The following is a 69,744-nucleotide window of genomic DNA, read 5'->3' on the forward strand; positions in this document are numbered from 1 at the left end:
ATCAGGCAGAGAGTAACGTCTTCTGGACGAAAGAGGAAAGTCAAAGTGTGTCAGTGAACGGCCGCAGCAAAACTAAACATTGTGACAGCTCTGTCTGTCTGTCTGATGCAGCTTTCTGTACTTTCCGCTTGCTAGGCACCGTTCGCTTTAAATTCTGTCGTAGAAGATGACAAAAAGTTTAAATATTTTTCTTTTTGGACATCAATGCAATCTACCGTTGGCCAGTGTCCTCTGCCGGCCTCGCCTCCCTTCGCCGTGCTGCTCGCGTCCCCGTCTGTAAAATCCATTTCTCCGTCTACCTGATTCCATGGCGCAGCTTGACTCGTCTCGTCCCCTCCAGCTCGTCTCCGGTGCTGGATGTCCAGATGCCGCTGGACGCCCAGATCAACCTGAAGCTGCGCAACATCCTCATGCTGCTGAAGAAGGCGTGTAACCACCCGTACCTGTTGGAGTACCCCCTCGACCCCGCCACACAGGAGTTCAAGGTAGCACACAGACACGTTGGCGGTTCGAGGTGCCATTTTGGAGTTTTAGTTTTGATTCTCCCCCCCGCGAGTTCCCGCCTTCACACACCTGTGCGTCCTGCAGATTGACGAGCAGCTGGTGCAGGCCTCTGGCAAGTTTCTCATACTGGACAGACTGCTGCCCGCGCTGAAGGAACGGGGACACAAGGTGAACTATGACGTGTCAGCCAAAGTAAAGAATGAAGTCTCTCGAGCTGACTGTAGTCGTGCTCAGTTGTGGCCCACATGCTTATATTTAACCCCTGCTAGGTCTGGTGGGATGTGTTTACTGTCAGGGGAAACCAGTCATACCCTCTTTTTGTTCCGCCAAAGTTAGTTTGGATATATTAACTTATTTGTAAACGCAAGAAAAATGCAAAAATGAGTGATAGGCTTCTTTTGTATGACGTGCCATTGAACTGGCCTTTCTGTTTTTTTCTGGCATTTAAGACGTCGGGTTACTACACAGCGACAATGTTACTGGTTACTTATTAAATCTCTCTCTCAAACGCTCAAACCAGAGTTGGCGATTGTTGCAACAGCGGAAAGATTACCAAAGAAACTTTTAAAGAGTGTCCGTCGAGTTTGAATGAAGTGTATTTTCTGTCAATCCGCGAGGTGAACCGGAAGATGTCTGAATGACGCTCTGGTGCTTTTCATAACGGCTACAGTTCCCCGTTATAAATATTCTAAATTTAGAGATACTGATTTCCTGTAGCGGCAAGCTGGCGGGGAACTTATGCCGTTATGTCGCTCTCTTCAAAGGTAAAACAGTCCATGAAGAAAAAACTGTAATTTTATGACTCGCAACACCGGAGTACACAAACAACCCGACTTCTAAAAAATCCTCACGAATGCTTTCAGTTATTTCCAAGCTAACGTTGACTCGGCCAGTGCTAGCTTTCACATCACTACCAACATCCAGAATAGGAGAATGAGAGGTTTTAATATACTTTAATGTTATTGTCACTCCTCACACTCAACATAAATACGATCAAACCAGCGATTTCTATCCAGATGTCAGGTAGACCACAAATACACAAAGCATGCAAATCTGCTTAGAATCAAATCATTTTGGCGTGAAAATAAGCCACGGCAGAGCATTTTTTGACAAGAAAAAAAAGAATATATATTATAGTTATTGTAAATTCAAGCCAATCAAGGACTTGTGTGTTAACATTATAATTATGCAGTAAAGCACCGCGGTGGCGCTGTAAGCTCTGCTGTGTGTCAACCATCACGTTTCCAAGCTGTTTGTCGTCTAGAGTAGATTTCATTTCCTGACTTGTTTGTGCGATTGACTCGCCGTTGCGGTCCAGGTTCTGATCTTCAGTCAGATGACGTCCATCCTGGACATCCTGGTGGATTACTGCTATCTGCGGGGCATCCAGTACAGCCGACTAGATGGCAGCATGTCCTACTCCGACCGAGAAGAGAACGTGAGTTTTGGAGCGACGAGCTCAGCGGACATCAACAGTGCCTCTGGGATTACTGTATTCCTCAAGTTTCTTGTCGTCGTTCTCCAGATGGCTAAGTTCGCCAAAGATCCCGAGGTGTTCCTCTTCCTGCTGAGCACCAGAGCCGGAGGACTCGGGATCAACCTGACGTCCGCCGACACCGTTATCATCTTCGACAGTGACTGGGTGGGTGCAGATCTACAAATCAAGTGTGGTGAAACGTCTCGGCCGCTGTGAGCTGATGCTGATGCTGATGCCTCGCTCCGCCTTTCCCAGAACCCCCAGGCAGACCTGCAGGCTCAGGACCGCTGCCACAGAATCGGGCAGACCAAACCGGTTGTAGTGTACCGGCTGGTCACGGCCAACACCATCGACCAGAAGATCCTGGAGAGGGCCGCGGCCAAGAGGAAGCTGGAGCAGATGGTCATCCACAAGAGTGAGTGCCGGCACTTCAAAGAGGAACAAAAACAAACCGTTTTGGCTCAAGCAACCTCAAATGTGAACAGTGTCCCATCGAGGACGATATTTGCATTAAACAATGTAAAAATCTCAATTATGTATATCTTTTACAATACATTTTCTATCCAATACGTCCCTGGTAGTGGCAGCAACCTGTCAATCACAGTAAGCCCGCCTTAAAGCTGTACTTTTACTCTAAATGGACAATCATGCTATTTCTTTAATGAACATCATGCTGTATTGAAGACTTGACATTAGAGTGAGACCATGAACTCATGTTTACAATGTTTACTGAGGTGAAGGCCCGGTTTCAACCAGTAGAGGGCAGTCACTATGCATATTTGCAATGTGTAGAATCCATATATCCACATACTTTGCACTAAATTTTCAAGATTGAATCCGTGAACAGACACTAGTGTACAGTGGTTTCAGCTGAAAACCACAGGAGAGTATTTTTATGTTTTCTATAGCACAAACCAGTTTGATCTTATCGTGGACCACAGTTTGAACTGCGAGCACTGGGTGGCCTGAAGTGTTGTCCAAATGTGGACTTGCGATGATTGTTTGTCTCTTGTTGCTGTGCTCCACAGATAAGTTCAAAGGCGGGAAGGCGGCTCTGAGCCTCAGCAAGAGCTGCATCGATCTGGATGAGCTGATGTCGCTGCTCAAAGCCAGAGGCACGGAGAAGTAAGGAGTCCTCCGCTCTGAGCGAGTTGAAATGTTTCCAGAGCGTAAAGAAGAACCCAAAACGGTGCCTGTTCAAACGGGAGCGAACTGCCCAACAGAGGTGAAGGCTGATGTTTGCCTCTTTGTCCCACTCAGGGAGGTGAAAGCATCGAGGGGGAAGGTGATCAGCGACAAGGACCTGGAGCTGTTGCTGGATCGCAGCGACTTGCTGGGTGAGGAAATGCGGACACTCGGTCTCCATAGTTTTTATCAATGAGGGGTCATCAATGGAGACAGGGAGTGGGAATCCTGGAGAAAACCCATTGTACGCCTTACTGCTGCCACTCTGTAGTTTTTTGGGAACACTGTCCCAGTAAAAGACTTCACACACTCAGCTTTATTGTTGTCGTACTTTCACACAGACTTGCATTTGGAAAAATGTTTTTGGGCGCCATAAATGAAGTCATTAATCAATCCAGATCCAGTTGTGATACTTTTATGAGGATTGTGGAACAACAACACAGAGGCTCTGTGGTCGTAACTAAGACATAGGCGTATCGACGAAGGTGGTGCAAGACCAGGGCCACTCCTTCTATTCTTACCTTTCACAATAAAAGCCCAGAGACATATCGACTGTGCAAATTCACTCAGTTCGTGTAAAGGTCCGAACTTTTAAAACTTCCAAGGCTTAAGTTTTGGCCGTTAGGGTCGCCTGAGCCTTCAAACGTCACAGTACACTTTCTCTTTACATTGGTAACGACTTGCAGGTACACATTGATTCATGTCTTACTGTGCTGATTTTGGGGCGATGAGCTTTTCACTGTTTTTAAGCCAGTGAGCTGATGTAGAGTTCTACTTGTGTTTTCAGACAAAGCAAAGGACAACGTGAAGAAAGAGAAGATGGGAGTCTTCAGAGTGATCGATGCCAAAGAGTCGTCAGAGATCATGTTGACCTGAGACCACACGCCGGGTTCAGACATAAACTTGTGACCACAGTTCCCTTCTGATGAAAAGAACAAACCTAAACTGTAGAAGAGAAAATATCCTGAAACTGCTGTTTGTAGACTTTTTCTTTCCTGTGTCTTACTTTAACTGTCTTGATAGTGCTAAAGTCTTTTTTTGTTTAACCACTGTACTCTGTTTTTATTAAGTTGTGACTATTATTTAGGTTTTTCATGGCCGCCACTGATATTTCAACCATTTTTATGCTAAAAGATGACAAAAGAGATTACGTTTGCTTTAATCCAAATGTGTTGAAATGACTGGCTGGGTGCTTGCTCCACTTTCAGGTAGTTCACTTGGAACATGATGGTTTTTGTTGAGACTTTCCCTGCTGTTCTCTGCGATCTATGTACCTGTTTTACTAGAAGTAGTGACACATTCTAGTCAGGTTAGTCGGCCATTTTAAACCGATGATTCATGTTGTAATCAAAGCACTTTCCTGCAGGTTAAGCATACATGTCTGTTTTTATATATAAATAAACTGTGATTTCATAACTTGTCTGTTGTGGTTTTTCACGGCTTAAAGCACGTTGGTGTATCAGGTTCGGATTGTTAGTATCGGGTAGAAAGACTATTTTTCTCGACCCCCAAAGGTACGACCCCAGGTGGTAAAATAATAACAGTTTCCTATCCAAACCGAGCTTCCCTTTGTCGTACTCTTAGATCTACTCCAATACAGGTTGTTGCCGGCTATTCACAGGCAAAATAGGGCTTAAGGGAGAAATATGAATACTGATTCATGTTGAATAAATCGTGAGCTATGGGCAGACTTTAAAAGTAACTTACAAAATATGTAAAAACACAAGCCTACTTGCACATTAGCCTTTTCCCATTTTTATTCTCATTTTTCCATTTTCCAAGTAACTTATATTTCTGCTGTTACGTTGGGAGTGAGATGAGTGCTCATCTTGTGTTTTAACTCGAAGCCATTCAGCGGTTGGACCTCTTTGTTAAGAGTTTCTTAAGCAAAGGAAGATGACAAAGTCCTCCTCCCTCCAAGCGTTTCACCCTCGCAGCTCTCTCAAGGGCTAAGATGCTTTGTAAATATGTTTTTTATTAAGTACAGTGCATCCAGAAAGCATTATGTCATGTGTACAGAAGCCTGAACTGAATTGAATAGATCGAAGATGTGGCGCGAGAATCATTTCACTTTTTCTTTGTCCTCAATTAAAGTGGCGGCATGTTCACAACATCTGGACCCAATAGATCATAACCCAAATAAATGATAGCCTAAACTATTAATATAAGGGGGCTATGCTTTAGTAATATTTAAAAAAAAGCTACAGCCGCTGTGATTCAGGCTGTTCCTACAGTGTGTGAATGAATAGTGAGACAGTCCTGATGGGCAGGTGGCACCTCGCATGGTGGCCCCTCCCATCAGTGTGTGAATGAGTGAATGATGACATGTCGTGTTCAAGCGCTTTGAGTGGTCAGAAGACTAGAAAAGAGATACAAAAGTAGTCTATTCATCACTCACCACTGATCTTGAACAGTCCCACATGCTTTTGAAGTTGAGTTTCAGGCCCCGTCATGAGGACAATAGCTCTGCCAGGAACTACCGCTGTGAGCGTGTGATGCGAGGCGGGGCGTGGCCGCTCAGCGGGTCACCTGCTCACGTCCATTCATGCCTTCTCAGACTCTCCCTGGATCACTGCAGGACTCCTGTCGTTACTGGCCCCACAAAAGCTCGTGTTGTTTTCTGAGACTGCTTAAATTGTGGACGTAAGACTTTTCTTCACAAAGGACTCGTTCTTATTTTGCGGTAAAGAGAATTTACCTCCATGGACAGATTTTCTTCTAAAAAACAACAACATATTTTTGTAATCCCAACTGGAACTATGTCTGTGTTTATCACTGAATGAAAACAGCAGGAGTTGGATCACATTACAGTTTTTACTTCCACCCGGAAGATTCTCTCAATATATTTAGACTATGGAGCGTATGAAATTGGTCCTGCAGTACTTTCAGTCCAACTCTCAGTCCATCTCCAATGGAATCTGCATCCTTCTGGCCTTAGTCAGTGTCAAGCTGTACACCAGCTTTGACTTCAACTGCCCGTGCCTTCCTCAGTACAACAAACTCTACTCTCTGGGAGTGATGATCGTCCCGCCCATCATCCTGTTCTTCCTGGGGGTCCTGGTCAACCGACATACAGGCGTCATGATAGACGAGTGGATGAGACCCGTTGGAAACAGATCCAAAAATCCCGCTGTGGTCAAGTGAGTCAAAGAACGACTTCTTTATTTACTAAAACAGCATATCAGCAATTAAAGGAATATTGGAGAAAGGTCTGTAATAACTATATGTATCTAATATACCCCTATATTCTACCTTTAACAGGGTTAATATCATATCCTTCCTTTTTACTTTTAGAATTGTCTCTGAATACTTATCTATCTATCTCTACATTATAATCTGTAATTGTTACGCTTATGACAATCCATAACCTGAACTTGAAACTTGGAACATTGAGCTAATCCTTTAAATCTGGTATTCATTATGTGCTGCGGATCGCCCAAAATCAAATTTAGCAAAATGACCAAAGGGACAGTAGTTTTCCAGCATATGCTGCTGACATTATGCTAAAGGGGATATTTGAGGGTCAAGCCGTGGACAATGTGAGGATGAAGACTTGTCCGATGTCCTCCTGCAGGTACCTGTTCTCAGCCATGCTCCAGAGGGCCATGCTGGCACCAATGGTGTGGATCCTGGTCACTTTGATGGATGGAAAGATCTTCATCTGTGCCTTCAGTCTTGGTGTGGACCCTTCACTCTTCTCAGGTATCGGCAAACACGTGCAAAATGCTTCATAGCAATTCATACCATTCTTGCATAATTTGTCTGTATGCTGCATCACGTGGTATGTTTCTGCAGGTATGCCCAACAATACTGGTCTGGATGTGATCAAAGTCATGGCCAAAGTGCCCTGCAAGGGGGACATTATTTTCAGGAACAGCTCTTTCCCGAAAGCCGTCTCTCGCTACGTTCGTTGCTACTCACAAGTAAGCTGTTACAGCCTCAGCATGATACACACAAACACATCTGTGTACTTTCCATGTCATGAAGGCCACCAATCAGCAGCATGCTCGGTAAGATCAGGGTCAAGGGTATACACCATGTAGCCTAACTATGGAAAGAACAAAGGGATAAAACAAAGTATAAGATACCTCCGCAATGCAAAATATACCATATATATATATATATATATATATATATATATATATATATATATATATATATATATATATATATATATATGTATATATAGTGCCATCATCAATCATAAAAAAACAGACTTTCAGATTCAATGCTGATCTTGCATTTGAGGCTGCAATGCTAAATTGTTGCCACACTGGTCACATGATCAGACTTTTGTAAAATCCACATGTGCTACTGACTGACAGCTCTTTGTGCACTCGTCACAGTCACTGCAGAAAATGATTGACAGCTTTTGATGGCTTTAATGTTGGCTAAATTTCCCCGCCCTGTCTAGGCAATCGGTTGGTCCATCCTCCTCTTACTGATCGTGCTGGGAGCAACGGGACGTCTCATCAAGCCCTATTTCGCCAACCAGGCCAACCACGCCATCTCCCTGCAGACGCACTACTGGAGCAACTACCTGGACGTGGAGGAGAAGCTCTTTGACGAGACCTGCGTCCTGCACGCCCGCGAGTTCGCCCGCAAGTGCGTGGTGCAGTTCTTCGAAGACATGCGGGAGGATGACGTGCTCCGTCTTCCTCACCCGCTCTTTGTCGCCAACCACCACGACGAGTGGGAGGATGAGGAAGAGGAGAAACTTCACGGGGTGTCGAGGCAGGAACAGGTGGACCAGTTGCTGAACAAGTGGTACTACAGTAAACCGGAGCTGGACGTGACCAGGATAGCCAACAGACCCAAAACGTGCGTTACCTGGGAGGACCGTAACGGGAAGACTTTATACTCTGATGTGTAGGACACACTGTGCCGTAAAGCCGCAGGGTTAATCATGTCACGACTTCCCTACCATGACGCTGTAGCGTCACGTCCCATGCAGGTTACCTCTGTGTAGCATGGCCGGACGAAGAGTTTTGGAAATACAGAAGTCCGAAATCTGGGCTAAGGGGGAATTTTGACCTTGTGCATTTTAAAAAATTTGGAGAGCTAAAACATTGGATAACATTTTCAAAACCAAGTCAGTTGGGGAATGATCCAGTCTCCAATCTGGAAATACAAATGAATGTTGGCTATGTTTAATTAATGTGTGTAAAGTAAAAGCAACTGCAGGTCTGTTCTCGCTCCTCCTCCTTTGTGTCAACTGCCTCCGTCTCTTTTTCTTGTCACTCGTCACTCCTGCCAGTGTTGCAATCATTTAGAAAAATCATATACACCTTCTTTATGTCATCCTTATGTTTGACTTTTTAACATTTGGGATTCACCTGCCTTTCGGGTCTCCTCAAGTTGCTGACATAATCAACGAACCACGATGAGTAAGGATTTTGTCGTAATAACATCATCGACCATGCCGAGTATAAGGTTCACTTATGATTCAGATGTTTCAACTTCATCTTGTGACCTCATTAAGCCAATGGAGCTGACACAGGGTCCTCACTGGATCCAATCCCAACCTTTCAGCCAGGTGAACATGTGGCTGTACGCAGCTGGAGATGGTAACCCTTGTCTCTGTTCAAAGATGGCCTCTGACCTCAGATGTGAAGGATCTTGCATTTATCCATGACAATATTCTGTTTGTACATATCATGATGGAGGTCTTTGGCTTGATTCCTTTGTCTTTTAGTCTTCTACAAATGTAGTATCTCTGAAAAGTAAACCATGTTGTGAGGGTCATTTGGATTTGACTATGTTAGGGTGCGAGGGCTGGCTGGGTTTGCATACAGGTTGTCGACATGCAGCTCGCTCATACAGATTGATGGAAACATGCAAATGGCCGTTTGGAACCAAGAACCTCAACAGACTCTCACAAAGATACTAGTTACTGCTTTATTATATTTAGTTTGAGCTCTCAATTCAGCGGTGTGGGGCATTTATCAGCTAAAGACAAATACTAGACAAATAACACTATTAAAGACAAATAATGATGATGCTCTGTAACCGCTGGATGTATAAATAGGCATTTGTGTACTAATGTGATGGCCCGCAGGGGGAAGGGTGGAGTCGACGTGGCAGAGCGCACAAATCCAGGTGGAAAAAAAACACTCAATGTTTAGGGATTTATTATAAAAGAGAAAGAAGCTGAAGCTTCTTTCTGTTCCTGCCTTTTTACTTCCTTAATCTTAAATGCCAGTCTAGCTGTTGGGTTAAGCCAGACTCAAACTCACAGTTCCAGGGCTGCCCCACTTTCTTCCTTCTTTTTTTCAGTCATATTCATCTGTGAGCAACACATGTTTTCATTTTCAGACCACTTTTTTTCCCACTGAAGAGGAAACTGGAGGGCAGTTCCTGACTGTGAGTCACCACCAGTGCCCACACTGCTCGCACAGCTTTAAAGTTGCACGCAAAAGCCGGGACTTCTCCTTTCAGTCCGACTTATGTATGAAGTTGATTTTGTGTTTTGGACTTTTTCCTGACATGTCAGAACACTGGATGTTGCGAATGGATTATATCATTTAAGTCACGTGTCCCCGCCTCAGGACACTGCCAGAGCGTGAGTTTGCATGACTTTGTTCTTTGTTTTCAATGAAGTAGCAGAATTTCTTTCTTCTTTTTTTGATTGAGTAAGTATGACTTCAGTGTTAGACTTATTTTTCCCAACTAAACTGATTCTATTCAGTACAAAACAGTCATTCAGTCTAGAGTAATAAGCAATGCTGTGTGAAACTGAGAAATGTCTTTATTATTCATTTCCCTTTTCTTTCTCCGTCTACAGCCCGACATTCCCGTAAAACAAACTCACAGCTGTTTCGTGTTATTCTCAGTAAAGACCCGACATCCCACTATGGCAGCTGCAGCACTCGTCACAGAGAACTTTAAGTTTGTGTCGCTCTTCTTCAAGAGTAAAGATGTGATGATCTTCAACGGTCTGATTGCTCTGGGCACCGTGGCCAGTCAGACTGCTTTCAACGTGTTCACCTTCGACTGTCCTTGTTCGTCTGAGAGGAACTACATCTACGGCCTGGTTGCCATCGGTGTTCCAGCACTGGCCTTTTTGCTTGTGGGAATAATGATGAACAGGAGCACGTGGGACCTGGTGTCTGAGTGTCGCCTCAGAAGGTGCCGGAAGCTTTCAGGGGCCTCTGCCTTTGCGCTGCTGGGAACCATTGCCGGTCGAGGTATGGTGGCTCCGATAACGTGGGTAGTTTTCTCTTTGCTGCAGGGCCACGCCTACATGTGTGCCTTCAGCGAGTTTGTCGACCCCAGCATGCTGGAGGGCTTTCCCTCAGGGCATGGGCCGAAGATAATGGCGAAATTCCCGTGTAAAGACAGTCTTCCAACAGAGCTGCAAAGCTTCTGGGCCGAAGTTGAGCGACGACTGAAATATGAATCTCAGGTAGTGAAGTACTTTATTTATTTATTTTTTGCAAGATGGGCTTAGGCATTGGTTTAGTGTAGCTATTATAGCTGGTAAATGTAAAAGGGATGTTAAATATCGATCAAAAATACATTAATCGGTGAGCCTGGCTCTGTGCAAAATTCCAAAATACATCTATAGCCTTACGTGCTGGAACAATTTCTTCATGAACAACAGCTGTATCCATCTGCCGAGTGCGTCTGTGCAGCTTCTCCGTCTATAGTTGTCAGATGCAGTGAGGTCACTAAGTGCAGGTTTTGGGCGCAATAGTATCAAACCTAGCACCTCCCTGTGAAGACAAGACTTCAGGAGGCACTGCACACTGTGACAAGAAATAGTTTCATCATGTAATGTGTTACTGAAGCCTTACAATGGAACTTTGAAAGTATCTTTGTTTGAAAGTGTGGAACTATTCCCATATTAATGAACTGTACTTTTTGGCACGTGTGGCGCAATAATGTTTGTCTATTTATTTTAGTATGTAGTCATGATAACATGTTTAGCTTCATGGCTAAAATGAAAGACACCCAATGTAAGTCTATGAGAAAAAAACGGTCTCTTTAGGCTATGTGGCAGTACATGACGGTCCCCAGACAATGTAAGTCCATTGTTTTTGGCCACTATGTAACATTTGCTTCAAGGCCCAGTGTTCTTCCTGCAGGGTTGTTAGAGAGAGGAAGAGTAGACAAAGGGATGAACCAACAAACACAAATGTAACTGATCCATTGCATCATAACCTACAGATGGTGTTGACCTCGATGCCCTCTGTTCTTTTCAGCTGATAGGCTGGCTGCTCGTGGCAGTGATGTCACTATCGGTGTTCCTGGTGCTGTGCTTGAAGCGCTGCTCCTCTCCACTTGGCTACCAGCAGGAGGACTACTGGTCCCAGTACCGCTCTAACGAAAAGACCCTCTTCGAGCGCACCGCGGGTGTCCACGCCCGCCTGCTGGCCACGGAGAACGTTAAGAGCTTCTTTGGCTTCGTGGCCTTGGAGAACGAGGAGAAGGAGCAGCTGGCTGAGTTTCAGAGTGCCAGTCCTGTCTGCAGCACCAACTGGAACAGGGTGACTGGTGTTTACCTCTACAGGGAGAATAAAGGACTGCCTCTGTACAGCAGGCTCAACAAATGGGCCACGTACACCTTGGAGAATAATGTGAACGCTCTGGAGACAGAGATGGATGTGATCTATTGAACGGATCCTTCTGGGAGCTGGTCCGGTGACTGCAGGCATGAAGGCGTCAGTATGCTTCAAACTGAGTCATCATATAGCAACTACATTGCAATCTCCTCCATCTTTTCCTTTCTTATTTTTTCTTTTCCTCTGACAATTGCAGTAACTTTATGTAACAATGATAATCTGACAGTCCCACACACTGTTTCTGCCACATTGCCTTTAGATTGGTTTCGGTGATATCTCAAGAAACTCATTTAGTTGGAAGCATGTTGAACCCTTTAGTTCATTATCAATACAGGGATTGTTAATCGACACATGGACAGATGTGGACAGTGTTTGTAAAACAAGTTTGGAGGACGGGTTCCACAACTGCATGGTAGACTGCTGCGCTGCCACTTGTAATGTTGTGGACACGTCTGGAGAAGTCTGCTTGGTCACATATCAATGGTCCTATCTGAGAAATGCACTTTTTTGAGGAATACAAAAAGAGAAAAGAGAGTTTTCTTGCAGAATGCTATTTGTTAAGACTTTTCAATACATAATACAAAAAATGCAATAAGGAAAAAAGAAAAAAATACACAAAGTGCAGATAGGAGGTTTCCCCCCACTGTCCGTGGATCATTTTGCAGATAAGTGGTCTGGAGGTTTCTGTTTGCCATTCAAATTCTCTGAAAAGTACCCTTTTGATTCACAGTGTGATCCAAAAATATGAAATTCAATTGAAAAAATTAAAACATACAGCACACTGAGGTATGTATCCCCGCGGTGTAGGGCCGCAACAATGAATTGATCAAAATCGATTACTAAAAAAGTTGGCAACGAATTTTATTATCGATTTGTTGTGTCGTGCGATTATTACGCTACTCAATACGTCACAGACATGTTTGAGTATAAAAGTTGCAGCAGATAGAAGGTCCAGGTGCAGCCCATGTATTCTCTTATATGTCACTGTGTAGTCGCGTTGCTTGCTACAATAATGTAGCAGCTAGGCTAACCGTTGTCATTAGCTCGCTAGCTAGTCATTCATTTCCCGCGTTTGAGGCGCGCTGTTGGGTTAAGTAACGTCTTATTGAAACCATGTTTCCTTGTTTTAAAATACCTCGGGGCTTCAAGAGAAGCAACGTGCAAATATCTCCTGAGGTGCAGAACGCAGACCTGCGTTCAACAGTCTGGTGCGATGTGACTTCATGAAAGGCAGAGGAAGTGTTGCTGGGATTTAGGGTTCAATATCTAATTAATAACTTTTGTTTAGGTAAAGTGCAGTCCGTAAGTTATCTGGTGTGTGTGTGTGTCCATCTGTGAATGTGTGTGTCTGTGAGTGTGTGTATGAGCGTCTGTGAGTGTGTTGAGTCTGTAAATGTGTGTGTGTGTGTGTGTGAGTGTGTGTGTGTGAGTGTCTGTTTGTGTGCATCTGTAAGTGTAGAGAACAAGTTCTGAGGTTCCTCTTAAGTTTTCTGATTTGCATTTCTTTATGTTTTATAAATTCTTCATTGTTAAGATTGTTTGCACTGTGAATTTGTCAGTTCTGTTTTTCGAATAAAAGGTTGCAAATCAATGCGTTTTGAGAAAAACATTTTTTTTATCCGATTAATTGATTAATGGAAAAAAAATCAACCGATTTATCTATTATTAAAATAATCGTTAGTTGCACTCCTACCGCGGTATTGACATGTGGTCTGTGTCTTGATATGTTCACTATGTATGTTGACGAGCCCGCCTGCTCGACCTTATTTGCAAATCAAATTTTGAGAGAGGGCAAGCTCAAATTGTGGCACCTCGCACAGCACTGCTGTCAGACCCGTTTGTAGTGACCTACGGGTCTTTGCATGGGCAAAATTAAAAATCTTGTGTGTTTATTTTTGAGATATAGTATATAGGAGTAGTATATTCCATAGCTCAACAACACAAATAGTGACAATTTGTATAATGTATACATATTATATTTTTTATAATTAATATACATATATATTATTTATTTATTAATAGCTCAAGGAGGGTGGGGCTAAGCCCCGTTGCCCTCTATAGGCCGGCCGTCACTGGGAAGGACCCCGCCCTCTCAGATGCCTTTTTGGGTGGACTCTCTGAGGAGATTAAGGACCAAGTTGCACCTCTCGACCTAGCCACAGATCTCGAGGCCTTGGTTGCTTTGGCTACCAAGATTGATAACCGGCTGCACGAGAGCAGGAGAGAGATACGGCAGGCCGAGAGGGGACCTCCCAGTTACTGGAGGCACTCTTCTCTACCACCTAGTGGAGGAGAGGTGCCTCTTCTGCGGGAGGTTTGCACACTTCCTGGCTAGGTGCCCAGTAAAAGATCAGGCTCGCTAGTGGAGGGAGGATTGCTGGTGAGCCGAACCCTTTCCTCCTCACTTCCGTCCAGACGCCTGACCCACGCTCTCCTGTCTTCTCCTGCCGTTTCCCTGAAATTGGCGGTATTTATCGATTCTGGCGCAGGCGAGAGTTTTATCGATCAGGGGCTGGCAGAACAACTCCAGCAATGGTTCGAACCCCTCAAAGCTCCCCTGCAGACGGCAGTCTGCTTTGTCTGGTGACTCACCAAACTCCACCCTTTGGCCTCCTAATGGCAGGTAACCACTCTGAACAGCACATCTATGTATCTATCTATACATGTAATGACATGGACTCACCTCAGTTACCTATCATTCTTGGTCACCCCTGGTTATTGGAACATAACCCACATTCGGACTGGCTTACGGGGTCCATAGTGGGGTGGAGTGTCCAATGTCACTTATCTTGTCTCCGATCTGCCTCTCCTAATATGCCTTCCAAGCCTTCGGGCGCCGTTACAGATGCAGCAAACGTCTCTGAGGTTCCCCCATTTACCAGCACTTCAGGGAGGTGTTTGACAAGACTTGTGCCGCCTGCCTCCCCCTCACCGTCCTTATGACTGTGCCAATGACCTCCTTGCAGGGGCCTTCCTCCCAAGGAATGCCTCTACTCGCTATCTGTCCCATAGATGGAGACGATGAGCCAGTACTTTAAGAACTCCTTGGCCGCTTAGTATCATTCGTCCCTCCTCATCCCCAGCAGGAGCTGGTTTCTTCTTTGTGAGCAAGGACAAGTCACTACACCCCTGCATCGACTACCTAGGCCTAAACAACATCAGTGAAAAATAGGTTCCCCTTCCCATACATTTCCTCTGCTTTTGAACTATTGCAAGGAGCCTCCATATTTACTAAGCTTGATTTAAGAAACGCCTATCACCTCCTCAGAATCAGGGAGGGGGACGAGTGGAAGACGACGTTCAATACCTCCAGTGGCCACTATGAGTACCGTGTCATGCCTTTTGGTCTCACCAACGCCCTAGCTGTGTTTCAGGCCCTGATTAATGACATCCTGAGGGACATGTTGAATGTGTTTGTGTACCTGGATGACATCTTGATTTTTTTCTAAGGATGAGAAGGAACATGAACAGCATGTCCGGAGGGTTCTGCAGCTGCTGCTAGAGAATAAGTCGTTTGTCAAAGCGGAGAAGTGTCAGTTCCACCAACGCTCTGTCCCCTTCCTGGGCTTCATTGTGGCACTCGGGAACATCCAGATGGAGGAGGCCAAGGTTAGTGATGTTTCTGATTGGTCATTCCCATTTGAACGAAAGCAGCGACAGAGGTTTTTGGGATTTCCTAACTGCTACAGACACTTTATCGGGGGCTGTAGTTCTGTGGGTGCCCACCTCTATGCTCTAACTTCCCCAGGCACCAGGTTCCTATCATACCGACCCCTTAAGAAGCGGTTCACCTCTGCCCCCATCCTCACACTGCCTGCCCCCAAACTCCAGTTCACCGTCGAGGTCGACGCCTCCAATGTAAGTGTAGGAGGGGTCCTCTCTCAACGCTCACACAAGGACAACACGATCCACTCGTGCGCCTTCTTCTCAAGGAGGTTGTCCCTGTTAAGGTGGGTGTGGTGTGAGGATCCAAATGCTCGCTCACACAGCTACTTCAAAACAAAAGAGTGGACTTTATTTTGCAGAAGGCTGCACAAAAAATACAAAACAAACTACCGTCTCATGTCCAACAGAACAGTTATGAAATCCCCTCAGCGTCGGGAGGGCAACTCGACCGAGCTGGTGTCCTTGAAACAGATCCTGAGTCGGGAGGGCAACTCAACCGAGCTCCTTACTAACCTTCTTCTCCAGAAGAACAAACGACATGAATGCCGGAACGACCTGACAACGTCAGGGACAGCTGTGGTCCTTTTAAAGACTGCCGGTGATTACCGTCAGCGCCCCACAGCTGGGCCGAAGGAGGGGGCGTGGCAGTGGGCGGATAACCTGGAGTGGGCAACTGTAGGCTGACAAAAGCAAAACATGAGCACATGGCCAACAACAACAACAACACAGATAAGAGACATAGACCGAGCGGCACACACTGGATGCCAGCAGGAACCCCAACAGTCCCCAGCAGAGAGAAACTGTGACATGGGTGTAACATCCTGTTAATTGTTATGTGTGTCTCCCCTGACTGCTTCATTTCCTTCTACCAGTGTGACTGCATCTTCAAGTGTAGTTTTCTAACACACTTTGTTCTCTGTTTTATCTCGTTTGGAAGACAAGTAAAGTAATTTTTGATTTTTCCTGAATTTGCTTATTGTGGTGATTACTCTGCACCTGCGTCTCTGTTCCACCACACACAATCCTGACAATGTGTCTCAAACATAAAATTTACGCAAAATGTGAGTTTATAATAATACTACATTATTACACTATAATTATGTGAGGCGTTGAGTTGTTATATTTAGCTCATTGATTAAATTGTAGAAACCAAAGATAATATTGCTGTGGCAATAACATAGTTTGTGGGCATGACCTCTCTTTTAATTCCTCAGTCACCACGTCGTGTCCCGTATCGCTTACATTCCCAAAGCAAAGCTTTGACTGACAGTCGTTTCCTTTTCAAGACACCGAAGCTATTGGTCAGATGATGTCTGTCTGTGGGTGAATGGCATTAATCTGCAAGCAGTCCACTAGTTGACCTTTCTCGTTACCTGAACTGCACTAGGCATGGATTTAGAAGCTAAAAGAAAAATAATAGACAAATAACACTATTAAAGACAAATAATGATGATTCTCTGTAACCGCTGGATGTATAAATAGGCAATTGTTTGCTAATGTGATGGCCCACAGGGGGAAAGGTGGAGTAGACGTGACAAAGCTCATAGATCCAGGTGAATAACAACACTCAACGTTTTAGGATTTCTTTTAAAAGAGAAAGAAGCCTAAGCCTTTTTACTTCCTTATTCTTAAATGCCAGTCTAGCTGTTGGGTTAAGCCAGACTCAAACTCACAGTTCCATGGCTGTCTCACTTTCTTCCTTCTTTTTTTCAGTCATATTTATCTGTCTTAATTTAAAGACATTTTACAGAGACATTTTTTTTTTCCACTGGAAGGGAAACTGGAGGGCGGGTCCTGACTGAGTTATCACCAGTGCCTAGACTGCTAATACAGCTTTAAAGTTACATGCAAAAGCCGGACCTTCTCTTTTCAGTCCGACTTAAGTATGAAGTTGATTTTGTGTTTTTGGACTTGTGTTTTTTCCCGACATGTCATAACACTGGATGTTGAAAATGGATTATAAGTTCTGAATCATATGCCTCCTCCTCAGGACACTGCCAGAGAGTGAGTTTGCATGACTTTGTTCTTGGTTTTCAATGAAGTAGCAGAATTTCTTTAAAAAAAAACAATAATTGGAGTATGTTTTTTTATTGTTCTTTTTTGATTGAGAAAGTATGACTTCAGTGTTAGTCTTATTTTTCCCAACTAAACTGAATCCATTTAGTACAAAACAGTCATTCAATCTATAGTAATAAGCAATAGTGTGTGAAACAGAAATATATATATATGTATATTTATTTCCCTTATCTTTCTCCGTCTACAGCCTGACATTCCCATAAAACAAACTCACAGCTGTTTCGTGTTCTCAGTAAAGACCCGACATATCACTATGAGAGCTGCAACACCTGTCACAGAGAACTTTAAGTTTGTGTCGCTCTTCTTCAAGAGTAAAGATGTGATGATCTTCAACGGTCTGATTGCTCTGGGCACCGTGGCCAGTCAGACTGCTTTCAACGTGTTCACCTTCGACTGTCCTTGTTCGTCTGAGAGGAACTACATCTACGGCCTGGTTGCCATCGGTGTTCCAGCACTGGCCTTTTTGCTTGCAGGAATAATGATGAACAGGATCATGTGGGACCTGGTGTCTGAGTGTCGCCTCAGAAGGTGCCGGAAGCTTTCAGGGGCCTCTGCTTTTGCGATGCTGGGAACCATCACCAGTCGAGGTATGGTGGCTCCGATAACGTGGGTAGTTTTCTCTTTGCTGCAGGGCCACGCCTACATGTGTGCCTTCAGCGAGTTCGTCGACCCCAGCATGCTGGAGGGCTTTCCCTCAGGGCATGGGCCGAAGATAATGGCGAAATTCCCGTGTAAAGACAGTCTTCCAACAGAGCTGCAAAGCTTCTGGGCCGAAGTTGAGCGACGACTGAAATATGAATCTCAGGTAGTGAAGTACTTTATTTATTTATTTTTTGCAAGATGGGCTTAGGCATTGGTTTAGTGTAGCTATTATAGCTGGTAAATGTAAAAGGGATGTTAAATATCGATCAAAAATACATTAATCGGTGAGCCTGGCTCTGTGCAAAATTCCAAAATACATCTATAGCCTTACGTGCTGGAACAATTTCTTCATGAACAACAGCTGTATCCATCTGCCGAGTGCGTCTGTGCAGCTTCTCCGTCTATAGTCGTCAGATACAGTGAGGTCACTAAATACAGGTTTTGGGCGCAATAGTTTCAAACCTGGCACCTCCCTGTGAAGACAAGACTTCAGGAGGCACTGCACACTGTGACAAGAAATAGTTTCATCATGTAATGTGTTACTGAAGCTTCACAATGAACTTTGAAAGTGTCATGATTTGTAGTTTTCTGTTTCCAGTTTTATTTTGTAGTCTTGTTTCTCTGCACTTCCTGCCCTGGTGATTGTCTGGGATTGTCTGTCTACCTGGTTCCTGATTGTGGATTCCCGGTACCTGTGCTGCCCTCATTGTGTCCACCTGTTTCTCGTTACCTCCCTTTGTATTTAAACCCTGTTTGTCTCCTGTCTCCTTGTCGGTTCGTACTGTGTTTCCTGTCTGTTCCTGTCCCTGGGCCTGTTTTCTTCTTCCTGGTTTTCGAGAACCCTTTATGTTTTAATTAAATATTCTTCAGTGTCCAGTGGCAGTACATGACGGTCCCCAGACATTGTAATTCCATCATTTTTGACCACGATGTAAAATTTGCTTCAAGGCCCAGTGTTCTTCCTGCAGGGTTGTTAGAGAGAGGAAGAGTAGACAAATGTATTAATATGAACCAGCAAACACAAATGTAACTGATCCATTGCATCATAACCTACAGATGGTGATGACATCAATGCCCTCTGTTCTTTTCAGCTGATAGGCTGGCTGCTGGTGGCAGTGATGTCCCTGTTGGTGTCCTTAGTACTGTGCTTGAAGCGCTGCTCCTCTCCACTTGGCTACGAGCAGGAGGACTACTGGTCCCAGTACCGCTCTAACGAAAACGCCCTGTTCGAGCGCACTGCAGGTGTCCACGCACGCCTGCTGGCCGCGGAGAACGTTAAGAGCTTCTTTGGCTTCGTGGCCTTAAAGAACGAGGAGAAGGAGCAAGTGGCTGAGTTTCAGAGTGCCAGTCCTGTCTGCAGCACCAACTGGAACAGGGTGACTGGTGTTTACCTCTACAGGGAGAATAAAGGACTGCCTCTGTACAGCAGGCTCAACAAATGGGCCACGTACACCTTGGAGAATAATGTGAACGCTCTGGAGACAGAGATGGATGAGCTCTACTGAACGGATCCTCCTGGACGGTGGTCCGGTGACTGCAAGCGAAAAGGCGTCCGTACGCTTCAAACCGAGTCAGTCAGGTTTTGATTCACAGTGTGATCCAAAAATATGAAATTCAATTTAAAAAAATCTTGATTTGTTTACCATGTGTGTTGACAAGCCTGACTGCTCAACCTAATTTGCAAATCAAATTTCATCCCAACACAGGCTGAAACTAGTCAAGGAGAAAGCTTATCACTACGAGGTATACATTGGGTGTGGGGTTTGACTGGAATCAAGTCAGATGATTTCAAAGTCCATTTGCAATGTTCCTTCATTAATATACTAAAAACCAATACGTGTGTCTTTCTAATGTCTTTATATGGGCTAAATGTATTCTCCAGTCCAGTCATCCCTATAGATGTGACATAGAATGTGATCCTGATTAAGTCACATTGTCGTCTTTTATGGGTTATGTGAAGTTCTTGACTCAAACATCTGTTTTTAGACTTTTTCCTTTTTTTAATGAGGCTGATTACAATCAAGCATGGTCTCTTGTCATAAAGTCCGCAACATCTGCCTTGAGATGGTACCTGATGGTACCAGTGTTTCTCTACTGATGCTTTATTTAATAACAAGAATCTGAACGTACAGATTACAATGCGTCGGTCTCCCTATAGACCTTTTTACTAGACTTGAAAAAGTTTCTGTGTTCAAGTTTTTAAGTAGTGTTGGCCAGTAGTGTTTAGTAAAGAAGTAGAAATACTTGGTTACTGTACTTAAGTAGTTTTTTGGATACTTTGGTACTCTACTTTAATGTTTATATTTCTGTTGACTTTGACTTCTCTAGATTTTGCAAAAAGAAAACTGATACTTTCACTCCGATACATTCCCCCTGAAACCTTTGTTACTTGCTACAAAATCAAATCTTTAAAAAAATGAATCATGAGACCAACATCGGGGCGTGTGGTGGAATACAGACTCCACACAAGCAGGTTTGGCAAATCACAATATAATGCATTTGCCTCCACATCTTTTAGTCCAGCGATCCAGAGAGGTCTTTTTTTGATTGAAATCTGACTTTGTAAAGTGTAGTTATTAACAAAAAGGTGAAAAGTTACGACCGCGCAAAAAAGTGACATGTAATTACATAATCTTAACGGTAAATTTTTTTTTTTCTGTTCGGGTAGAACTCTCCCCACAAGGCTATACTGTATTTCATAAATTTAAATGAAGTCAATCAACATTGTGGTTCCGGAAATCCTGTAGGAAACACTTGACTTTTTTAAAATGATCATTTCCTTGTCTGAAAATGGGCGCTGCTGGGCTTGGAGTGCTAAGGGCTCAAAAGGTTGCTTGTCCAGTCTACTGCTTAACTTGTAACCCGCTGCACAAAGACAGGATGTTGAAATGGAAACAGGGTTTCAGAGCTTTTTTGGTGATCTCAGGTGACGTTGCCTTGGTTTTAATCCAGAACACAGACAGATTTAAGTTTCTTTTTTTGGGTAACTATACCGGTAACCGTAACCTCCTGATGTGTGTCAAGATTCTGTCCGAGGTTTCGCACAGACGGATGTATCTAGTCTTTTTTCAAAATAAAACATTTCTTTTTAAATTTTTCCATTCATTCTTTCTGTGCGGCCCGGTGCCAAGGGACCCACAGACCGGTACCAAGGGACCGGTACTAAGGAACCGGTACTAAGGGACCCACAGTCCACAGACCCACAGACCGGGACCCACAGACTGGGCGGAATGAGCATACTCATAGTGTCATATTGCTTTTTTGGTGAATTATGACGATAAGTTCATAGTAGATGCAAAAGTATACGTATGTACAATATATTATGTTGAACATTGTTACTCCTGGATGGATCACAGCCAACACCATTATGATCAACACAACTCCTGGTCCTTGGTCACTGTCGCTACAGCACTTGAAAGAATAAACTTCATGATTTTTAAAATTCTGACCCTTTGCTTCTTGTACTTTAACTTTCAATACTTAGGTACATTTTAAATCAGAAAAATACTTTTGATACTTAAGTACAGTAAATATCAAATACTTTAAGACTTTTACTCAAGCAGTATTCTAATGGGTGACTTTCACTTTTACTTGAGTCATTTTCCGGTAAGGTATCTTTTTTCCTTTACTCAAGTATGGCTTTTGGGTACTTTATACACCACTGGTGTTGGCATAATGTTTTAGTGAGGTGAAACACTCGCTAAATATTATATATTATATAAAGATCTTAAGAAATACGTAATGGCCTATAAACACCAGCTGGGTGTCGTTAAGTACAGGTGATGTTCATCTTAGCCCTATGTTCAAAGGCTTGTAATTTAATACAAACTAAATCAAACTAAAAACATAAAGGTCTTTTGTTTTTTCCTGTCCGTTTAATTTTAGTGAATTATGTGTGCGTAAAGTTATTATTTTGAGTTATTAGAAGAGAACCTTTAGTTATTTTTGTATTGTTATTTTTTTGTTTTGTCTTTCATTAGGTTATAGTTGTTTACTTTGTGTGCTTTTTTTTCTAAATACCTACATATTATGTATCTTGTCATGCTGTATATTCTTGTTTTAGGCTCCATTCTCTCCTCGACCGGCCATACTCCTGACCAGGAGGTGGCGGTAATGACGCTGAAAGAAGTTAACCGGTCAAAACAATCAACGACGAAGAAAGCTTCACTGCGCATGCGTGAAAGTCTGAAGTTTCGGGCGGGCTGATTCAAAACATAAACAAGATGTCTTTGATATCTGCGCTGCAGTTTCTGAGGTTGAATGAAATTCCCGAAGGTAAATTGCGTATTTTTGCTTGTTGCAAACAACCATTTTAATTATATTGTATATAGCGACCACGCTTCATTGAATTTGAGTCTGCTAACTTTTATTTCCCGGGTTAAGTTCCCTGTCCTGTCCACCGGAAGGACAGCGCTACGATCTCCATTCACACATCTTGCAAATTAGACAACGCCGCCTGCTTTGCGAACAAAACACAGTTCAAATAAACTCCAGACCTGGTACCTAACTCGCTAAGAGCCACTGCCGTTTTCGGCAAACAACTTGTCTTTGTGCCGCTGACTTGACACGTGAAACACTGCGGATCGGGCTTCCCCAGCCCAGCGTCTGTAACGTTAAGCCCGGTTTAGTTTAGCATGAACTAGTTAGGAGTTAGGATATCTGTTTGCAGAATTGAAGAACGCAGGTTTATAGTTACTGCTAAATGTGTTGAGGCCATGTTGAAAGATTATTAAGACACACTGACTGCTGGTAACGTGAGCGGCTCCTTCAGCAGATCTTTAGTATGTTCGTTTGACTAAAAATGAATCGTTAGATTCTTATTGAATATGCCATACATTTCGGTTTCACTCTAAAACATTTACCAGGTTTTACATTTCATTCAGAAAACAGTTCTTCCAAGTTTCCTAAATACTAGGCTTTTTCCACTCACTGCAATGACCCAATGCGTGATGAGAGACGCCTGTTTGTTGCCAGATAAGATCATTTATTGACTTACAAATTATATTATATTAACAAACAATCCGTATTTTGCTGTATAGTCGCAATACTTAATAATGTATTCTTGGCTATTAGTCTTATGTTAAATCTAAAAAACATATCTTGTGTGGTTGATCGTTTCATTCCACGATGCAAACTGTTCATCCTATGGAGAGGCACTGGAGCCAATCCCAGTTTACATTGGGCAAAAGACAGGGAACACCCTGGACGTGTTGCCAGTTCATCACAGGCCACATATAGAGACAGACAACCATTTACAATTAATTGCAATTTAGAGCCTCCAATTAACCTAAACAGCTTAAACACTGGCACAGAGAGAGCGTGCAAACTCCACACATAATAATAAAGTTCATATAACAGATTTTACAGCAAGTAGCAAAGTGCTTCACAGGAAGACGTTAAAAAAACTAAGGGTAGCATACAATGCAGATGCACGCACCAATATATGAATTAAATCCAACCGAGGTCTGTGAACTACAAGTAGCCTACAGATGATCGTTGTTTTGTCACCGGCCAAAGCGGCAGCTGCTGCTGCTGCCGCTTGCTCTAGTCTACTTTGTAGATGAGGCGCAGTTCATCTCAAACGAGCCTAACGTCTGTTGTGTTATTGTATCACGTGGGTGGGTAATGTGATAACTGTTGTGATTTCCAGCCTGGGTGGACGCAGTGTGGGACTTGGAGTTCACAGAGAGAAAGTCTCTGGATGACACCATAGCGGACGAACTCGCAGCCAGTGAAGACAAAGCATTCATAACTTTGTACCAGTGTTTACTGGCCCATGCTACCGACCAAGAAGATGAAGCTTCACAGGTGAACCTGATACAGCACTGAAACACTATGTCTTCCACTCCTGAAGATAGAACCATATATATATATATCTCCACTGAAATGTATCAAAGCTATTGGCTCCCTGAAATATTGTGTTCTCTGATGTTGATGCCTAAAACCTTTCTGCTTTTTTAAATGTTTTATTATAGTAAGCATTGTCTTTTCTCCCACGTTGCCCTGCAGAGCATCTGGGCGATTCTGGGGGAGAACGAGGTGCCGATCAAGTCCCTGGTGGCCGTACTGTCCTTCTTTGTGCTTACGGGAAAAGCTAAAACTGCCAATGTCCAGCAGAGGGTGAGCGGTCTGCACGCAGCCTCACTCTACCTGCTGCTGCTTGGCATCCCAGGTGAGGAGATCTGAGAAAAAACTTCCGCATGGGGAAACTTATAAAACCTGAAGCAGTAAGGTTATTTTCTATGTTGAATAATCAATCGTAGATACTGTCCAGCTCATCTTTTCACTTAACTGATTGTGTGCAATAGTACCCATTGAATTGAGTAACAAAAACTGTTCATATTCATTTATTATTTATTTACTTATTCCGAGGAAGCAGATTGGATTTCACACCTAAAAGATAATTCTAGTTCATCACAACAGCTCTTATTTCTGTAGCCCTGGATATCATTTCTGTTCGTTACGAGAACATTGTACTCGTCCAGTTATTTGCTGAGGTCCGGGGAACACGGCGACATTACTGCAACAAAGTCCCGACAGGTGGACAATCTAGAGTTTCTTGGCACAATTACCGCCTCCTGTAGATCAAAATAGTATGAAACCATTGGCAGGAATCTATACTGCGCTACCGGCAGACACGTGCGGTTTTGTGTGTGCACGAAACAAACAAAATTATGGATTTCATGAGAACGCCAAATTAATGTCAACAATTCTAAAAACGTGATGGTACTCGGAATTAGGGCTCAAGAATAACGATAATCTCTGGAGGTGGCATGGAGTTACATTACGATGCGTTCAAGCGCTATTCAGTAAAAAGGAATTTAAAATAAATACTTAATGACCTTGTTAATGTTCAATACAGGGGATGGAAGTTTGTTGGAGAAGCTAACATCTGGGTCCGACTTTGATAAATGGATTGTTATATCCTGTGGATTCAGACTGAAAACATGAACCGTTCTTGTGTCAATATTTCATTTTGAAGAATTATGTGTCTAACTCATACTCCTTCGATAGGTATCCATAAAATATAGAAAATCAAAAAACATAATTTTCAAGTATCATGTAAAGGGTCACTGTAACTTTTTGTGGGATCTATTTGCAGAAATGAAATATAAAGTGTTTATTTATATATATATATATATATATATATATATATATATATATATATATATATATATATATATATATATATATATATATATATATATATATATAATCACCTGCAATCTTCATATCTACATAGGGAGCTGGTTCTCTCTGCCGTGTTGCACCACTATACAGGAACAGACAAACCAAACGCTTTGTTTTAGTTTTTATAACTAGTTTTATACTAGTTTTTAGAACTGTACTATATTAACTATATTATTGGTGCATTAGAGATATTATAAGTAGACCCTTTAGCTATTTAGTTTGCCAATTTTTTTTGTTTTGACATTTATTAGGTCATAGTTTTGTTTACATTGTGTGCACCGTTTTCTGATAGCTTTCTTCTTAAAACATGATCATGTAGGATTAACGATAAAGTAGCAAAATAAAACTCTTTTGAAACTTCCATAAGGTGATGGTGCGTAACGTGTGTATTGCTTCCAGGGAGCATCGCCAGCAAGGTTTTCCACGAGGTTTTGTTGGACACTTGTTCAGACCTGACCTCTCACTGCTGGCCTCAGGACCCTGGAAAGAAGCGCAAGAAGGACAGCACGAAGAGCTCCCAGGCCGACGGCAAACGCTCCAGACCACTGCGCAGAGAAACTCCAGAGGTATAGTCCTCTTTCTGAAGCTTGGAGCATTTTATTTTCCAAAAAAACAGTAAAAGTGTTGCTTTATAACTTTTTTTTTATTTTGAGACGGTATCTTAGATCAGCCGAGGGTGAAAATTCTTTCTTCTACTGCTTTTTTACAAACGATTATTAAAATGCCAAACATGTATTCATCTGGACGCCTTGCTTGGAATTACATTTTTCCTTTAAAAATCACTGCAAAAAATTGCTGGTGCAGATCGGTGTTAAGATGCTTTTTAAATATCTTTAAAGTTTTATCACTGGAAATTCCCAAAATATATGCCATTGATATTTTTCTTGTGGAATCATTGACATTGTATACATACACAACATGATAAGACACCTTTTCTGATGACAGAATGTGCTTAAAATATTAAATCAGAGGTATTAAAACTATATATAAATAAATGGAATCTGTTTTCCCTTAGATGGAAGTGGATGAGGAAGAAGATGAGGAAGAGGAGCTTAATTTCTCTGCACGGGACTTGATGAAGATCAGAGATGCTGTGGTTGTCCTGGTTCAAAGCCTCCTCAGGCTCCTGCAGACGTTTTCGCTCAAGGACAGACCGCAGAGCGCCGGAAACTGCACGCAGGTAGCTTTGTGATGCCGTCGTCTCGCCCCGCTCCGTAGCACATTGCGGTGTTTTTACGCGTTTCCGTTTTCTCCGCAGATCTTCAGCAAGCTCCTTTACTTTGAGCCGGTCATCGGAGAGATGACCTTTGCGTCTGCATTGTGAGTTGTCCCTTTCACGTCTCTCTTTCTTTGTCTTTTTGTCTTGATGAAAGAATGCGTGCAGGATTTGCTGGAGCTGACAGTTGTGTTATTCCCGTGCAGGGATATCAGAGAGCTGAGGAGTGTTCCCGAGATGGCGTTCTACGGCCTGCAGCTGCTCTGCTCGCCAAAACACGGAGACCAGAAAGAAGTAAGATGCAGTAATCATGCTTCACGGTGGGCCGGCAGCATGCACACTTGTTGGTTTACTATATTAACTTCTCCCACTAAATGTGTGGTCATTCTTAAGACTTTGACAAATAGTGTCCCAGCTACTCTGGATAACTGTCTTCATGGAGAGGATTTCTCATTATTATTTCCAAGCAAACCAATTGCATATCTTTTACCTTTACACAAGATAAATGGACAGGAATTACTCTGGGAACATTCATGCTGCCAATTTTTTATTTTCTGTCGTACCGGTAATGATGCATGGAACGCACGGGTGAGGTCGGGTCAGGAGAAGTTACGGTCTAATTTCTAGCAAATTATCTGTTTCATAGCATGGAGCCCTTTGGTTTACAAATTAATATAGATCAATATCAATTGTGTTTTATACTATTTCAATTGTTTTGGGAGATTCACGACGTTTAACATGGCTATAAGGAAATATATAGTGTTTCAAAGTCAAACACTCAACATGTAAACAGTACGCATGGCTAAAGCATGGAGACCTCCTGAGTTTATTTTGATAAATTATCTGATAAATATTGTGTCATAGTGCATTTTCATCAAATTCAGACACAATAAAGAGGTATACGCACAATGGAGTCATATTCCTTCGCGTCATACCTTTCGAGGAGCTATTCCTGATTCCTTTTGTTACTTGAGATGTTTTTCTTTCTCCAAACCCTGAGCAGAGGGATGTTTCTAGTATTAACTGATGTGTCTGTGGTCCAGTCCCTGCGGAGGGTCTTCCACCGGCTCCTCTACGTGATCCTGATGATGAATAAAGACAACCGAGGGAAACCCTCCCTCCTCGTACCCAACCAGGCCGTCCAGTCCACTCGTAACCAGGCCCTCCGTTTTGTTTGGTAAACAGCCGTGTTTTTGAATTGCTTGTCTAAATATTAATATGCTGCACAGCAGTTATGTTTAGATATGAACCAGGTGAAGAAGTTTAACAAGTTTAAATACATTGTTTAGTTGAATTTTTATTTGTCCAGTATCTATGAATGAAATCGGACACAGCCAATACTTATATTTACTTTATGTTGATTAAATATGAATCTAACATATTGATAACACCTGAACTCATATCTTGATCCAATTACTGAAGAGCCTGGGTAGAAAGTGCATTGATGTAAAAGCTTGACTGACGAATTGATGTGATATGATCAGTGAGAGAGAAGACATATCACCATGTTGATGGCAATACATATTGATGGTCAATACATATTGAATACAATATGATTAGTATCTCCATCATATATATTTTACACATCTACTGAAATTTATTATAGCTCGTTGTTATCAAATCCACCAATGTCAACATGATTTAGTTTTTTTATGGTATCTGTCTTAAATAAGTAGGACAATTAGATCACACTCTGCAACAGTCATAAGCATAATGTTAATATGCATGACATCAACAACTTCCATCTCCTACTCACGCCTTTATTTCTGTTGGTGAATGAACGCTTCACATCTGGATCTCTCGGCTGTTGATTGTTTTCTACCCATTTAACCGTCGACGTGTTACGAGCCCTATTCAGCTTTGTATCTGATTCCTGTGTTTGTGATCGCAGTCATCTTGTGGATGAGCTGAAAGAGATGTCGCTGCCTGTACTGCAAATCCTCCTGCAGCATCTCTGCTTCCAGGTGAATCCTCCAGCAAACTCTCTGCAGCGATGCACTTCCCATTTAATGAACTATGGCTCATACTGACTCTGCTGTGGATGTTAAGATGGTGGAGAAGAGCGAGTTTCGAAGCCATGGAGCTCAGGCTGTGGGCATGTTGACGTCCCAGATGGAAAGTCCAGACTATGCCGCCTTCATCAAGTGGCTGTTTAACTTCTCCAGAAGCTCAAAGGTAACACATTTGTGACAATTAACACCTCAGACATGTTGGTAATAGTCTTTATTACATGTTTTTTATTGTGATTCACACTCCCAGTATATGATGTTTGTATTGATGAAGTTGATTAGCACTTCTTCTGCTGCATCTGTATTGCAAACATGAAATTATAGTCATCACTGGCTTTCAAAAGACAGTTTTCAATATGTTTTAAGAAATACTGCAGGATACTTTAACCATCACAAATTACCATCATCGCCAATCTAAAAGTGAAAGCTTGTGGGGAAATGCCATCAAGAATAGACTACTGTAACATAAAAGACCTGAAACACTACTTCCCTTACTTTTCTTCATCATCATTGACGGATATGTTTTTAATGAACGCTGTCTCATGAGCTGCCACAGAAAGTATATTTACTTTACTCAGTTAGCTGCAGCAGTTGAGAAATCTCTCGTCTTCGCTCTTCTGTAGCTTGATACTTTTCAACAAATGCTGTGTGTTTGTTCTTGAAGAGTCTTTTCAATGTTAGATTTGTTGTTTGCTAATTTCTCGCCACAACATACAGCAGACAGGTAAGCCAGCATTGTTGGCAGTGAAAGCAAATGAATACGTCCGCGCAGATTTAAACTCTATTTTTCTCTGTGAATTTCCTTTTATTTATTTATCCATTGACAGTTTACCGAGGGCGAGGCTCTGTGAGTCATGATCACCCACCTGCAGGGGAAGGCGCTTGACAGCAACATAATAGGATGTGATGCATATTGGAGTAAAAACATAAAAGGAGTTCCCTTTGAGAAAAAAAAGTCTGCTTTTTTCTTTCTTTTCTTTTTTCCAAAGCCTCAGGGAGCCACAACAGAGAGGCTAAAGAGCAGCATGCGGCTCGCCGAGCCCAGGACTAGATTATTGCTGTAAACTACCATTTAACCGGCCTGCTTAGAGCAAGTTTAAAGACATACAAAATACATATTCAAGCCTTCCACCTACGGAGAGACCCCATTGAGTGTTAGCTATCAGTAGATGAAGCCTACGTGTCAGTCAGGCTGCATTACATCCAATCGGTGGGTGTGAACAATGTGCTGGCTCCTGTAGATGGTGTGCCGGCTGTTTTCTGTGGACGTGGTGATGGTTTTGCTCGAGCAGCCAGAGAGAGGGCCGGAGGGGTGTCAGGACCCGGAGTTCTCCTGTTTCCTGCCGCACAAGTTCCTGATCCAGAACCTGCTGTTCGATCGGCGGATGGACGACTCGCCCACGGTGCAGGGCCACGCCCTGGCCTGCCTCGCCCAGTGCCTGGAGCTGCCCTCGCTCAATGCCACCCGAGCGGTTCACAACCTCTTCTATGCCAGTGAGAAAACACACACACACACACGCCATGGGCTGGTAGAAACACAAGTGCAATTGTTTTCGTCCATGTAGACGTGAGGAATTTAGGTTCATTTTGGATCTGAAACCAGGAACTGTTTTGGTAGACAATGCACTTTGTAGAGCTAAAGTATGAAAACACACAACATGTTTGAATTATCAGAGAATGTAAGGTGATGTGTATATTTTAAGAGCTGCTGCGTTTGTATCAGAAACTGTGTATGTAAATGTCACTTTTTTCCACTGAAGTAACTTGTCTACTCTCTCTGTTTAGCTGGAACCCAGACAGTGTTGGAAAGTGAAATTACAGAAGGTACACTCTTTTGTTTTTTTGCTATTGGTGGTAATCACCTTGTAGTCACCAAGTTTAAAAACGTTGGTCTGCACAGCAGCAACAGAAAGTTTGACAATCCGGCAGGGACTCGGGGTAACCCCTTAGAACCAAACCCCTAGTCCCATGGGGGTCTAGTTTGCACTAGCTTTTAAACTTAAATTCTGGCCATATCTTTTTCTTTATGTAGTGAAGTTTGTTACCAGGCCTTGACTATCTTGCATGTTGTTTGAAGTGTTTTTCTAGATGTCACTGTGCGTTTCAGGAAGCCTCAGTGCCCATCAGACTCAGAAAACCTACCGCACTCTGCCGTTCAGGACAGTGGAGATCAGCACCACAGACGTCTCCGACTGTGACGGTGAGACGAGCCAATCAGATTTGCCATTCAAATGCTTTTCATTGTATGCATTGTGTGGCATTTTGTAAATGAATGTGTAAGAATTGTTTCCACGTTTGCCTCGGGGTGAATACACTCAAAGTCTGACATTGACTCAGAGAGGTTATGTGATATATTTACAGCAAGAGAGAACCTGGCTCTCCTCCTGAGGCGGGTTAAAGACTCAAAGATAAACGTCAGGAAATCGGCGCTGCAGGTATCCGAAAAAACTGAGCTTCATGTTACAAACTAAAATAAGGATCAGCCACCAGTACGTGGTTCACCCCGGAGATCTGTGCAGATGACCCTCTAACCTCTGTGCTCTGCCGTCCCTGGACAGACCCTGGTGGGTCTCCTGAAACATAACGTGATCCCCCTGAGCTGGGAGAACCTGGCTACGCTGTCGGAGCGCTGCAGGGACCCGGCCGTGTCTGTGAAGAAGAAGGCCCTGCAGTGCTTGGGAGAGCTGCTCAGCGTGAGTTTCAACCAGCCGGCTCGACAATGTTTTTGGCCATCTAAAATGAAAAGAGACGAAAATGTGTTGCAGATTTTGCATTACACATATTTGCTCTGACCACCAGGCTAAACCAGAGTGCAGAGTGGTGCAGAAGGCGTGGCTGCAGGGAGTGGTGCCAGCTGTGGTGGATCCGGAGAACTCGGTGCAGGACAAGGCCCTGGAGGCTCTGGACCAGGTGCTGCTCAGCCAGGTCAAACTGTACTCCGCCAGCCGCCACCTAGATGCCAGTCAGAGGCTGACCTGGGACCTGCTGGACCTGCTCTGCAACGAGTGCTGGAACCTCAGGTTGGAACCAGCTACATTCAGGCCACATCCATGCTATAAAAGAATCTCCGTCTACACCAGCGTCTTAGAAATAGTTTCTGTCCATACTGCCACGTCTGAAAAAGCATCACATGACCATTCACGTACACTGGGCATGTGGGTGCTGATGTAAGCGGGAAGTAAATTGGTTGCTTGGTTTCAGAAAATACAACACAGTAGTATTAGTAAGACTAGATTATAGTAACTCTTTATTATCAGGCTGCTCCGGTAAAGGCATTGGGTCTCTTCAGGTGATACAAAATGCTGCAGCTCGTGTACTAACAAAGACTTGAAAGAGAGATTACATTACATTATTTAAAATCCTTCTCCTCACCTATATTGCCTATATTACACTTTGATAATAAAAGATTGTGGTTGATATATAAGATCTTCTTCTCTACTTCACACTCACACACTGCAGTCAGATTTAGAGAATTAAAAAGTTGAAGTAATTGTTTTAAAGACTCTGCATACTAAATAAGAACATGTCAAATAGTCAAAACCCACTGAATGAGTATTAACACAAAATGTAAGGTTTTTTATCAGGAATCTGCTGACATTGTTTCTTGTCCGGGGTCTCCAGCCGCTATTTCAGCAGGGCCTTCACCATCTGGTCCAAACAGAACAAGTTCACACAGGCGCTCATCACTAACCTGATGTCCCACACGGAGGCCGATCACGCCGCCGGGGCCTGGCTGCTTCTCTCCAAGGTTGTCCCCTCGTTCCCCAGTCTGCCCTACGGGAAGATCCTGGACGCCTGGGACAGCGTGGTCAGGTGAGAAGGACACACAATGCCTACTGACAACATTAACAGCTGAGAGCCCAGTGCCATCGAGATGATTTTTCATATTCATATTTTTTTTTTTTTGCTTTTAGTTCAAAAGCTGTAACTGGGACGACCTGCTGTCACATACTGTGTGTGATGGGAGACATCGCCATGCATTTAAACGAAGACACCAAGGACAGAATAATTGGTTTGTAATGCGATGTGGGATGATGAGAAAATTCACAGAGTTTTGAATTGTCATAATATCTCTTTCTTTCTCTCATCTCTCTCTAGATGATCTGATGTCTTGGTTAAAGACTTTTACCTTGTCTCTGGAGGTGATCTGTGCTGCCGTGGAGGCTCTTTATCAACTCGGCCGCAGCGAAGACATCAAACAGACTCAGGTTGGAAATCTTGCCTAATTGACCTTCTCTTAAAATATTATGTCGAGATGCAGAAAACTCATTAATCAAACATTATAAACCTTGGGATTGCTTCGTCTTACATAGGGATATGAAGTGTACCAGCTGAGGATTCAGTATTCTCTATGGTTTGAATAACTTACATATCATCATACCTGTGCACGGATCCAGGCATCAACTGTTGCTTTGAGCAAGATATGATTTTAACGTTGCACAGCTTAATATCGATTGCGCGAAGCTACAGTCGGGGTTCTTAAGTTTAGTCATGGTGCAAAATTACACAGACAAATTGCATGCTGGGAAACGCAAATTTGCCGGACGGCAAACAGCTGTTTGTGTGTCCCAGAATGCATTTTAGCACCATTGAACAGGGAACAATTGGCGAAGGATCTAATGAGTGATCTTTATTCGTTTATTATTTATTCACAGTAACGTTACACCACTTTGACGGAGGGAAAGGTTAAGATTTATAACTTAACATTTTAATTTAACTTTTGAGCCACAAGCCGTTTACTCAATACCAATACAGTAATATGTACTCTTCAAGTTGTTTGTGCGTGCGCTATAACCAGCATGCAATACGACTCTGTAATTTTATAAATGTACAATTATTAGTGTTACAAACGGTTTGTGTCAAAAAGCCTTGTGTTGTGGTGTTTAACTCTTTTAAAGAGCGCTAGTTGTGGGTTATCAAATATTGTTATAAAGTTAAATACACAACTGAAGTTTGAACCATGACTGGAGTTTGAACCCTGACACAAGTATCCCGCTGCGCTTTCAACATCAACCTGAGAAATGAAGACGTTGTCATGCACAGTCTAAAGTTGATCACTGAGAGCTCACTACACTGTTGTAGAACTGGTCAGTAATCGATAAACTGTCATAATATTGTGAAATCAAAACCAGCTTTCATGTCCATGTACATTCTCACATACATTTAATTTCACACCGGAATCTGTGCTTCTCTCTTCTATTCAAGATAGTCATAAAAGATAAATATAAAGAGATAAAAGAAAAATAAGACATTAGGAAACAATAAACAGTAGTCCAGAAAGTGCAGGTTAAGTGACTGACTAGTTGTTCAGTTGTTCAACAGACTGACAGCCAGTGGGAAGAAGCTGTTCCTGTGTCTGGTGGTTTTGGCGTACAGTGCACTGTAGCGTCTACCAGAGGTGAGGAGTTGGAACAGCTTGTGTCCAGGGTGTGAGGGATCTGCAGAGATCTTTCCAGTCCGCTTCCTGACTCTGGAGGTGTACACGTCCAGGATGGAGGGCAGGCTGGAACCAATAGTTCTCTCTGCAGAGCTGACGATTCGTTGCAGTCTGTCTCTGTCCTGTTTTGGTGGCCGATCCAAACCACACGGAGCAGAGGACAGACTGGATGATGAATATGAATATTGGACCATATCGTTTTAAATCAACTAAATACTAGACTTTTGATGGCGCTAGCTTAAAAGTTGACGTATGGAAGTATTTCTACTCTTCATCTTCCCCTGACTCTGAGAGTTGCAACTTTTAGTCCCTTCTTGGTTATTGAGAAGGGCATTACACACCCTACAATGAAAACAAAGTTCAAGGCCTGGAATCACTGGATCATCAGGAAAGCTGGTAGGACGACAGCAACATGCGTGGACATCCATCGCCACAGAACCTTACGTCACCGTAACACCGCACTTTGTCATTGTTTGTATTGTTTTAGCACATATTTGAGAGAAAGTTATTTTTGTGTGAGCTAAAAGCTCATTGCCCATTACAGGAGGATTTGGTTGAGAGAAAAAAAGTCAGTTTTATTCATTTTGTAATCAGCGCATCTTGTGATTTCATTTGATTTGGAACATGCTGAAGTCTTTTTTCAGAGCAAGAATGCTGCTACAGGCACAATTCTATTCCTAATTCAAAATTCCCAAAGTTAACCTTAAAATACAAATAACTGATGAAGTTTGTGCTGTCTGTTTTCATGTTGTCTTCATATCATTTTGGTGGCTTTATCTTATTCATTTGGATCTTGTACAGAACCTAAACAACTCATCATCCAGCAATGGCCATATTCTCCCGATATGATGTCTTGCGTCATAATTGAATCAAAAACATCACTTATTCTTAGTTCTCTGCTTTCTGTATGTCATGTGTGATTTCTTTTGTTTCCTTCAGGCTTTTCTAAACCAGCGCTGCGGTGAGCTGGTGTCTGTGTGCGAGGCTTATCTAGCCAACATCATTCTGAGAGAAAAGGGAGCCCAGAATCTCAACGAGGAGCTGATGGTGAGACTTTGCTTTCTTGTTGGGGGTAAGGAAGGAAAAGCAAAAGTGATTTTTTTTTTGTTGTAGATATTGTAAATTTTTATTTTAGATATGAATTTAAGTCCAGGCCACTGACAACATGACATAATGTGGACGACGTGTCATGTTGCTTATATTTAATTTTTTCAAAGACCCAGGGTGCGACACCGTCCAAGGTGAGTGTGTATATAAATGTCACTGATAATTCTCTATCTTCCAGGTGAAACACCTCCACACTTTGGGTGTGGCGTCACTCCACTGTCCTGCCAAGGTCGGCAAAAGGACAGTGCTGCTGGTGGAGTCCGTCTTGACAGCACATTCTGACACACTGGCGGGTAAGGAGCATGGACATCTAGGGAAATGAGATGCTGTGGTTTTGCTGTGCTTTCTGAGCCAACAACTAGAAACCCGGTTTTGTGGTTGGAACAAAGATAATTGCTGATTGTGGCACACATGCACGCACGCACGCGCGCGCGGGGTGCCTACGCAGGGTTTGCTCTGGCTGAATAGCGGTTACTGGAGCCTCTAACTGAAGATTTAGGGAAACATGACCGCTACAGCAGATTGAAGAGCAGCTAGTAGACTACTACTATACTACACCTGGAAGTGAGCGGAGGTCAGCTCCAGAAAAGGACCTTCGGTTCGTGATTGTAGCAACTTGAAGGCTAATTGAGTTAGATACATTTTTGTTCTGAGGTCTGAATTCATGAGATAGAAACGTCACTTTCATTTTGATATAATATCCACGAGGGCTGTGCGGTATGGCCTTCAATTTATTTTACTGTATTTTGTAACATGTTGACAGTTTAACAGTATATTAAGGGCTTTGTTTGCCATCAGCTAACTACTCAAAAGTTTAGTTAACCAGTCCTGGTAGATTGTGCCACGTTCAGGTTACTATATTATCATAACATAAGTTGATGTTAAAAGCACAGCGTTCAAAGCTACATCAATAACAGCAAGCAACATTATTTTTGTGCACGGGATACTTATGTGTCAGGGTTCTAACTCCAGTCATGGTTTAAACTTTAGTTGTGTATTTAACTTTGTAACAACAAATGATAACCCACAACTAAAGCTCTTTAACAGGGTTAAACACCACACCCCAATACTTTGTGACACAAACCGTTTGTAACACTAATAGTTGTACATTTATAAAATTACAAAATCGAAATGCATGCTGGTTATAGCGCGCACACAAACAACTGGAAGAGTACATATTACTGTATTGAGTGAACTACCGGTGGCTCAAAAGTTATAAATCGTAACCTTTCCGTCCGTCAAACTGACGTAACGTTACTGTGAATAAACAATAAACTAATAAAGAAATCGGAGAAATCGCAGCCAGCGAATCATTCAAACAATCCTGCCGTGTTCAGGTGTCTCTCGGCCGGCAGCAGGGGGCGGTGACGCGCCGCTGCCCGGCTCCTCGCTCCCGCGAGCGGGCTTCAAACCGTCGGTAACTCTTTAAGTCGGCTGATTCTCAACAAACCGACCACAGATTTGAAACTTAATCAACTAATTCTCGCCAGAAAACATCTTAAAATTACATTTTGTAACTCAACAACAGTAGTATTCAGAGACTGTCAACTTTTGATTTCTCCTCCGCCATTGTTCCCCGTTTTGGTGCCAAAATGCATTCTGGGAAACACAAACAGCTGTTTGCCGCTTTGCAAATTTGAATTTCCCAGCGTGCCAATTTAGCTGTGTAATTTAGCACCTTGTCTAAACTTTATAACACTGTCAGGTAAGTAGCTTCGCGCTCTCAATATTTGACTGAAAAGTGTTAAATATTATGGAGATAGATTCGTATCTTCTTAGTCTGAGCAAATTTCTTCTCGGCAGATTATCTCCAAATCTTTGCTCTCAATTTCGGAAATGCACTCTTATAAAAACTGCTCCCTCAAGAACAAATTTTGCTCTGTGAGGAAAAAGTTTTGCTCTCCCCCAAAAAAATTTCTCTCAAAAAAATTTTTTCTCTCCAAAGAAAACATGTTCACCCAAAAAAAATTTGCTCTCCAAAAATATCTTTGCGCTTTAAAAAAAAAATTGTTCTAAAAAAAATGCACTCTCAAATTAAATTGTCGCTCTCAAAAAAAAAGAAGAAGCGTTTTCAAAAAAAAAATATAATATGTCAGCACTACAACTTGCTTCACCTCTTAGAGGAAGATGCTTCATTGAGCTTTAAATGCGTTCATCTTGTGTGTGTGGAACGTCTTCGGTCCAGTTACCAAAAGATCTGCACCATGTTGTGGAGACCTTTAACTGCATGAAGGGAAACTTGTCCCCTCATCAGCTTTGGAGAAACTTCAAGGACCAGAGACACATTTGTAGGACCGAGTGTGTACTATACGTTAGGCAAGTTTTTTTTTTTTTTTTTTAAAGCAACTATTATTTTTTTTTAGAGGATATTTTAGTTTTGAGAGTATTTTTTTTTTTGAAAAGCTTTTGCTTCTTTTTTTTGAGAGCAAATTTTAGTTTTGAGAGCATTTTTTTTTATAAATCTTTTTTTTTTTTAAGAGCGTTTTTTTTTCTTCTTTTAGAGCAATGTTTTCAATTGAGAACAAAGATTTGGAGGTAATTTAATTACAAACTAGAAATTTGCTTGGGTAAAAAATATACAAATCTACCTTCATAAAATATCGTTATTGGTGTAGGACTTTGATTGATTCTGGGTCCATACACCGTTTTGATGGCAGGTAATTAATTCTTGCCGAAACCGGTATACCGCTCAGCCCAAATATCCACCCATTCACCCACAAACGTCAATACGCTGTACATTAATGCAGCATTATGACATTAAGTCTCCTGAAACAAATGAAAGTAATTCTTAAAAAAAAAAAAACTTTTTCTAACGTAAAATTACATATTTATTTACTGAATCTATGAAACCATTATTTATGTATGTGTTGCCTCATTTATTTATTTGTTACATTGCCATATGGATCTATCATACAGAGTACAGTCTGACTGATATTGATATTTGAGAGTAAAAGTAACAATCTAAACCTACATTTAGAGGCTTTAAAATGTAACTGGATCTGTATTGTGTGATAACATGATTTTTTTTGTTGGAGACAGAGTGCCAGGAAGAGCTGCCAGCATCGCTGCCACAATCATTGCCCCTCTCCCAGTTCAAAGCAAACTCTCTGCCTACCAGCGTCAGAGCCCACGGAGTCATCACTTTAGGTAAACTGTGCTTCCCTCGCTTTATAGCCACTCTATGTCTCTTTCAGTAATGTCTGATGGTACGTGTGTAGAAGAAGTTCTTTTGGACGCGAGGGGTCATGCCGCTTCCCAGCATTGGACACATGATCGGCTACCACAAGCCACAAGTTTACCACAAGTAGTTTCTGAATATGTTTTCATTTGAGATCAACAACGGCAGATTTCCAAAGTGGCGCTAAACGCCCCTGTATTGATTGAGACCATAAACTCATGTTTACCGAGAAAATAAATCAAGTGAGCAGTTGGGTCATTTCCTCATAGACTGACTGACTGATTTTTTGCAACAAGAGTCGCCCCCTGCTGGCCATTTGGATGAATGCAAGTTCAATGCACTTGCACATTGGTGACACTTTGGAGGTTGCCGCCTGCTGCTTAAACAGACAGTGACTGGCTCGTGTGGAAATGATGGCTTCTGTGTACACGTACCATCAGAAACATTGTTTATAGCATCTAACATTTTTCTCTCCGTCGGCATCCTTATGGGTTCAGGCAAACTTTGTTTGCAGCACGAGGAACTCGTCCAGAAGTACCTGCCGGTGTTTGCCAGGGAGCTGGAGCTTGGCACGGAGGTTGCTGTGCGCAACAATGTGCTTGTGATTATGTGTGATCTGTGTGTTCGATACACCAACATCGTGGAACACTACATCCCCAACATCTCCGCTTGTCTGCGGGACGCTGAAGCTGTCATCCGGGAGCAGACTCTCATCATGCTGACCAGCCTGCTGCAGGTGGGAACTGTTCTATGCTTTCTTCCCAAGGCTACAGTTAGACGAATGCTTTTAAGTGATTTATTGCAGTTTCATTAAAAACTAAATTTGTTGATATTCATTATTTTTCAGTGGAAGCAATTGTTGCCCTGTTGAATAACAACAGGTTTATTAATACTTCAGTTAACTGGAAATCACAACAAACAAAACATATTTGAAAGATGTGGAATATGGACTAACTTTAGAACTAACAATGAACTATTCAAGGCCTTTTCAGCCCCCATGCATCTGTCAACATAAATTAACTACACTCCAAAAACACAATTTAAAAACCACCACAGCCCTAGAAAGTGAGCTTTTCTTTGAATTCTTGAGCTTAAAAAATAATGGCTTAATAAACCTCTGGTTGGAGATTGAAGGTACAATGTGTAAGAGCTGGCTAGAACTAACATAATGAACAGAATGTGAATGGTTTAGTGTTTGACATAACGTAAAAGACGTCTATGTATTGGATTGCGGAGATATCTACTGAAAGGAGCATGCTAACCAGCTAGCCCCGACCCCCGTCCTGTCTTGCAGTACCACTTGTACCTTTGAGAGGCAGTCGGTCCTCAGTGAAACATGAGAGGACTGAGAAGTAGAGCTGCTTTCAGATTGGTCAGCAAATCAGGGTTGCTCTTTTATCCCGGTATTTGAACTTCTGTACGATCTCATGTCTTAGATTCTCATTCATTTATGGTTTCCATTTTATTAATACATGGGCACTGTTGGAGGTAAACACTCCTCTATTTTCATGGCCAACGACTGACTGCTTCACTGTAATTGTTGTGCATAGAGCCGTATATCCCAGCTACGAGGCTGTTCTCTGGGGAATCTTTTGGCGAGGTGTGTTTTCAGTGTCTGTTTGCCTGTCTTCTCATTTTTTCCAGGAGGAATTTGTGAAATGGAAGGGCTCCCTCTTCTTTCGCTTCATGGTGGCGCTGGTTGACCCGGTCCCTGCCATCGCCAGGTAAATCCCACTGCACGGATAGAGAGATGATGAAACTGTCTTATAAAACTGTGAAAACTACATGATTCGTTAATGTAGGTTGAAAGCTACATTAACTTGCTCCCTATTCTTGCCTTTCAAAAAGCACTCTGGCCGTAAGCTTATTTTACACCCAAAAAATACAGATGATTTTTTTAAATTAAGAATCTGACATCTGAAAAGTAGGGGTGGGCAAATTAAGGCATCATTATTGGGTTAACGCATTAATTTATGGCAATAATTGTATTGCTCATTAACGCAGTTAAGTATTAATATTTTATTGGAAGTTTGTTGCTCACCGTTAATGGCAACAAATCCCCCAAACAAACAAACAGTAAATAATGAACTAGATAACGTTAACGCCCTGGCAGTGGCAAATAGCTTTGGTTTTATATTGGATTTGATTACATTCTTGTTTAAGTTGAAATTTACAATAAATTTTAAAACTGCCACTGTGTAAAATTAATACTTCAATTCAGGCTTTTTGTGCAATTTTTTGTGCAATTGTTCATATAATACTGCTTTTAAAAAGCACCTTATTGGTTTTAAGTGTTTTCAAACCAAATGATATTGCACTTTTGTTCATATAGCAGTACTTTTAAAGAAGACACTACTTTTGAATGAATTAATACATTTTGCGCATATCAATGCGATTTAATTTAGTCGTCGCTAAAAAGTGATGTTAAAACTGTTGACTTGAAGATCAAGACACCAAATTGTGTCAAAACCATTTGAAGCAACGTCTTATTCTGTAGATCTTTAGCGACATGATGTTTTTTAGGATTTTCCAAAACAAACATATTGGCATTTTTTTTGGGGTATCTGTGGCATTATATAATATATATAATAAGGAATGCATGTGTGTATTCTGTCTCAAAGTACAACAAGTACACAGTAACACTTCATACTTAAATCTTTGTTTCTTAAAATCTCTCCGAGCAGCCAAAGAAGCGCAACACAATATCAAAACCTAAGTACTCTTGTTTTCTTGTCCCAGTCTGTGCGAATACTGCCTGCTCCACCTGCTACTGAAAAAGAACCCAGAAATGTTCAGCCAGCACTTCATTGAGTGCATCTTCCACTTCAGCTCCTACAACAAACACAAGTCCTACAACAAGTTCCCTGAAAGTGAAAGGTAGGAAGCTGTGTGGATATTAATCCCGTCATCCAGTTCACACGTGGCTCCATTTATCCTGTAACAATACACACAAGGATTGTTTTTGTGTCAAATCATTTTTTATTTAAATCCATGCAGAGAAAAGGTTCGGTTCTCACTGAAAGGAGCTCAGCACCGCGAGAAGCGTTTTCGGATCTACCGCTTCCTGTTGGAGCATTTCACAGACGCCCAGCGCTTTAACATCACCGTCAAGATCAACCAGACCATCTTAGGTGAAAGCGTGTGTTGAATGAGGAAAAAGCACACGTGTGTTGAAAAAAAAAACGCTTGTGCGGAAAATAAATCCCTTGTAACCTCTTAACTTTTCCTATCCCAGCATGCTTTGCAGACGAGGAGCTGCCTTTGGATGAGGATGGTGCCGAAATTTTGTCAGAGACATTCAACATCTTGAGTCTGAAAGAGATGAAGCTGCAGGTCATAACTACTCCAGCAGGAGGCGCGGCAGGCGAAGAAGCCGAGGAGGAAAACATGGCCGCCATGGCGAAGGTTGTCCTGCAGGTGGCACAGAAGAAGGTGGTGTCTCAGGTGAGCACTGCTGGCCAAATTAATGTCATCTATTAAAGGAGTAATACTCGGCAGCAAGAAGTAGTATTTCATGACTCGTTACTTTACTTTAATTTCTGAGCACAGCCACATCAACGCACATAGGGATGCTCTGAAACCTGGTTCTAAACAGGAACCGCTTCTAAATGAGTAAAACCATGCCATGAGGTCCAGAGTTACTAGTTCGACTATCGATACTTTAGAAATTACTGCGTTAGATGTTCCCGTCTCAAACCTCCTCTGTCTGTGTCTCTGTGCTTTACATACACACACCACACAACACACACAGCAACTCTGTATCAGTACAGTGTGAGAAACACATCATGGCAGAGAGAAGAAAAAGTGGCTACATTTTACATCACAAATGCAATAAAACGGCAGCAGTTTATCACAGCATGTGATTACAAAGCTCAGTTTGTTTAGCTTCTGTCCGTCCTCGTCCACTGCAGGTCACATTAGTGATGTCATACGGAGTTTGGCCAGAAGAACAGGCTAATACATTAAAGCACATAGCTGAACTGATCAGTATTAGTCTCGATAAGAGTACTCATATCCATAAAATCCTAACGATATCTATACCTAAAGGCAGCCACAACTCTTAATCCACCACACATGTCCCATCTGCTATAGCACATGAATTGAATTTAACAATGAATTGAATAAGCAGGCAACCATGGACCGATGCGTATGCGATGAAACAGCCATAGCCCTGTATTACTGATGTTTCACTTTTGATCCACAGGTCCAGAAGAAGGCCTTCATAGAGAACACGGTTCCTCTCATCATCGGCCTGAAGAGCCTGCTGGAGCAGAAGCGCTCTCCGGTCCTCAAAGACCTCATGGCCTACCTTCAGGTGAGACCACAGCACCAACATATCAACGCTCTCTGCATATTTATGTGAAGACCGAATGAATGTGCAGCACGATGACTTTCATCAGGAGGAAAAGAGGCCCTTCTTGTGAGCCTGCACCCAACCTTTGTCTGGCCCTACTTCAGGTGACAATGCAGGACTACCGTAACGAGGTGAAGGAGTTTTTCTCTGGAGACGAGCAGCTGGCGGCTGAGCTGGAGTTTGCGCTGAAGACGGCTGAGAAGGAGCGAGAAATGGCGGAGCAGATGGACAACTGCAGTTTGACGGGAGACGAGAGGACTCCCACTGCGCAGGTCAGAAAGCACCGCACACAGAGTTTTAGAAAGTGGGGGCAACTTTAAAATAAGCTTGTGTATGTAAAATAAAAATAATGATATTATATACTATATGTTTATATAGCACATATAATAATTAGTGTTATGATTCCACATAGTCTTGGCAAGGCCTGGAAAATAATCAATTTCATTGACAAATAAGCGTCTAACTTTAATGCCTTAAATGGTCTTATTGGAGGTGTAATATTGTGTTCATACTGTGAATCTGAAAGTCTTTAAAAATATTTCTTGATGAGTTTTTTTCAGCTTTCATTGAATTTTAAAACTATTCATATACATTTCTAATTTATTTAAAAAAGAGAAATAATATTATTACTACTGTTAGGTTCATAATTTTTTCCAAATGTTTGATTCCTTTAGGCTTTTTCATGCAAATGCCAGTGTTCCTGATGGTCAGTCAATCTGTCCTGGTGGTTTTGTTCTCTCCTCAGGGCTCAATCCAGGGCTCTCCTGCCAGGTCCAGGCCTCTCCCATTCACCTTTGCCACGCCACAGCCGCCACGTCCTAACCCAATGTCTGCTCGACTGGCATTCACTGACAGGTAGGGTTTTCCCACCTCATCAACATGCAAGGATTCCCTGCAGGGTGTCTTTTTATCATCCAGCACTGTCATTAGGACTGTGCAGTATGGCCTGACTTTTATAAAAAGGTGTACTTCTCACAATTTCTCGGCCTAACAGTAATTTGTTCGCCATCAGCCTACTACACGACAATAGTAGGAAGCATGCTTATTTTTTATAATGTTAATGTCGATGGCGCAGCGGGATACCTGTGTCAGGGTTCTAACTCCAGTCATGGTTCAAACTTTAGTTGTGTATTTAACTTTATAACAACAATTGATAACCCACAACTAGCGCTCTTTAAAAGGGTTAAACACTACATTGCAACACTTTGTGACACAAACCGTTTGTAACACTAATTGTACATTTATAAAATCACAGAGTCGTATTGCATGCTGGTTATAGCGCGCACACAAACAACAGGAAGATTGAGTGAACGGCTTGTGGCTCAAAAGTTAAATTAAAATCTTAAGTTATAAATCTTAACCTTTCCCTCCGTCAAAGTGATGTAACGTTACTGTGAATAAATAATAAACGAATAAAGATCGCTCGTTAGATCCTCAAAACCTCTACGGAGAACTCGCAGCCAGCGAATCATTCAAACAATCCTGCCGTGTTCAGGTGTCTCTCGGCCGGCAGCAGGGGGCGGTGACGCGCCGCTGCCCGGCTCCTCGCTCCCGCGAGCGGACTTCAAACCGTCGGTAACTCTTTAAGTCGGCTGATTCTCGACAAACCGACCACAGATTTGAAACTTAATCAACTAATTCTCGCCAGAAAACATCTTAAAATTACATTTTGTAACTCAACAACAGTAGTATTCAGAGACTGTCAACTTTTGATTTCTCCTCCGCCATTGTTCCCCGTTTTGGTGCCAAAATGCATTCTGGGAAACACAAACAGCTGTTTGCCGCTTTGCAAATTTGAATTTCCCAGCGTGCCAATGTGGCTGTGTAATTTAGCACCTTGTCTAAACTTTATAACACTGTCAGGTAAGTAGCTTCGCGCTCTTAATATTTGACAGAAAAATGTTAAATATTATGGAGCCGACCACAGATTTGAAAGTTAAACAACTAACTTCTCGCCAGAAAACATGCTGAAATTACATTTTGTGACTCAACAACAGTAGTATTCAGAGACTGTCAACTTTCAGTTTTGATTTCTTATCCGCCATTGTTCCCCGTTTTTGGTCCCAGAATGCAAATCGGCTTTGTAATGTTACACCATGACTAAACCTAAGAACCCTGACAGCTAATTAGCTTAGCTGCGCGTTAAGTCATGTTAATGATAGCCTGTCCCTTGGTTAGATAAGTAATATGTTATCGTTATTGATCATTCGGTTGCTTATTACTGACTGACAGCATTGACATGAAGGTCCAACATCTTCCGTTTTAAAGAAAATTGTTCAGCTCTAACTTGGAAGCTTTGTTTGTTTCTTTTGTTTATTGAGTGGCACTGCAGATACAGTCAGGAAGAAACTAGCGGAATAAATGCTGGCATTGAATCAGAATCATTGCAGTTCTATTTCTATTTGTGTCTAGTTGTACATTTGAATTGTTTCTTGTCGGATTCCCTTGATTTCTCTTTATGACGATGGTGTGTGTGTGTGTGTGTGTGTGTGTGTGTGTGTGTGTGTGTGCGCGTGTGCGTGTGTGTGTGCAGTTCCAGGCGGAGTGAACACGTCCAGTCTAAATCAATCGCTCTGGAGGGAACAGGTACAGCATGTTGGAGGTTGAAACTACAATTTACATGCTTAAGAAAACTCATCTGAGTGCAGCAGTGCCCCCCACGTTTAGTTAAGGGTTCAGAGGGTCAGAGTGCACAGCATGAATACAATTCAACAAATAACATCAAAGAAACGTGCTTTCACCTTTTTTGTAATAGAGTGTTTTTTAATAGTTGCCACAGCTTTAATTTCCATTCCGATTTTTTTTATCCATGTTTTCTTTAGTTGTTAAACTCATTTGACCGCTGCACTTTGAGTTACGAAGACAATCCAAATTTTAGTAAATAAATAATTTGACATTATTCGCAATCTGATTGTCATAGTTTTCATACTGTACTTGACGTGCGTCACAGCGTCCTGACTGTTTTCTTTGACTTTCCAGTGATGCAGAAAGGAGACGTGGATTACAGAGCCATCAGCACACCAAAAGGTACGAGCCCACATCACTCACCAGCGTCAGAAATCCCTGACTCAAGACCGTATTTCCTCTTTTGCACATGGTCGTGTTCTCACGGTCTGAATGCCCATTTCCTTTTAAAATCATTTTAATATATTAACATTCCACAAATACAAAAAAATAGGTTCGTCAGACAATAATGAAGTACAGAAAAAAAGAAGAAGACAACAGTTTGTCTTAAACTGTTCTTGACCCTGGCAATCATATTTTCAAAGGCAGCCGTCTCTGTCATGAGTTTAAGCCGTTCTGTGAGCGTGGGCGTACGTGGGCTCTTCCACTTTTGCAGGATAAGCTTTGCTGCCACCATGAAACCTGTTGATGACATGTCTCATTTCTGCTTTGGTGGCACTAACAATATGTCCCCTAGTAAACAAAACTGTGGGGATTCCAGTAAAGGCCGTTTGATCCACTCTGTTTTTCAGAACTATCTTCCAAAAAGGCAACACATTGGAGCACTCCCACATACGTGTAGAAAAGTGCCCATTTCTATGTTACATTTCCAACATTTATTATTCTGCATTAAGCCCATTTTATACTGTTTTAGAGGTGTAAAATAATATCTATGTACACTTTTGTAGGGAGTAAATGTGCTTCTTGCATCCCTTGTAGCCCAACCTACATTTAATATTAAAGTCTATTTTTGAGAATTACATAAATAAAGATTCTTTCCAAGAGTCCGATGTTCAGATGTATTACCAATCCAAGTTTGTAAACAGTAGTTGCTAGCCTGACTGCACTGAAAAACACACCAACTCAGTGAGGAAAATGTTGCATATCTTTGTTTAGATTATTAACAACAACACTTGCTGGAGTCATTTCTAAATGTTTTTGTTTTTTTTAATTGATTAAAAATGTCAGTCTGACATCTGTCCTCCCTGTAATCTAGGAGTCGGCATCAATTTGACATTTGAAGAAGGCGTCAGCGCAATCTTCAGTGACCGAGGAACAAGTAAGCCGCTCTGACGTCTCACTCGATCCCACTCACCGGGCGTTTCAGGCAGCAGTAGGATTATGAGCATGCGACATGATTATGAGACATAAGCATTAACTATGAGTACGAGAACTTTATTCTGTCTGTCGTGTCCCCCACAGGTGTTGTCCTGGATACCAGTGTCCTTCATGTGCGGTCAAATGAGCAGCAGTGAGTGCACTACTTCCGTCGTAGCGTCCACACAGTCCATGTTTTCGGTCACAGTTCTACTTCCTGCGAGCACTCTAGCGTGTAGTGAGTACAGTAACAATAGTTTTATCCAGATAAATGGTAGAAGCTGTTGTTTTAGTCACCTAAGCCAGTAATCAACCCCATTGATATAGCAACATGTCCAGTGTAACTCAATCGCTCTAGAAGGAACACATATAGTTTGCTGGATGTTATAACTACAATTTACATGCTTAAGAAAACTCATCGAGAGCAGCAGTGCCCCTCACTGCTGCTCTCGATGAGTTTTCTAGAGGGTCAGAGTGCACAGCATATATACAATTCAACAAATAAAATCAAAGGAAAAAAATCAACCCATTAAGCAAGTACAGAAGATCAGAGGTTTCCTTTTTCCTTTGTGGTATTATTCACAGGTCAAAGGCGTGTCTCTGAAGGTGAGGAAGACCTATGCTAGAAGACCTAAGTACACATGCTTTCCCACTTCCCTGACATCCGAAGACGGTGCAAGCCATGTCACCTTTTGCACATGGTCTGGCTGATCAATCCTAAATGCGAGGAAGATCCGATCACGGTCACAATTTTGACAGTTCGTGACCTAGATTCTGTCTCCTCACTAAAAGGGAAGCACATGGAATTTAGTTTCATGGTGCTCGCAGAAGTTTTTCATTTAGGAATTCCTTTCATGGATAACAACCTCAATTACTAGTTTTAAACATTTTAATTTCCATTTAAATGGTGTCCAATATTGCATTGAATTGATATTTAGTTGTCTTGTATGTCATGTGTTTTTTCTGGAGAGAAGATTTGTTAAACTCTGCTGTGTGTTTCAGAGCTCCTGAACTGAGGCTGTGGAACGTGCAGTCTCCTCTCCGCCAGAGGAAAAAGTCCTTTCAAGTTTAGTCGACGTACCGCTTTACATCACCTCTTTGTGTTTTCTACAACTACCCTTACGCCTCGTTACGTCTTTCCAGCTATATGATTTTCCTCCTATTTTTGTCCTATCATTTTGTTAATAAAGGTCTACATTTAGTTTGTTGTGTCCACAATGTTATTAAAATCGTATATTAATTCCTACTGTTCATTTAGTTTAATAATTTTCTCCCCGTGTAAAGCATGCTTATGCCAATGTAGAGAAGGAGTGATTTTTATCTTGAGATCTTGTGTGTGGTAAAAAGAAATGAATGTTTGGATGCCGTTGACAGAGGTTAAGAGTCCAGATGTTACTGAAACATTCAGACGTTTGCAAACACACCATTAAAACGGCTAGAATCCAGTTTAATATGAATTCTAGCATGTGATAAATTTAAGTGTGACAGCTATAACGCCGAGTTAAACTTCAAATGACAGTGCTCATTTTGTACAACGAAAGAAAATGAATCTAAACGGAAAGTAACATTAATATAGACAAAAGAAATCTACAAAAATGTGCCTGTGTGGTAGCACTTTACCATATAGCTCTGTAATAACATGGTATTAAATTATCATTTTTGGAAAAGTCCTTTAAAAAAAATTAATCCCGAAAGTTTTGGAAAAGTCATGGAAATGTGTTACGTTCACGTGGTTCATGTACACAGTTTAAAATAACTTGTATATTTTTAAAAGATGTAAACAGGCATACGCTCTGTCTATATATGTTTATTTTAATCAAACTATTATATACTATAAGTGTCTCATGAAAGCCACATACAAGGTTCTAAACGCTTTTATTTTGAAGGTGACCCCACAAGCTTGCAGGCTGACCCGGATGCTCCGCCATTAGCAACATGGCGGCTCTCATTCGCAGAAGTAGCAGCGTCTGTGTTGATAAAGTGTCAGTGCTGATCCAGCAGACTCTGCATGTCTGGTTAAACCTCCTGAATGGACTCTAGATGTTCACCTTTGTTCCCGGATGTTGTTCCTTTGACTCATCTCCCGGTAGCCTTCAAAGGTATTAAAGTTAGCTTAGCAGCTCTTCCCAGTTTAATGGAGAGGAAACGAGGATTGTGACGGAGTTTGTTTGAAGGAAACGTTTCCGTCGTTGTGTGAAAATGTCTGATGTCGAAGTGCTGTATGAAAGAACGATAAAGTACGAGGAGGAACTTTCTAGTTCAAAAGAGGAGAACGAGCGACAACGAAGACTACTGGACGCTGTTTTCAACCCGGAAGTCCCGATACAAAGAGCAGGTTGGTTCTGTTGGTTTCTTTATCACTTTAAAGTGATGGAACCAGTTCTGGAAGAAGTATTCACATCATGTACTGAGGTAGAGTTACAGGGACTGAAGTATTTAAAGACTAATTTTACATATTTCATTACTGTACTACATCTCAGATGTACATATTGTACTTTATACCTGGCTAGCCTGCTAATCCCATGCCAATCTAGTTTATTTTCTTCACGAACATGCAACATCAGTCAAGCCTGAAGTCCAAAACATTCTATGGCAACTGGACCGGGTCATATAGGCTACAATGTTTTTGACAAGTTCATAAAAATTATCGTAATTATTAGAGGAAATTGTGGGGCAATATTTGCAGGTCTCCTAATGATATTTTAGGGGCAGTTTTGGCCTTTGACCTTGTGTATTTCTGATGCTTTTTTGGGGCGGCTGTAGCTCAGGGGGATGAGTTGTCGTCCTGTAACCTCAAGGTACCCGGTTGATCCCCAGTCCCTCCATGGCTCGCATGTCAAAGTGTCCCTGAGCAAAACACTTAACCCTCAGCCGCTCCCAGGGCGCCTCTCAAGGCAGCTCATTGCTCCTTGATCAAGGATGAGTCAAATGCAGAGAAGAATTTCCCTAAGATGATTAATGAAGTGCATGTTTCTTTACTTTTCTTTCTGCTCTGAGGTACATATTATACTATTTACTGTACTACATCTCAGAGGTACATATTGTACTTTTTACTGGACTACATCTCTACATCTACCGACTTTACTCGTTGTGTAGGAATAAAACTCAAAGCTCAGCAGCATTGAACACAGTGGCGGGCCGTCAGGGCCTGCTAAGCCTTCTCCGCTGGCCTAAAGACAATCACAAAGTTATGCTATTTTATATATATATACATTTCTCAATAATTAAAAGTGAAAGTTATTTTATATTGTAATTGTTTTTAACAAATACACTACATGTATTTGAATTATTTTTCCCTATTAGCTTTTTTTTCTCATTGCACAGCTTCCTCTGTTGCGCTGCCTTGAGCCGAGGCAGGCTGGAGCCCGGCCCTGGAAGTCTGCAGGCTCCAGCGTCTACGCAGTCTGCTGTGTGGATGCTGGAGCTGTTTCTCTGCTGGTAGATTCGTGGCTTAAACTACACGGAGAGGTCTGATAGCAGATTTATGGCCCTGTTTTTCGGCACATGGCCGTAGGTGGCCGTAATGCACCTTTTGTTGGATGCCATCCCCATTAAAAAAGGAGAAGAAGAAGCTAGATCGGACTTAACAGCGCAGTGAAGCGCATGAGACACGCAGCAGGACGTTTAGCCTGTATTAAATGTAATGTAATGTTTTCCAAGCCACCTCGGGTGTGGCGGCATCGCGGGTGGGTGCCGGCGGAGTGGCTGGTTGAGAAACAGTGCAGGGAGAACAAGTGGGGGTGGCTGCGGAGAGGGGCGGTGTTTCAGAGCCGCCATTTAGTTGAATTTTTTTCGTCATGTTTTGTTATAACAGCAAGTTATTTTATTGAGTACTTGGATGGTTCTCTACAAAGCAGCGTTCTGATGTACGTTTCTGGGGCTTTTATTGTAAAGCGAAAAACGTAAGGAGAGGAAATGTACTGGTGAAGTGTGGAACCGCAATAACAGTGGTTGGCGTCTTGAGCACACGACACAGCATCGTGTGTTGTTTTATTAAAAAAGTGAAGTATAGGCGCAAGATAAAACCCTCGGATACATAACTAAATGTGACTTGTTCTTGTTGATGTGAACAACATGCATCGTTCGTTAATGAGGCAGCATCCATAACGTCCATGACGCACGGCCCGCCACTGGTGGAACGACACTATTACAACAGCAATGAGCACAACAGTTATGTTAAACAGAACTAAATGGTCCGTAAAATTCACAATAACATGTTAAATAGTACAAATAAACTTAAACAAACAAGGTTACAAACATACTGTGACATCGCTCTGCCTTGAAAAAAGCCTTTTACTTGATTTTCATCTGGTGGAGGAAAATAACAAATGTTGCGTATTAGGATTTAGTGATCTTCATTCTGCAGGTTAAAGTCGAGTTATCTGTTTTTTCTTCAGGCAATCTTCAAGCAATCTGTTGTTCGATCAGAGAATGGAGTTCTATTACCTCGGGGTTTTCTTAAAAGGCGTGGTTCAGTCAATGCAATGTTTATGTCAGCAGCATCACGTTTTTATTTAGGGGTCATGCTTCTCTCTTTGCTTTTCAGTGATAAACCTTTTAAATATTAGAGAGTTTAATATAAGATTTCTCAGATGTATGAATGTATTTTATTATTCTCCGCAGACATCAAGCTGTTGGTGGTTAAAGAAGAGGTTACGACTGAGGAGCAGGACTGGAGCTACAGTCTGGACCAGGAGGACCCTGAGCCCCACCACATTAAAGAGGACCAGGAGGACGCAGAGCCCCCACATATGAAAGAGGAACAGGAGGACCCAGAGCCCCCACATATTAAAGAGGAACAGGAGGACCCAGAGCCCCCACATATTAAAGAGGACCAAAAGGACCCACAGCCCCACTGCATTAAAGAGGACCAAAAGGACCCAGAGCCCCAATACATTAAAGAGGACCAGGAGGACCCAGAGCCTGCACACATTAAAGAGGAACAGGAGGACCCAGAGCCCCCATACATTAAAGAGGAACAGGAGGACCCAGAGCCCGCACACATTAAAGAGGAACAGGAGGAACTCTGGACCAGTCAGGAGGGAGAGCAGCTTCAAGGACTGCAGGAGGCTGATATCAAGTTCTCATTCACTCCTGTGAAGAGTGAAGATGATGGAGCAGATTGTGGAGGATCAGAACCAGACAGGAATTCAGATCCAGTATCAGATTCTGATGAGACTGAAGACTTGTCTGAGACTGAGACAGATGATAGTAGAGATTGGGTTGAGACTCAGGAACCTCAGTTGGATTCAAACCGGCTGCAAAACAATGAAGTACCTGTGAACTGTGGTACTAGAAATACAAGCTCTGACCACAAGATACGTCTGAAGAGACACGCTAGAGTCAAAACATTAGTGAAACCATTTCATTGTTCCGTGTGTAGTAAAACATTTTCCCAAAGGGGACACCTGAACTATCACATGACTGTCCACACAGGAGAGAAACCAGTGAGTTGTTCTTTATGTAGTAAAACATTTGCACATACGGGACACCTGAACAATCACATGACTGTCCACACAGGAGTGAAAGCATTTTGTTGTTCTGTGTGTAGTAAAACATTTTCACAAAAGGGACACCTGAAACGTCACATGACTGTCCACACAGGAGTGAAAGCATTCAGTTGTTCAGTGTGTGGTAGAACATTTGCACATAAGACAAACCTGAACTCTCACATGGCTGGCCACACAGGAGAAAAAGCATTTAGTTGTTCTGTGTGTGGTAAAACATTTTCGCAAAAGGGACACCTGAAACGTCACATGACTGTCCACACAGGAGTGAAACCATTTAGTTGTTCTGTGTGTAGTAAAACATTTTCTCACAAGGGAAACCTGAACGATCACATGACTATCCACACAGGAGAGAAACCATTTAGTTGCTCCGTGTGTAGTAAAACATTTTCACAAAAGGGAACCCTGAATCGTCACATGACTGTACACACAGGAGAGAAACCATTTAGTTGTATAGTTTGTGGTAAAACATTTTCACTCAAGAAAACTCTGAAACAACATTTAAAAGTCCACAGTAGAGAAACAACTTAGTCGTGGAGTTTGCTCAAGATTCTCTTGTCTCTGTTATTTATTAAATCACAAGTGTATTGATGAGAACATTAGAAATAAATGAGACCACGTAAGAACTGTCAGGCTGATACAGACTGCACAATAAGTTGTGTTATGTATTGTCATGCATATATTAATTATAATTGTTTTAAGTTGTCAGAGTATTCCTTGTCCTTTATGCCAGCGGTCCCCGACCTTTTTGCCCCACAGACCGATTTCGTGCAAGACAATATTTTCATGGACTGGCTTTCACAGTGTGGCCGATAAATATGACGTAACAAAATGATAGAACCGGCATAAAGACAATTATAGAGTGCATAAAAGTACAACTCACCGTTACGCCGAACTAGTGGGAGCTCTGAGCTTGTTTTTCTCTCATAAACCGGCCCATCTACTCTGCCTCGATTTTAATCCAGAACGCCGGAAGGGTTGAAACGGACTTTTACGTGTCATTTTTGGGTTAGCATCATTCATTCTTTTGGGACTGCCGCTCTATGCAGCATTATGGTTTGAGCTGAATTATCATAGGTGATGAAACTGAGGGAAATAATTAACCTTCTTTCTCTTCAGCAACGCTTTCGCTCCAGTTTAAGCTCATTTCTTCCTTGATTTAGTTTTACTAGAAACTGCAGTTTTATTCCATAACTGAAGAGTAACTGAATTAAGGAAAGAATGATGGTTAATTGTCTCCATCCTTATTTCTTTTTTAACATCATCTACTGATCGCATCCTTTTGACATTCAGGGATTCTGTCCTTTGTTTTAGGACGTTAGTATTTTACCTTTTGTGTACTAAGCTTTCTCTTTGATTCACTACTATTGTAGAAATATCAAATATATTTATAACATTACTTTTTTTTATCTGCATACCTGTCCTGGAAGGAAAAGCAAGATTTGAGTCAGTATTTTAATATAAAAGGAGAGAAACCACAGCACGTACTTTAATCTCAGCACTGCGATGGCCAGCGCGCCCGCTGTGTAAATGTACATCTCAAAGCAGGTGACATCACAGAGTAGCAGTCCAGAGAGAGTCAAACACACAATGTTATGAGTCCAGGTATTCTGACTGTTTCTCTACTATATTCAGATGTGTGTGAAACACATTTAGGAGGAAATCATTTTTAACTTGATTATAAATTACTCAGTCAGATTTAAACCCTCTGCAAAACCATGAAGTACCTGTGAACTGTGGTACGAGAAATACATCAAGCAGCTCGTCTGAAAGACTGAAAAGTTGAAGGAGTAGGAAAAGAAAACAGCCCAGCCGCACATGGATTTTTCAGATACTAATATACAACCCACAAGAATCTGTTATAACCTTATTAGATTCATACAAGCTTGAAGAGTTAACCCTGTTTTTTATTTTTAAATCTGACTTTGTAGTTATCAACAAAATTATAATCATCTTAACGGTAAGTACATTTATGCAGCTCACATACTTTAAGATGCATATATCAGTGAAATTACCCAAACAAAAAGCACTTACTGCATTGAAAAAGAAAGTTGCTGTTGTTGTAAGGCTAATCAAAATGACCAAATCTGGACTGAAAGGAAAACTGTGGTGTATTCAATCTGATTTGATTGTCACAAGTAAGACAACCCCAAAGAGAAGCACTTCAAACTTAAACATCATCAGTGTTTAATTTTGTGGTTATGTGAATGTGATTTCATTGAGATCTCTATTGTTGTAATCTGTAGAATTTGTCATGTTGAAGCGCCCCAACAACTAGCACTTCCTGAATGTAAATATAAGCCAATGCTCAAGTCGAGGCAATATAAAAGACTTCCAGTGAGCAGGTCATCTGAATGTGATTTCGTTGAGATCTTAGCAGAGCATATTTCACTAAAGTTTTCAAAAACATGCAGCTTACATACTTTAAAGCCTAGTTTATGGTTCTGCGTCACGTCAACGTCGTACCTGAGCCGTCGACGTGACGCCGTCGTTGAGCATTCTGTGGAGTCCTTCTGCTTCCTGGGCTCCATCATCACCCAGGACCTTAAGTGGGAGCTGAACATCAGCTCCATCACCAAGAAGGCCCAGCAGAGGATCTTCTTCCTGTGGCAGCTGAAGAAATTCAACCTGCCAAAGTCAATGATGGTGCATTTCTACACCGCCATCATTGAGTCCATCCTCTGCTCCTCCATCACCGTCTGGCACGCTGCAGCCACTGCCAAGGACAAGGCTGGGCTGCAGCGCATCATCCGCCGTGGCGAGAGGTGACTGGCTGCAATCTGCCGTCCCTCCAGGACTTGTTCGCTTCCAGGACTTTGAAGCGGGCAAGGAAGCTTGTGGCCGACCCCTCTCACCCTGGACACGACCTGTTGGAGTCCCTTCCCTCTGGCAGGAGGCTGAGGTCCATCAGGACCAGGACCTCCCGCCACACGAACAGGTTTTTCCCGGCAGCAGTCGCGCTCATCAACAGAGCCGGGTCCCCACTGACTGACTCTGCCTCCCCCTGGACCTTCCCTTCTCTCCCTTCTCTCTCCTGCACATCTCTCCACAGCGCACATTTAAAGTCACTCACCACTTTACCTTCACCTGTCACTCTCAAAAATCATAACCTCATTCCGTGCACTTTACTTTACCTTGACTCTTATTATTATCGATTGTTTTATCCCTTTATTTTTTATTTGTACTTGCATCAGTACTTATTAACTGCATATTTACTTATTACTTACTTGTTCTTATCCAAATTTGTATGCTTCACTCGTATAGTTAAATGTTCTATGTTGTTGTTGTCATTGTTATGATGCACCTTCCGCCAGGACAAATTCCTCGTTTGTACAGACTTACATGGCAATTAAACGTTTCTGATTCTGATTCTGAAATACAGACAATTCATTAAATGCCCTACTACAGAGAAGAGCATTCTGGACCACGGCTACACCACCATCAGCAGGGCTTATCACGCAGTCCCTCGTGCAGCACGCCATGGTTCACCTGATTCCCTCATACAGGCACAAACTAAAACTCTGTAAAGGTTATGGAGGAACTTCGAGCGTGTTTGGACAGCAGTGACGTTTTCAGGACTGCTACCAACAGTCTGGGTGAATACACAGAGGCTGTAACTTCACACATCAGCTTCTGTGAGGACAGCTGTGTTCCATCTAGCGGCGTAGGTACGCTGTCGACCTGACGCAGAAGCATAAACTAGGCTTCAGGCAGATCACCAACTACAAGCCTACCCCCCCCCACCCTCAACCCCCCGCACTCCATGAATGACCTCCGCCTGGCAGACGAGTTGAACGAGTTCTACTGCCGCTTTGAAAGACAATGGAGCAGTCCTGACGCCATCCCCCACAGGCCCATCATCCAGCCACAAACACCCATACCCCCCTCCCCCAGCCCATCAAGGGCTCACACCTCTGTACCCCCCCCCCCCCCCCACACACACACACACACACACACACCCTGCCCCTCCCCTGCCCCCCACCTTCCTCAGTGACGACTCTTTCTATTCTGGAGAGAGACGTCAACAGGCTCTTCAAAGCAGAGGGCCCGGACTCTTTTCCTCGGTCCCCTTAGTAACCCCTCATCATGTCTGATCTGGTCTCATTTCTTTCTCTTCACCTTCTGTGCTCTTCTAGTTGTAACTGCAGTTTGGCTCAATGTGTGTCTGTCTCTCAATATGAACACAAAACACTCATTTGATCCCACTGAAACCGTTTATTTCTCTTTAAGCCTCAGATGTACAAACTATGGAGAAATGGATGAAAGAAATCTTTCTTATTTGTTTTATTATATATATAACACTTTTTATTTCTTTATTTATTATTTGCTATCATTTATTTATTTCAATAAAAGTCTCGCAAGCTGCACTTTGTTTGAAGCTTCATTATTTCTTATATGATCTTAAATACAAGCTCTCCACATTATGATAGCAATGGTGACATGACAAGGACAATAAATAGCTAAACATGGACCATAAAGCTCAGGCTGTACAGCTGTTTGATGAACTCATGTAGTCCAGCATCAGCAGATGTGCAGCATCAGGAGACCAGGACATACAGTATATGCAGCATCATACAGCTGTGAATGACAATAAATAATCAAATAAACATGGACCATGAAGGCTGTCCAGATGTTTGGTGACATCCTGTAGTGCAGATGTCTGGTGTCATCCTGTTGTGGTTCGAACCGCTGACCTTGCCCTCATCAAACCCCCTGCGTTCAGGCGCTTATCCCCCGCAGAGCCCCCACCTTTTTGTCCCTCGGATCCCCCGCAAAGCCCCCCTGCTTTCACAGAGAACAATGAACGGTATCCGCGGTCTGGGTTCCATCTTCTGTTCCAATTGTTCCGATTGTTCCAATTGTTGAGCAGCCAATCACGCGAGGCAAGCTTTTGCCGTCCAATCAGATGGCCGGATTTGTTCCGATTTCAGTATCTGGAGCGGCCATCTTGGATCCCCGCTAAGCTGCGCGCACCTTTCTCATTCACCGGAGAACTGTGAGCTGTGAGTACAATACTTTATATTTTATTACAATTATCGACATTGTGCTTATTAACTAAAGTAGTTACATTTGACTGTGTAACATATTAGTGCTCATATTAGTGCTCTTGTTTGTGGCTGACAGTCCCGGAGTTACTTTTAATCAGCCTGTCTGCTCTGACTGTCAGAGCTTTGTTGAGACGTCATGCAGTGGAGCTTTGTTGTTAATATGTTTAAACTTTACTTTACTAAAAATGTAGAACGAGTTATATTTATTATGACTCCGTGTCAGCGGACGTTGCTGCTGTTTAAATCTGTTGTTCACATGTTGTTCTGCTCCTGCAGCACTGAGCTGATAACACACTGCTGTCTGTTCAATGCACTTTATATATTATATATTAGTATAGTGTATAGAGTTTTGTTGAGACAGTAACACATTTGAGCTTTGTTGTTAATGTTTTTTTTTTTTTTACTTTTACCAAAAACTTCACTTCAAGTCAGTTTATTATAACACTGTGTTATCAGCGGACGTTGCTGCGGTTTAAACATGTCGTTCACGTGTTGTCCTGCTGCAGGCTGAGCTGTCTATTTAATACACTTATTATATATGTTTGTATATATTATATTAATATAATATAAAAGCAGCAGTCCTCTGGTCCTTAACCAGAAGAGCCAAAGACTGCTTGGTCTTCAGATGGTTAAGGACTTCACTAAGCCTGCTGAGTACAAGGGGATGTGAAGCAGGTATGAAAATCCCTCACCTTTTGGCGAATTTCGCCGTTTTGAAACCAAAATAGGTGACCTACGTGAATCGTGTAGATTCAATGAGTTTTCTTTATTTGATAGTATATCTCTCGTCCTGGCCTCCGTCCTGGAGGCCAGGACGAGACTTTTTAAAGCGCAGCCGCTTAAAAATCTCTTTGACAAAAACGCACCGGACGTTTTTCCCATAAACTCGCCGGGTGTTTTTTTGTTTTATTTTTGAAAGAGAGTACGTTGAATACGTATCCGCGAGTTGTGTCTGGATGACGAGAGCTTTCAGTTGTACTTTGGGCTGAGCAGGAGTCAGCTGGAGCGTCTCCTGAGCAGCAGAGTCGTGTTTCCATCTGGAAGTGTAAAGCTGTGTCACTTTCACACGGTTATGCCCCCCGAGGCCCCTGAGGTTCCCCAGAAGCCCTCCTCAGACTCTGAGGTGAGATCAGCGACCACAATATTGTGTAATAATGATGACAACTGTGAAGATAGAATATTTCACGGGATTATATAGAGTATTTCACAGCGCTCTATGCTGACTGCCTCCATTCCTCCTCCACAGGAGAACATCCAGGGTCCTGACGGCCGGCCCGGGTACCAGCACGTCCTCAAGCTGGCCCAGGCCCTGGTGGCAGGAAGGAACCTTCAGGGGCTTCCCGACAGCAGGGTAGACCAACTCATCCTGCTCTGGAATTGCTTGCCGGAGCAGGACAAGCAGCGAGTGGTCTACCCTCCCCGATACCGGGAGAGGCAACCCTAGGGGCGGTTCAAGGCAGCGAAGGGGAAGAACACTTCCTGTCCTGGCAAGGAGAGTCTCCAACGGTGAGACTCTTTACAAATATCAATGTGTCCTCTCTTAAATATCTGGCGTATATTAACTCACGCTTTTCTATCTACTGAATAGAAAAGTGAACTCGGGCCCAACAACTTGGCCCAGCACCAGTCGCCTGGTGGAGGCCATTTGCTGCCAGCTCTACCACCTACACCCAGCGGCCGTGCGTGTCCGCGGAGTCAAGAGGATGCGGTGGTCCCTCATCCTCGCAGATTAACGGCCATCCAGGAGGCAGTGCTGGCCAGCCCGAGGCTCATGGCTCAGACGGCGATCCAGCTCTTTAAGCTGAACCAGAGGACCCTTACCCAGTGGTGAGACTTCTACATGAAGCTGTTCTGGTGTTTTATAATCTGTGCTGTGATTTATTGTTTGAGTCTAACCACATCCTCTTTGTCTCTCAGGTTCTCTCAGCGCCAGACGGCTGAAGGAAGGTCTGTGCCACTGCAGGGAACTGGCGGCGTCCCTGCGGCAGCTATTGCAGTCCTGCCCCTCCATCCAGCCAAAGGGCTGTCCCGTGGTTGGGTGGGACACGGGCGGCCCTTCCACTTCGAGGTCCCCGATGAGCAGCCAGGACCCTCATCAGGGACTTCCCATCCCTCCCCATCCCCCCCTCCATCAGATGGGAAACAGCCCGGCCCGTCCTCTGCCGGCCTCCCCCTCCTACTCCTCCTACCAGCCAGCCTCCTCCTCCTGGACCACGCGTGCCCAGGACCACCGCCTACAGGAAGAGGAAGGCGGCCGAGGCTGCTGCAGCAGGACAGGAGCCTTGGCCCGGCACCAAAAAACGACGGCAGCCGATGCATTACACCTGCAGCTCGTGTGTCCAGCCTAAGAGGCTGGACACAGGCCACACGCGCCTGTATGGTGTGGCTTACATTGTTTTATTATATATATATATATATATATATATATATATATATATATATATGTGTATATATATATATATATATATATATATATATGTTTCCTTTTTATTTCTTGTTTGTTTTATTATATATATCTGTTTCCTTTTTATTTATTTATTTCTTATTTGTTTTATTCTATATATCTTCCTTTTTATTTATTTATTTCTTATTTGCAATCATTTATTTATTTTTTTCAATAAAAGTCTCGCAAGCTGCACTTTGCTTGAAGCTTTATTATTTATTATATGATCTTAAATACAAGCTCTCCACATTATGATGAGAATTGGTGACATGACAATGAATAGCTAAACATGGACAATGAAGCTCAGGCTGTCCAGCTGTTTGATGACATCATGTAGTCCAGCATCAGAAGATGTGCAACATCAGGGGACCAGGACAGATGTGCAGGTTCATTACAACTGGGAATGACAATGACAACAAATAAACATGAAGCTCAGGCTGTCCGTCTGCTGACCTCATGTAGTCATGTTGTCCAGCAGCAGGAGACCGGTACAGATGTGCAGCATCATACAGATGTGTAGCAACTTTATTTGCTCTTGGCTGGGTTCGAATCACTGACCCTGGGCTCAGCAAAACACCGTGTTCAGGTGCTTATCCCCCCTGGAGGTGTCCCTCGTTCTCCTGAGTTAATTATACTCCTGCGTGTCTTTAAAGGGCGAATTATACTCCTGCAACTACAGCTGCGGCTGGCCACGCAGTTGGATTGACGGACTCGTTTTGATTTATAGCAGGCCTGGACCGGGACAAAAATTCGGCCCTGGACCTTTTGGTCCAGACTTCCCCACCACAATCCATGCGCAGATACTGTGCCAACTCGGTCCGTTGATGTACTGTACATATAATCACACAAGCCCTGAATAACACTACGATACTGAATAATATCAATAATATAGTCAATGGGTGGGTTTGGGGTCTCTGGTGAGAGAGATGATGTACTGGGCACAAACCTGGACATGAAAAGTAGAGAAATAGTATTAGGAATTATGGAATATGTTTGAATACCCCTGATATGTATGCAGATGTTTAATTGTAACAGTAGTTATTCAGTGTTTCATTAGTTTTAACTGTATAATGTGAAATGGGTCATTGTCTCCTTGTCTCTTATTTGATGTAATTGGATCTGAAAACTTCCATAAATAAGTGTTCAAAAAAAGAAAAGCAAGGACAATAAACCATAAACATTGACAGAAAAAAAATAGGTAAAGCATATTTGAACAAATTGGACAGTGGGCTTGAAGAAAGTGTATTAATACTTTAAACACTTTAACCCTGGTGACCTGATTTGTAATTATAAACATGGTGAAAAAGCAGATCTGCATGCTCAAACCACACCACCATGAAATAATGGTTAATTGATCAGGATAAAATATTATTTTCCTACACTTTAGAACTAGACTTACACCACACACCATCTATTACCTCCTGTACCTCCGTGGCAGCGGGAGCCTCACTTTCACTGTCTGACGACACCTCCTCCTGAGAGGGACCCGCCGCAGCTGCAGCCCCGGAGCCGGAGGCTACGCCACCGCCGCCGGCCCACGCAGCAGCCAACATGTTTATTATATTTCTGCTCTTAGCAGCGTCAGTTGCGACTACTGGGCCTGTCATAGGGCCACTGGGCCGCTGGAGTCACACCGAACGCACCGCGAATATTGGCGTCGCGTCGACCGTGTCATTTTACTCGCTTGACAATGTGTCTTTACACAAAAAACAAAACAGCCACTACCGTGCCGGCCCATTACTGACCGGCCCACCGGGAAAACTCCCGGTGCTCCCTATGGCCAATCCGCCCCTGGTTTATAGTTCCCGTGCATTTTCCATACTCCAGAACAGCAGGTGGTGCAACGACTGTTTAGAGTCGACCTGCACACCGACGTTCACGATATCTCCCTCCAGGAATTGACCGCCATCTGCGTGTCCTTATACTCAGTCAGACGAGTTATATAAATGCTCATATTTGCAGGACCTCTTCAGCCAAACATTCTTCAACGGGATCCAATTTTTGTGTTTCTGCTATGGCTTTTAAAAACAGCGCTGTTATCCTATAAAACCGGAAATGCCAGACTCAGAAAGGATGTGGTTAGCGGACCAATTACAGCCTTGCAGGCTTGTTGCTTTGAAGGATAGTCAGAAATTTAGGGTGACGCATGCAAGCACGCAAAATGGCCGATTTGACCCCGCAATGGCGGCCATGCGTCTTCTCTGCGTAAAACCGAGTATAAATCAGCCTTAAGCCCGCCTCCTTCCTCCACGTAGGATTGGCTACTTTTCGCGAGTTCTCCCAGAGCTGGTTGCTGCTCTCATTAGCCTTTCTACTTTTGCAACCTGTTGTGATTGGCTGCTGCGCGGTGAGCAGGGGGAGGAGCCAACTCAGCACATGGCAAGGTAGCAGACCTTGAAAACTGTGCAGTCTTTTCAAATCGGTATTTGAGCAGCATCTCAGTTTATCAAATACTTATTCTCAAAGGACCTCCGGCTTTTTTTCGTCTTTTCTGACTTTGAAGCTGTTCAACTTTGACGGTAAGGAGACTTCCTCACACTGTAAGGTCATGACACCGCGAGACAGTTACGGTTACCGGAGATTACTTTGAGACGTTACCGTCTCTTTATGAAATACCTCTCGCAGTAAAATAACCGAGTAATGTGCATTAATTTAAATCCCTCTCGAGGTTTAGTTAACGGAGTGGAATGTGCATTTTTTTAAATGGTCGTGACGCCACGTGGCATTTTACTTAAGGTTAATATCTCCTCGCTGTAAAATAACGAGTAATGTGCATTAATTTAAATCCCTCCCTCAGTGTAGTTAACGGAATACAATGTGCTTTTTAAATGAACGTGAATGTGCATTTACTTAATGTCTCACTGAAATAAAATAGCAGAGTAATACGTGCATTTATTTAATGTCTCACATTAATAAAATAGCAGTAATATGTGCATTTATTTAATGTCTCACAGTAATAAAATAGCAGTAATACGTGCATTTATTTAATGTCTCACAGTAATAAAATAGCAGAGTGATATGTGCATTAATTTAATGTCTCTCAGTAATAAATTAACAGTAATATGTGTATTTATTTAATGAAAGTTAGTGTCTGTTATCAGAATAAAACCAAGAGCTTTAAATACAAAACACAGTGTGTTTATGTCATAATTATACATTTTCTCCTGTGTGGTTGTGATTATGTTTGCGACCCCAGCAGAACACTGCATGATGATGTATTATTACTGTGTTACCTTGTATTACTCGTGTTCTCATGTATTACTAGTGTCATCTTGTAGTACTAGTGTCATCTTGTAGTACTAGTGTCATCTTGTAGTACTAGTGTCATCATGTAGTACTAGTGTCATCATGTAGTACTAGTGTCATCTTGTAGTACTAGTGTGCTCATGTAGTACTAGTGTCATCTTGTAGTACTAGTGTGCTCATGTAGTATTGCTGTGGTACCACGGGGCTTAGCGGGTCTTCTCGTCTCTTCTCTCTGAGCAGATGGATTTCATGCCTGTCTTCAGACGGACCTCCAGTGACCATCTGATCCTGAGAGCGTCTCCAGCAGCGGAGGAGTTGTCTCGCAATCAGGAGGGAGCGCTTTTGGGACGGCCCAAATATAAGAAGACCGTCAGCCGGGAAGCCATGGCCCGGGTCGCTGCTGCTGGAGGGGACTGCAGCGACAGCAAGCTTGTGCTCAGCTGCCATGAGATGCAGTTTGGGAGGTACAGGGGGCAGACCTTCCACTGGCTGGCCAGCAACGACGTTGGCTACCTGCTGATGATCGTGGTGGCTCACATTCAGGAGCAGAAGTCTCTGAAGGCGGCGGACAGCAGCAGCAGCAGCACCAAGCAGAACGCGGGCCTGCAGAACAAGGACGCTCTGTGGCGGTACGTCTGGCTGTTCCCTGAGCTGGCAGCAGCGGTGAGGGACAGGATGGCGTCCGACGGGTCCTCCTCCGAGAGAGCGCTGGACAACAAGCGGGTGGCTTTCGGGGACCACGCAGGACTCCTGTACCGGGAGTTCTACGAGTCAGGAGATGCAGAGGTGCAGAGGTGAGTCACAGAGAGAGTCGTGATCCAGATGTCACTGAAGTGTTTCCTGTTGTCATGTAACAAGGCTTCTTCCCTCCACAGCTACAGGATGTGGCTCAGGACTGCACGCAACACCTCAAAGGGCTCCAGCATGGAGCACCTGAAGAAGTACGTGCTGCAGAGGGACCAGAGGAAGAAGGAGGCAGCCTCTTCCACTGCTGCCCCACTGACCTCCTCTGCCACCTCCTCTGCCCCCAGGGCCTCCTCCTCCTCCCCGGGGCCGTCACAGAGCAAGTGTATGTGGTGTTCATCCAGTAGACCAGCGGCTCTGAGTCTCATGGTTCACATGAGCTCAGTCCTGATGATTCTCTGTGTTACAGATTTCTCCTCACAGGGTGAATCTGAGATGGTTACTGGAGCTGCTGAAGTCGAGCGTTCCCTTCCTTCAGGTGATTACCCCACAATCCTTTTTCATGTGTCTATATTGCATTTAACAGGAGGCACAAAGCAGGAAATGAGTTGTTTTTCTTTTCACCATTATGGCGTAGCTGCTGATGAACCAGCGGCTTCTCCTGCTCCGGTCAAGAGGTGAGTCACAGAGAGAGTCGTGATCCAAATGTCTCTGAAGAGTTTCCTGTTGTCGTCTAACGAGGCTTCTTCGCTCCACTGCTACAGGATGTGTCTCAGGATTCCCCCCATTGCCCGAAACCGTTCCATGATGGAACACCTGAAAAGGTGTGTGGTGCAGAGGGACCAGAGGAATATGGGAGCCTGCTCCACTTCTGCTCCACTGGCCTCCTCAGCCTCCTCCTCCGCCGACGCTGCCTCTTCCTCCCCGTCCTCCCAGGGGCCTCCACACAGGACGGCCAAACAGAGCAAAGGTACGAGGTGTTCATCCAGTAGACCGGCGGCTCTGAGTCTCGTGGTCCAGATGAGCTCAGTCCTGATGATTCTCTGCGTTACAGATTTCTCCTCTGAGGATGAAATGGAGATGATGGAAGCGGCTGCTGAAATCAAGCTTTCCCTTCTTTCAGGTGATTACCCCACAATCCTGTTTTATGTGTTTGTATTGCATTTAACAGGAGGCACAAAGCAGGAAATGAGTTGTGTTTTTCTTTTCACCATCATGACATAGCTCCTGATGAAGCAGCAGCTCCTCCTGCTCTTCCTTCTCCTGCCCAGAGAAGACAGCCTGCTGCGACGGCTTGTCTCCCAGCTGAGGTCAGTCCTCTCATACAATCTAAACACACATATATATACATACATACATACATACATACATACATACATACATACATACATACATACATACATACATACATACACACATACATACATACATACATACATACATACATACATACATACATACACATACATGACATTGGTAGTTGCCTGTTAACGTGGTCTCTATATCTGTGTGTGCTACAGGTTGCTCTCCCAAAGGGCTGGAAGAGCACACTCCCCAGCTCTCAGCACAGGTGGGTGAGCAATGCGCTGTTTACCAGGGACCACAGAGGGAAGCCTGTGCTCAACAGTGAGCTTAAGACCTGGAACTACCCTCCCGGCCCTCGCCAGGAGTACGGCCGGCCTCCGACCTCGACTGAGGCCTTCTTCCAGCGGCCGTTTTTCCTCTGGGTGCCCTACAGGATGTGGCAGTGCTCCTTCAGCTGTCCAGTGTGTGAGCACAAACTGACTGGCTGTGGGCTGTACAAGACCGTCCGTCGGGTCCTGGACAGCGACGGATGGTACTACATGGGCACAGAGTACCTTGAGTGTCACCGCTGTGGCAAGAAGCTGCCCTGCTGGTCCATGAGCATCATGGACCAGCTGGACGAGGGGTACAGGATGGAGTTCCCAGCAGTCCTCAAATACCGGTACATTCAATACATTGTTATTGTGTGTGTGTGTGTGTGTGTGTGTGTGTATGTATATGTATGTATATGTGTGTGTGTATATATATATATATATATTTGTTTTTAATTTATCTTGCTGCTGTAATCGGGGAATTTCCCCACTGCGGGAGAAATAAAGGATTTTAAAATCTTTTTCTTATCAAAGGCTTTGACCTTAAAAGGGACTTTGAACTCTGGACGAGGGGAAGTAAGGAGGAGAAGATGAGGGAGTGAGTGGGGTGGGGGTGAAGTGAGGAGCCCCATCAGCTCTTCACACCTCTCAAAGCTCACAACAAAGGCCCGTCGCTTCATTCACTCTGTGCTGCCTTTGTTCAAGGGTCACTTCAGTTCAGCTGTCACAGCACACCTCTAGATCTTCTCCCTGAGGAGGAGAGAGGCTTCAGTTTTTAAGGCTGATTTATTCTCGGGTTACACGCATAGCCGCCTTTGCGTGGTCAAATCGGCCATTTTGCGTGCTTGCGTGCGTCACCCCAAATTTCTGACTATCCGTCAAAGCAACGCAAGCCCGCAAGACTGTGATTGGTCCGCTAACCACATCCTTTCTGAGTCTGGCATTTCCGGTTTCATAGCATAATACCACTGTTTTTAAAAGCCATAGCAGAAACACCAACAATGGATCCCGTTGAAGAACGTTTGGCTGAAGAGGTCCACAAATATGAGCATTTATAAAACCCGTCTGACGAAGTTTAAGGACAAGCAGATGGAGGTGAATTCCTGGAGGGAGATATCGGTGAACGTCGGTGTGCAGGTCGACTCTAAACGGTCGTTGCGCCACCTGCTGTTCTGGCATATGTAAAACGCACGGAAACTATAAACCAAAACAAGTCCGTCAATCTGACTGCGTGGCCAGCCGCAGTTGAAGTTGCAGGAGTATATTTCGCCCTTTAGTTTGCCTGACCGCATATGTGGTTTCATAAAAGCTCACAACTCAACCCGTTTGTCTCGTTGTCTCTGCAGGCTGTCATGTGACAAGAAGGTCATCATGCAGATGAGGAGCCGCTCGCTGGGAAACAGTTCCAGCCGCCTGCGTTCCTACTTGGTGGAGCAGCACACGACCACCTGGATGGCCAGATGCATGCGCTTCATGGCCATCTACAGGATGTTTCAGATGCCGGGCATTACCGCGCCTCCTCCTCCACCTCTCCCAGAGATGGAGTCGGTCCCCACCAGCCAGTGGATCCTCTCCGCCTTTGTCGCGGACAGCTTCAGCCGTCTGGGGGAGATGAGGGCCATGGTGACCTCCGTCTTTGGCTCCATCTTAAAAATGGACTCCACCAAGAAGGTAGAATGTTCTGACATTTTAACTCCAGTCATTCAGAATTGTTTATTGTAGTGTGATAGCTCTTACACGCTCTGATGTCTTTTAGAATGAGAGCTTCTTGACTCGATTCCCCCTCAGGATGAATAAAGTCCTTGTGCTTGTGTAGATGACCAGGAAGCTGGCCGGCCACGCCGCGGGGACGGCGCAGTGGGTGACCAACGTGGGCAACGAGCACGGCCAGGTACTCATGTCGGTCCTCACCGCAGCCGAAGGCTCCGGGCTGAGACAGATGACTTCTGGGCTGGTTAGGCGCTACCAGCAGGCCGGGGAGGAGCCACCTGTGGCCCTGTATGTGCACCGGGACTGCTGCGCCACCACCGGGGGATCGGCAGCGGCCGCTCTGTTTCCAGAGTGGAGCGACCTCCTGATCCGGCTTGACATCTGGCACTTTGTCAGGAGGCTGGCGGCCATGGTGACCACGGAGAGCCACCCGCTCTATGCGTCTTTCATGCGCCGACTGTCAGTCTGCCTCACCGAGTGGGACCCGGAGGACGTGGCTCTGCTGAAGAGCGCCAAGGAGGCAGAGAGACCGGGGGCCTGGAGCACTGTCTCGGCCAAGGAGATGGCTCGGCACTGTCGCCGCCGCACGCTTGGGTCGCAGGAGTCCGAGCGTCTCATCGAGCAAGCCCTGGAACACTTTAAGTGTGCCACGGACACCATGGGCACCCTGCTGCTGGACCCGGAGAGGGTGGAGGGCATCTGGAGCACACAGCGCCGCCACCTGCAGTGCATCCAGGACCCGCCAGGGCTGCAGCTCTATACCAGGACGGGCCAGCTGACCCGGGGAGGAGTCAGCCTGCCGGTGTACCGCTGCGCCCGAGGCTGCACGTCCTTGGAGTCGTTCCACCTGCACCTCAACAGGTTAATCCCTGGTGAGCGTCTGAAGCCTGGCAACACGTGTTAATGTTAGAGTCTCTTCTCGCCTCGCTCCTCTAACCTCGCTCTTCTGTCACGTTCCAGGTACCAGTGCCAGTGCCATGCACTTCCAGCTGTACCTGCTGGAGGGCCTGACGAGGTGGAACGAGGACCGTGCCTATGACTCAGTGGAGAAGGTGGACAGCCAGCAGCAGCGCAGCTACAGCGGCCAGGACCTGCACACTGTGAACGAGCTGGCCCAACGCCTGTACGGGAGGAGGCTGGTTCACAGCTACAGCCGGACGCGGATGTACACAGGTACCTGCTGAGTGAGAAGCTCCGGGAGGTGCCAGTAACTTTGACCGTGTTCTTAACTTGGTTTTCGTCTTCTGTGCTGCCGCAGGGGAGTTGATCGGGGTCAACTACTTGTACTCCCAGACCGGCCGGGTGCTCCAGGATCTGCCAGACGACCCTGACACCCCGCAGGATGAGCTGGAGACGCAGGAGGAGCTGGACATTGATGATCGGGACGAGGGGGGCATCGAGGAATTCCTCTACCCCGAGACAGGCGTCCTGCCCGACACCTCACAGCCCCTCCCCGCACAGTCCCTCCCAGCGCCAGCCGACCTCCAGGAGACACCGGATGACGTACGTTGTCATTCCACCATTCTACATCGCCTCCGTCCTCGAAGCCACACGATGACTAACTGTGTTATTTTGCCCTCTGTAGGAGTGCCTGGGTCCTGATGGAACCGCAGGCTACCAGCATGTGCTGAACCTGGCCAAGAGGCTGGTGGAGCTGCGAGTGCTTGGTCGGGTCACGGTGCAGCGTGAGGCGCAGCTCTTGGCCTTGTGGGAGAAACTCCCCGAGGGAGACAAAGGCCCTGTCGCCTACCCGCAACGTCACAGGCACCATCTCACCAAAGGGGGGTTTAAGAAGACCAAGTCTGCCGCCAACGCTGGCACCCACGCACCCACCGACTCCACTGTGGGGCTGGAGAGCATGAGGCGGTGAGCAGTATAGAGGGTCTGCTTGTCAAAGTAATCTGTGTTCAGGGGCTCCTCTGACTTCCTGTTTCTCTGCAGATGTCTCCACAGTCAGGGCAGCGGCCCCTCCAAGCGGCCCGACGCCAGCAGGCTGGTGGAGGCCATCTGCATCCTCCTGTGTCGCCTCCACCCTCAGAGCTGCTCTCTGGCCGGAGCTCGGATCACCCGCTGGTCTCTGATCCTGAGGAGCTACTGCGCCATCAGGGACAGCGTGCTGAGCAATGTCACCCTCAGAGACAAGCTGCAGCTCTTTGAAATTAATCAGAGGACGCTCACCCAGTGGTGAGTATCACAGTAAACTAAGAAGCTCATTACTGTCCAGCAGTTACGTCTTCAAGAGGTTAAACCTGTTTGAACTCTAGGTTCAACTGGAGGAAGGGGGCCCAGGAGCGCCAGGTCCTCGAGGCGGCTGTGCCATCCACCAGCGCTCCTCTGGTGGCACCAGACCGCATGGCTCCAGCCAGAGAGAGGCCACAAGACCTCCCGCTGGACCAGGCCCTGGACGTCTCCCACACCCTGGACCTGCCAGCAGCTGCTGGCCCGAAAATCAAGGCTGCCGTTTGTGCCGCCGCCGCCACTGCCACTGCCACTGCCACTGCCACTGCTCCTCCACTTCTCCCCACAGTGGAGGCCGGCGGGCCTCCTCCACCTCCTCGTTTGCCAAAAACGACGCTGTGGAAGCGGAGGCAGCTGGATAAGAGGCGGCAGGAGGCAGAGAGACAGGGCCTGGACTTCAAAACAAAGGTGCCCTTCTCCTGCATCTGCAGCCTCTGCCAGCAACCAAAAACTAAACCGTATGGGCATAGCCGCTTCTTCAGCAAGAAGTCTAAAACAATGTTTCACTTTTGCCAAACCTCATCAGGTGGCAAAAGTGTGCATGACTGGTTGCAGGAGAAGAGGAGGGAGGAGAGGGAGAGGTGAAGTGGAAGACAGGGGCTCCT

At 43.8% G+C, this 69,744-nt stretch overlaps 6 protein-coding genes and 1 long non-coding RNA gene across 10 annotated transcripts in view; all 7 read left to right on the forward strand.

The window, feature by feature from the left end:
• Nucleotides 1–4,582, forward strand: part of hells (helicase, lymphoid specific) — an 11,378-nt gene extending 6,796 nt beyond the window's left edge. The window contains exons 16-23 of the mRNA XM_068567824.1: nt 341–485; nt 589–672; nt 1,823–1,942; nt 2,030–2,146; nt 2,237–2,396; nt 3,010–3,106; nt 3,242–3,318; nt 3,954–4,582. Coding sequence (XP_068423925.1) covers nt 341–485; nt 589–672; nt 1,823–1,942; nt 2,030–2,146; nt 2,237–2,396; nt 3,010–3,106; nt 3,242–3,318; nt 3,954–4,042 — 889 coding nt within the window. The 3' untranslated portion in view covers nt 4,043–4,582. The remainder of the gene's footprint in view (nt 1–340; nt 486–588; nt 673–1,822; nt 1,943–2,029; nt 2,147–2,236; nt 2,397–3,009; nt 3,107–3,241; nt 3,319–3,953) is intronic.
• A 1,437-nt stretch (nt 4,583–6,019) lies between these two features.
• Nucleotides 6,020–8,039, forward strand: calhm3 (calcium homeostasis modulator 3). Its single transcript, XM_068568766.1, has 4 exons — nt 6,020–6,306; nt 6,741–6,868; nt 6,962–7,089; nt 7,581–8,039. Exons 1-4 carry the CDS (start codon nt 6,020–6,022, stop codon nt 8,037–8,039), a joined length of 1,002 nt encoding a protein of 333 aa, XP_068424867.1.
• A 1,920-nt stretch (nt 8,040–9,959) lies between these two features.
• LOC137780170 (calcium homeostasis modulator protein 2-like) lies at nt 9,960–11,784 on the forward strand. Its single transcript, XM_068568560.1, has 2 exons — nt 9,960–10,571; nt 11,371–11,784. Exons 1-2 carry the CDS (start codon nt 10,020–10,022, stop codon nt 11,782–11,784), a joined length of 966 nt encoding a protein of 321 aa, XP_068424661.1. The 5' UTR covers nt 9,960–10,019.
• A 5,542-nt stretch (nt 11,785–17,326) lies between these two features.
• Nucleotides 17,327–19,619, forward strand: LOC137780203 (calcium homeostasis modulator protein 2-like). The gene is made up of 3 exons (XM_068568636.1): nt 17,327–17,400; nt 17,660–18,277; nt 19,206–19,619. Exons 2-3 carry the CDS (start codon nt 17,726–17,728, stop codon nt 19,617–19,619), a joined length of 966 nt encoding a protein of 321 aa, XP_068424737.1. The 5' UTR covers nt 17,327–17,400; nt 17,660–17,725.
• Nucleotides 19,620–22,281: 2,662 nt separating this feature from the next.
• Nucleotides 22,282–47,848, forward strand: ncapd3 (non-SMC condensin II complex, subunit D3). Of its 4 annotated transcripts, none has more exons than XR_011077084.1 (36): nt 22,282–22,389; nt 23,765–23,922; nt 24,124–24,286; nt 25,705–25,871; nt 26,321–26,485; nt 26,564–26,625; nt 26,728–26,815; nt 27,565–27,698; nt 28,413–28,485; nt 28,571–28,696; nt 29,772–30,024; nt 30,316–30,354; nt 30,638–30,730; nt 30,892–30,965; nt 31,089–31,223; nt 31,330–31,550; nt 32,152–32,343; nt 32,445–32,542; nt 32,629–32,738; nt 34,907–35,014; nt 35,253–35,367; nt 38,114–38,221; nt 38,750–38,988; nt 39,897–39,976; nt 40,992–41,129; nt 41,250–41,383; nt 41,488–41,696; nt 42,457–42,567; nt 42,711–42,878; nt 43,352–43,461; nt 45,140–45,192; nt 45,586–45,633; nt 46,547–46,609; nt 46,753–46,885; nt 47,233–47,253; nt 47,650–47,848. XR_011077084.1 is itself a non-coding variant. In XM_068567899.1 (36 exons), the coding sequence occupies exons 1-35, from the start codon at nt 22,338–22,340 to the stop codon at nt 47,249–47,251; spliced, it is 4,155 nt and encodes a 1,384-aa protein (XP_068424000.1). In that variant the 5' UTR covers nt 22,282–22,337; the 3' UTR covers nt 47,252–47,253; nt 47,650–47,848. The 4 variants fall into 4 exon arrangements, 2 of the variants coding, with proteins under 2 accessions (XP_068424000.1, XP_068423999.1); XM_068567899.1 differs by having other exon boundaries at nt 46,753–46,801; XR_011077083.1 differs by lacking the exon at nt 47,233–47,253.
• Nucleotides 47,849–48,597: 749 nt separating this feature from the next.
• On the forward strand, nt 48,598–52,851 carry LOC137779984 (zinc finger protein OZF-like). The gene is made up of 2 exons (XM_068568272.1): nt 48,598–48,982; nt 51,271–52,851. Exons 1-2 carry the CDS (start codon nt 48,847–48,849, stop codon nt 52,683–52,685), a joined length of 1,551 nt encoding a protein of 516 aa, XP_068424373.1. The 5' UTR covers nt 48,598–48,846; the 3' UTR covers nt 52,686–52,851.
• A 5,633-nt stretch (nt 52,852–58,484) lies between these two features.
• On the forward strand, nt 58,485–59,499 carry LOC137779987 (uncharacterized). Its single transcript, XR_011077093.1, has 3 exons — nt 58,485–58,708; nt 58,791–59,029; nt 59,120–59,499. It is a non-coding gene; the product is annotated as an uncharacterized lncRNA (long non-coding RNA).
• The last annotated feature ends 10,245 nt before the right edge of the window (nt 59,500–69,744 follow it).

This window comes from Clinocottus analis, unplaced genomic scaffold (assembly GCF_023055335.1).
Source record: "Clinocottus analis isolate CAN_PGR_092001 unplaced genomic scaffold, fCliAna1.0.p SCAF_8, whole genome shotgun sequence".
Lineage (NCBI taxonomy): Eukaryota > Metazoa > Chordata > Actinopteri > Perciformes > Cottidae > Clinocottus > Clinocottus analis.

What these genes read in the sequence shown, in the direction of transcription:
- LOC137779984 (XM_068568272.1), top strand. Translation starts at nt 48,847, where the DNA reads ATGTCTGATGTCGAAGTGCTGTATGAAAGAACGATAAAGTACGAGGAG. An exon ending in AGTCCCGATACAAAGAGCAG is followed by an intron (nt 48,983 to 51,270) that starts GTTGGTTCTGTT and finishes TATTCTCCGCAG; the next exon opens with ACATCAAGCTGTTGGTGGTT.
- LOC137780170 (XM_068568560.1), top strand. Translation starts at nt 10,020, where the DNA reads ATGGCAGCTGCAGCACTCGTCACAGAGAACTTTAAGTTTGTGTCGCTC. An exon ending in GACTGAAATATGAATCTCAG is followed by an intron (nt 10,572 to 11,370) that starts GTAGTGAAGTAC and finishes TGTTCTTTTCAG; the next exon opens with CTGATAGGCTGGCTGCTCGT.
- calhm3 (XM_068568766.1), top strand. Translation starts at nt 6,020, where the DNA reads ATGGAGCGTATGAAATTGGTCCTGCAGTACTTTCAGTCCAACTCTCAG. An exon ending in AAAAATCCCGCTGTGGTCAA is followed by an intron (nt 6,307 to 6,740) that starts GTGAGTCAAAGA and finishes GTCCTCCTGCAG; the next exon opens with GTACCTGTTCTCAGCCATGC. An exon ending in GGACCCTTCACTCTTCTCAG is followed by an intron (nt 6,869 to 6,961) that starts GTATCGGCAAAC and finishes ATGTTTCTGCAG; the next exon opens with GTATGCCCAACAATACTGGT.
- ncapd3 (XM_068567898.1), top strand. Translation starts at nt 22,338, where the DNA reads ATGTCTTTGATATCTGCGCTGCAGTTTCTGAGGTTGAATGAAATTCCC. An exon ending in CAGGCCCTCCGTTTTGTTTG is followed by an intron (nt 27,699 to 28,412) that starts GTAAACAGCCGT and finishes TTGTGATCGCAG; the next exon opens with TCATCTTGTGGATGAGCTGA. An exon ending in GTGCGGTCAAATGAGCAGCA is followed by an intron (nt 46,802 to 47,649) that starts GTGAGTGCACTA and finishes TGTGTGTTTCAG; the next exon opens with AGCTCCTGAACTGAGGCTGT.
- LOC137780203 (XM_068568636.1), top strand. Translation starts at nt 17,726, where the DNA reads ATGAGAGCTGCAACACCTGTCACAGAGAACTTTAAGTTTGTGTCGCTC. An exon ending in GACTGAAATATGAATCTCAG is followed by an intron (nt 18,278 to 19,205) that starts GTAGTGAAGTAC and finishes TGTTCTTTTCAG; the next exon opens with CTGATAGGCTGGCTGCTGGT.